This window comes from Triturus cristatus, chromosome 4_1 (assembly GCF_964204655.1).
Source record: "Triturus cristatus chromosome 4_1, aTriCri1.1, whole genome shotgun sequence".
NCBI classification, from domain to species: domain Eukaryota; kingdom Metazoa; phylum Chordata; class Amphibia; order Caudata; family Salamandridae; genus Triturus; species Triturus cristatus.
Genome location: NC_140585.1, coordinates 1,260,029,598 through 1,260,101,686, shown reverse-complemented (window position 1 = coordinate 1,260,101,686; position 72,089 = coordinate 1,260,029,598).

Genomic DNA, 72,089 nt, shown 5'->3' with positions numbered 1-72,089 from the left:
CGAGACTCGAACCGGGTTCCCCCAGTTCCAAAGTGGGCAGCTCTGGCCGTTAGGCCTGCTCGGTGACAGATTATCAGGGGGCGCACCACTGCCATGCCAGCCACACACTAGGGGACTATATGTATGTCCGGCACGGCAGCACTGTTCGACAAAGGGGCACACAGCTAGAAAATAAAAGGCTCCAAGAGAGAGACAATCTTGCGGTCATTTCAAACGTGCACAAACGGTCCATCCACCCAGAGACCGCTGAAGCTTGATTAACCAGCATACACATGACTGTCAAGTAGGTTGTGAGTGGCAAATTCAGTCTGCCTTTTTAGTCAACCGTGGTTTGCGTTCGGGGACTTGTAATTGTACTTTTGTCCACCACAAGAATGAGCTAAAAATCCCACAAATTTTAGCACTATTTGGCGGAAAACCATGACTTTCATTCAATCAACTAACTGCACTTTTATAGCTGCAACCTGTGGTTCTACTGTAAAACTCTACAGTAATTGGTACGCAGTACACTCCTCAGGGCCCGGTGTCACTGCACCTGCTGCTACACCCTAACTTGACTGTATGGCATGAGAAATGAGCGGTGCTTTTTGGTATGTTCTCCATGATGAGGGCTAATCCCGAATCAAAGCCATTAAAAACATATACAACTTTGGGTAATTTACATAAATTCAGTTTCTTTGTTTATGGTGCATTGGCTGGTTAGTCAAACGAGTCCCTTGTTTGAAGAAGCAAACGGTAGCCGTTAGGAGCGGGGCAAGGGGGTCGGACACAGAAGATTTGAATCCGGTTCACCTCAGATTTTCCACATTGACATCTCCGTAGTCCAAACCTTTGACTTTTGTTTTGCCACTTCGATACCTTCCATTGATCCACGAGTACGCGTTGCATTATTTAGTGACGCGCACGTGCCAACCAACATTTTAAAAGGGGAAAGAGGGAGATTTTGAAAAAAATAAATCAACATAAATCGTAAATGACCGTAAATAAATAAATAAACCTGCCAAATCAAAGGGGTGGATTTCCCCCATTGACTTAAATGAAAGTAGACCGCCAGAATAAAGCCATTTTGACTTTAAAAATAGGGATTGATTGCATGTATGTTGTGAAGGTACTTATACAGCTTTTCTGTGTGCTCTGCCATGCCTAAAGCGCTTCTGACTGCACCTTTTATATCGCTTTAAACCTCTCTCTCGAGATGGAGTAACTTCCAATTTGAATCGGGGTCATAGCGCCATTCACAGTGCTTGGTTGAAAGAGTGCTTGTTATTCCAATTTGGTCTATAAGAGACATGTTGGAGGTGCTGTTTAAATATTTGTCGCTGTGCATACGCATTAACTGTTACGTGCTGGGGATTGTGGGTCCTGTGATGTTGAAATGCTGACCTAATATATCTTTTCAATAAAAATACCCCGTGGTCGGTGAATAGTTTTGATTGGGGTAGCTGTCAGCGTACCTAATTTTGTCCAAAATTGGCTGTATGTACAACGAGGGTCAGATCACCTGAACGTGGGTCATTGCAGTAGTTCCTTTCACCAAAAATATTATTGTGGCATACATTTTGCCCTCGCACTAAGTGACATCACATTAAGTGATATCTCAGTCTTTGTCCCCAAAAAATGGGCATTGAGTAATTTTAGGTCTGGTGTTGGCCAAAACTTTTTATTTTATTAAAATCATGAATATATGCAGGGATATGGGCACCCGCGATCACCGGTTTGCTCTGCGAATTTTAAAATCTGATCCCAGTGTTCTGTTTCCATGTGTAGTGGCCAAGTTTTTAGGCCAAGCTTGGTTAATTAGAATCAGAGCCATACGAGGTGCGACTCCAATGTAGATATTTATGTCTCTTTATCTGTGATTAGACCATATATTATATCGGCCTGTTCTATAACCTCTGAACACTGCTTATGATAGAGATAGCACTAGCACTTTATACATTGATTACCGTGATGGATTATGCCCCTTTATGTATATAGTGTCCTAGACTTAAGTCTTTTATGAAACTTGTTTTATGCTTTTTATTCAAACATGCTGCTACTAATTTTATGTCAAGATACTTTTAAACGACTTTCTGTATTGTAAAATCTTTTTATCACTGAACAGATACTGTTTTATTGTATAGATGTCAAATGATGCTTTTATGATAAATGTTGTCGAACAAAGCTATTTGAACTGAACTGAATAGATTATATTTATTTTTAGGGAATTTCGGTCCCTTGGTCTGTTGTGTTGTTCACATTTTTCTTTCTTCCACTAAAGTGTACAGCAAGGGTTCATGGGTCTTGCCATTTTAGTCATTTCCTCACTGTGAGTGGTGCCATTTTTACCCTATCACAAGAAACATTTCCGCACGCAAAGTTGTTCCTTTCATTGCCAGGGGCTACTGTGGCAATGCTTTTTAAGACTAAAAAAATAATAATTTCTCAGTTTCTCAAGCTCTGGCCACTCTCACAACAATACTTTATAAAAGTCATGGCAAAAACAAAAAAGTATTGCAAACCCTGAAAGCAGATGCCTGAGCAATTGACTTTGCCAATACTTTTTTAACAGATTAATTTTTAACTTGTATTTAACCCATCAGTAGTCTGTTTCGAATGCCCATTTGCTTTCTTGTACAAATTCAAAAAAATAAAACTCAAAATGAGGATCCACCTTCCCAAAAGCCTCTCTTGTCTTTACAGAAGAGCCGCCATCTCTTTCAATGGTTCCCTTTTGCTGTCCTTTAATACCAGAAACCGGCTATATCGCTTTCAGTTGTTAAGTCGAGTCAACCATATAGCCCAGTTGTTAAGATTGCAAAAGACGGGGGGGAGGAGCCTAGCGCGCGACCAAGATGGCCGCGTAGGTGCGAGGCTCCCGGGGACCTCCGCAACCTCCTACGACTATCCTGAATTAATCCTGTCTCGGATGAGGGGAATGTGTTGGTGAGCCTGAGCTGAGGTGGCCCCCGCTTCCCGTTGTCAAATCGGACCTCGGACACCGGAGTAAGCACCGTTTGAAGTCTGCGGCCTTCTCCTCGCCAGACCCCGGATTTGCGCTGAGGGGTTATCCAGTGACAAAGTGATCAACAGCGGCGGGCCGGGCCTGGCGGGTCGCGTACCCCGCACTTTCGCTTTCGCACCCCCTTGCCGTCTCTGCAGGGTTGGGTCGCGGGGCTCTTTGTGCTGGCGTGGTCTCGCTGGGAGACTCGGCCTGCCTGCTGGCTGTGACCCATCCCGCCGATCTGGGGTGCCCCCCCGGAGCTTGTGGCCCTGATTGCTTGCCCTTCACGACGTGGCTGGTGCGACCGGGGGACTGGTGGCCATGGCCACGAAACAAGATGGAGATCGGGCAAAGACCAAATCGACCCGGCGTGGCACCACCCCTCAGGCCAATAGTATGGACCGCTACACCCTCCAGAAGGGATCTCCCGGCGGATCGCACAAATTCCCTGAGGGCCCTCCTGATGCCCCGGACCTCCCCACGGATCTGACTCTGCGGGATGTCATGGGCGCCATCGCCGAGATGAAGGCCTCGGTGGGCCAGCGATTCGACACACTGGCACAGAAGATCGACTCGGTCCTCGTGGATGTTGGCCTGGTGAGGGCCGATCTTTCCAAGACCAATGACCGAGTTGATTCTTTGGCCCACACCGCATCGGGCCTTACCACTGAGGTGGCGGTACTACAGGCAGAGGTGCGCCGGCTTGGTCAGGCGACCGCGCTTATGGATCGGCGCCTGGAGGACTCCGAGAGTCGGGCCCGGAGGAACAACATCCGCATCATTGGGGTGCTTGAGGGACGGGAGGAAGCGGCGGCGGACCTGTTTGTGGAGGACCTGATCGCTACCCATCTCCAGCCACGGGGGCTGAGTAAATTCTTCGCTGTGGAGCGGGCCCACAGGGTTCCCGGGGGACGGCCGAAGGTCGGAGCCCCTCCGCGGCCTCTCATTGCCCGGATCTTCAACTTTCGGGACAGAGACGCTATCCTGCAAGCATCCAGACTGCATGGGCCGGTTAAGCTTGACAATATGGAGGTGAATTTTTACCCCGATTTCACCCCAGCGGTCCAGAAGCAGAGACTGAGCTTCCAAGGCGTCAAGCGCCGTCTTCGGGACCTGAACCTTAAATACGCTATGCTCTTCCCGGCCAAGCTGCGAGTGGAGGCAGAGGGTCGCACGCACTTTTTTGACCGTCCCGAAGCGGCCGGAGACTGACTGGACACTCTGTCTGGAGATCGTGATCCGGGGGGTGGGGGGGGGGTGGCGGGGGGAAACGGCACTCTGGATCGGGTTTGAGGGGGTAATATTGGACTTCGCTCTGGACAAAACTGATGCCACTCTCGATTAAGCGTCTGTTTGTATAATTTCCCCTCCTATGGAGGTTGGGTGGGGTCTACTGGGGGTTCTCCTTCCTCCTCTAAGGGGTTTAGCTAGTCTTTACTATATATATGGGGCGACAGGCACACTGCACGTTGGGGGGGCTGTTCGGGCTCATGCAGGGGTGCAGGGAGGGGGGAGTTTTGTTGGGATGGGTGGGCAGGGATGGGGGGGTGTTGTTCGTTTTTACCACAAGGCAAGATTATCATTGTACTCGCTCAATAGTGCTCTCGGGGGGACAAATGGTGGCTTCTGTTTATGATGGGGGGTAGGGAATTAACTCTGTTGTCCTGGAACGTGAACGGACTGGGGGACAGGATAAAACGAGGGGTAGTCCTGCAGTTCTTGAAGCGACTTTCGCCCGATGTAGTTTTCCTGCAGGAGACACACCTCATTGGCAATTCATTCTGCGCCATGAATCGGCGTGGCTATCGCCTGGTAGCCCATTCGGGCTTCACGTCTGGCTCAAGGGGTGTGGGCATCATGGTTAAGAACTCGCTCCCCTTGGAGATTGATGAGGTGCTCCATGACGACAGGGGGCGTTACGCGGTCTTGGTGGGAAGGATGGAGGGCAAAGTGGTTGTATTTGTGTCAGTGTATGTCCCGCCGGGGCTGCAGTCGACTACCTTTGCGGACCTGGGGCGCCTCCTCCTTGGCCTTCCGGGGGGGATTCTGGTGGTGGGGGGGGATTTTAATGCAGTGGTTTCCGGGACTGTGGATCGTCACCCCCCTAGGGACCTCCCCCGGGCCCAAGCGTGGCTTTCTGGTCTATTGGACACTTTGGGGTTGGTGGACTGCTGGCGTTTAAAACATCCCACGCAACTACAGTATACCTTCCATTCGGGGGCCCATGGTAGTCTCTCACGACTAGATTATGTCCTGGTCCCGGCGGCCTATGTTGGAAGGGTGGGAGAGGTGCGCCATTTGGCACGGGGTATCTCGGACCATTCCCCGCTCTTGTTACACCTGGATCTTTTTCCGAGGGGTGAGGGTAGGGTGGTCCCGATCAATCCCTGGTACCTGCGTGACCCCACCATTCGCGCTGAATTGATTAAATCCCTCCAGCGCTATTTTGACGAGAATGTGGGGTCCGTGCCCTCGGCTGTCTCACTGTGGGAGGCATTCAAGACAGTACTACGAGGAGAGGCCCTGTCCCTTATTTCCCACACCCGGGGGCGCGAGCGGGAGGAGGTGACCCGGGTGGAAGCTGAGATAGCAGAGTTGGAGAGTAATCTAGAATGTGGGGTGACGGATGCCGTATTACATGTTCTCCAACTCAAGCAAGCGGCCTATAGGGCCCTCGTCACGGAGGCAGCCAGGGGCCTCAGTAGAGAGCAACAGGGGAGATTGTATGATGTGGGTGATAAGGCTGGTAAATTGATTGCGTGGCTGGACAAAAAGGAGAGAGCGAGTCGTGTAGTCCCGCTGATTGAGACGACGGACGGTGTGTGTGTGACTGAGCCGGAAGAAATTGTCTCCTGCTTCGCGGATTATTTCCGTGGGGTCTATTCCCCGGTGTCTTCCCGCTCTGAAGAGGACTCCCGTGCCCTGCTCAGGGATATCGCGCTGCCTTCCCTTTCGGAGGAGGACAGAGTGTCGTTGGACGCCCCTCCAACCACCGACGAAATCGCCCTCGCCATACGTTCGGTCGCTTCCGGCAAGGCCATGGGTCCTAATGGTCTCCCCATCGAGTTGTACAAGTTGCGACCGGATACGCTGGCACCACATCTCCGATCGATGTTCCTGGAAGCTCACTCGGTGGGCTCCCTCCCGCTGGACCAGCGTCTGGCTACAATCGTGGTGATCCACAAGGAGGGGAGACCTCGGGACCGGGTTACATCCTATCGGCCCATTTCGCTACTGAACGCGGAGCCCAAAATTCTCGCCAAGGTCCTGGCCAATCGGCTGGTCGGCGTGGTGGGCGAACTGGTTCACCAGGATCAGTCCGGCTTTATTCCCCAGCGTAACACGGCCCTTAACTTGCGGTGTTTGCATGGGGTACTCGCACGTGTTCAGCACATACGTGAGCCGGCCATTTTGGCGTCCTTGGACGCCACTATGGCGTTTGACACGCTTGAGTGGCCATACATCTGGGCGATGCTTGCGAAGTTTGGCTTTGGCGCAGGGTTCATCAGTTGGGTCAAATTGCTGTATTCGGGCCCATTGGCGCAGGTGGTGGTGAACGGTAGAGTATCGGCTCCGTTTGAGTTGGGCCGGGGCACGCGACAGGGCTGCCCCTTATCGCCGCTCCTTTTTGCGCTTGCCTTGGAGCCCCTGGCGGAGTGGCTGCGGTGGGAGCCTTCCATCCGTGGTCTCCGTTGGACCCCCGAGTATGAGGACCGCGTATCTCTATACGCTGATGACATCCTTCTGTACCTAGCTTCCCCACGTAAATCACTGATAGTACTGGTTGATGTTTTACATTCATTTGGTCGTAACTCCGGTCTTGTCATCAACTGGGCTAAATCGTGCGTGTATGTTCTCTCTGGGGAGGCTCCTATTCTCCCGCGGGGCTGTCCGATCCAGATCGCCCCGCAGGGATTTCGGTACCTGGGTGTCTTCATTACTCTGGACCCGGAGGCCCGGTATGAACGGAACTTGCTTCCCCCCCTCCAGCGCCTGAAGGTAGACGTCGCACGCTGGCGGCGCCTGCCGCTTTCGCCGCTCGGCCGGGCGGCATTGTTCAAGATGATGTCTCTGCCGCGTTTCTTGTACGCTTTGCAGAACACCATGGACCTCGTCCCAGCGTGCTACTTCCGTGAGGTGGAGAGTTTGCAGCGCCGCCTGTTTTGGGACGGGAGGCCGCGTATCGCCCTGGCGAAGCTGACGCTCTCATGGTATGACGGAGGGATCGCCCTCCCGGATATCAAACGGTACTATTGGGCCTCCCAGCTGGCTGCGATTAATCACGGCCTGTACGGGCCCGCCTTAAACCCGGCATATGAAATGGATAAGATGCTACTCCCGGGTGGGGACTATAATCGAGCGCTCTACTCCGGCGCGCCCGACGCTCGGCTGACCGGCCCCACGCGTGTCATGGTGCGTGTGTGGCACGCGGCCAATGCGGCGATGGGGTGGAAGGACCGTCTGACCCGGGCAACACCACTATACGCGTCCGAGCGGTTGGGCTCCCTGTGGACCTCGAAGGGCTTCGAGAAGTGGGACATGATAGGCATCAGTAAAGTGGGGGATCTCTGGACGAGGGGAGGATTCAAAACGTTCGAGACGCTGCAGACGGAATTCCAGTTGCATGATAGGGAGTACTTTCGGTATTTGCAGATCCGTCATGCACTGGGCTCCGTCTTCCCGGACGTTGCATCCATCCCGGAGTATTCCCCCCTGGAGGATAGAGTGCTGGATGGACATGTTCCGGACAGCACGATCTCACTGATCTACAAAAAACTGATCAATGACCGCTCAGGATTGCTGACTGCCCTTCGCGAGGCTTGGGTTGCCGATGGACTGGAGCTGGACGACGAGGACTGGACCTCTGCGGTGGCCTCCCCGAAAGAGGTGGCCATACCGGCCCGCCTTCGCTTCGTCCAGCTCAAGATACTCCACAGAGTCTACATGACGGGGCCAAGGCTCCTGCGTATGGGCTATGCTGTGGACGGGTTGTGTAAGCGTGGGTGTGGTGCTTTGGGGACCTTTCTGCATATACTGTGGGAATGCCCGGAGGTGGAGCGATTCTGGCGTGGTGTGCATGAGGTCCTGCGTGTGGTTACGCATGTGGTGCTGCTACCCGAAGCGAGGAGATGCCTGTTGAATGTGTGGGAACCTGCTGACTACTCGGCGCCACAGACGTGGTGGGTGACTCTGGGATATATGGTGGCCAAGCGTGATATTGCTCAACTGTGGGGATCCCAGAGGTCCCCGACTGTCTCGGCCTGGAAGGAACATATGGACTGGTGCATGTTTCGGGAAAAGGTGGTGTATGTGGCGAGAGGTAAGCCTGGGACATGGGTGAAAGTATGGGGCCCCTGGAACGCCTACCGCGGGGGGATTTGTGCTCCGCCGTTATTGCCCGATCTGTCGCCGGCCCCATCCCCCTAGCCGATCCCTCTTCCGTCGCTCCGGGCATTGAGTTTACCCAGCCCTAGTCCTGATTTCTTCCCCTTATTGATACTCCCATGGACTGGTAGGGTCCCCCTTCTAGGGGAGCACATGCTGCTATTTCTGACTGTGGATTGCCTTGTGGGTTTGTTCTTTTGGTTGTTCTTTCAGTTTAAAATGAAACCGTATAGTGTGGTCCGGATGGTGTTGCTATCAACGCTGTTAACTCCTGTGCTTCTTCCTCAGCCGCAATGCACGCTCTACAATGTGTATCATATGCTCCTTTTGTTTACTAGCGGCCGGCCGGAAGGTTGTAGGCCCATCTTTGTATATTTTTATGTGTTTTGTAATAAACGGTTTAAAAAAAAAAAAAAAAAGATTGCAAAAGACTTTGTGGGTTTACCAAGAATGTACAGGGCTTACAGCCCGCCCATAGCTTATCATTGGTTGGCTTTATTGTCACTCTTAATTGTTTGCTTCTTATACAATGGCTTTCATCGCCCAGCTTGAGGGTCGTGTCCATTCCCTGGAGCATATCCTTTTTACTATATATCTAATTTGCTGGCTTCTATCATTCCACTGATCACTTTTAGAGAACTAAGCTTAAGCACTCCAAGAAAGTGCATGTGTTTTCCAGCTACCTCCCTCTTGTGGTTCTCCCACTGACAAACACCTGCCCCTGCACTCTGTGCTGCTATTTCCCTTGAGTTGCAAGCTCTCTTGTGTGCTTCTACCATGCCAAATGTACTCCCTCACTGGTACTCCATGTTGCTTTTTTGCCAGTTTGCTGTTCCCCTGGCTGCTTTCTTGCTGGCTCTTATGTTCTGCTTTTCCTCTACCCCTACCTACTTCCTATTGTTTCCGAACGTACTCCTATGTTGCCCCTGACACCCACTATCTTACAAAAAAAAGATTAAATGTATATATTTATTTGTGGAGGATCAGGCAGCCCATTGCTGCTGGCATCTCTATCTTAAACAAGCATTGGCATAGCCAATCGGTCTCGCCTTTGGGACCTTATAAGTGTTTAGCCATGCAACAGTTAATGTTGTTGCACCAAGGATATTGTGCTGCATAACTAAATACTTATAAGGTCCCAAAGGCGAGACCTATTGGCTATGCCAATGCTTGTTTTGGTAGGCGGGGGGAGATTAATTGATTTGCCCAGAATCACAGGATGCTGATCCCCCGCTGAGGCTCAAACCCGGTTCCCCAGCTCCAAAGACGGCAGCTCTAGAGCATAAGGCTACATCCCCAAATTTGGTGCTTTATGGTGCTAATTTTACTCACTGTGGAAGGATGACCGTATTTACCAGGATTTGAGCATGAGACCTTCAGATCATGGTATAGTTCAATAAGCTCACTGAGCCAGCCTCCTGAGTGACAAATAGACTTGATTTTTAGGTCATTTTAGGAAAGCACCTCACATGAAAAGAGCAAGCAACAAATTATGTGTGATGATCTTGGCTACTGCAGGGACGGCATGGTGATAACTACCTAACTACCTAGCTTGCAAGACACGGGAACGCAAAGATGATGATCAGAAAAGTAATGTTTGGGCTACCCTGTAAAACATCTCATTCTTTTATGCCTGTAATGTCTCTCATTTTGTTTCCATCAGAGTTGGATATTTCTGTTAAGCGCAATGATGGGGCTTGTAAAATGTGGTCTATATCAGACAAATAAAACACGCCAGTTCAGCTTCAGTATTGCGTTTCCAGTTTGCCAATTTCTTTTGGTGTAGAGTTTATAATAATAATGCATATGTATATGCAGACGTTAGAAATAAGGCTGGTCGTTATTAAATTCAGACCATCTGACTCTACTCTGCCGTACTCTGCCCCATTGCTACCCTGTTACCAGGGCACAAGTCCTAAAAAAAGAAGTTGGGGGACTAACCTAGTTAGGCAGTATGCAAGTGACATCACGGCGCGTGACATCATGACGTGTGACATCACGGCACATGACATCACGGCGCATGACATTACATGTGGCATCACAGGAATTGACATCATAGGAAGTGGCATCACAAGCCACGACTTTAATATGTACGTGTGATGTAAAGTGCTCCTACACTCTGCTTTGGGATGAGTAGCGATATGCAAGAAAAAATAGTGGTACTTAAATTATTTCAATGCCTTCTCATGGGTACTAAATGCTATATAAATTACATGTATTTTGTGTAAATACTGGGAGAGACCAACACATCTGACATTCTTACAGTGCATGCATATCTAGTAAATAAAAGCTTGAATAAAGTGAAAAGCTTCCTCTCTTAAGTATGTGTGAAGTGCTAACCTTTGTTTCCCCTCTGCTGAATTTGCTTCTATGTGTGAGGCTCCTGACTGCTCCCAGCCAGGAGACTCCAACAAAAGGAGGCCTGATGACCCCTCAAATCTGCCCTTTGTTATGGGCTCAGCAGGCGTCTTAAATAAGAAAGCCCCTTCCCCATGTTATTGCTTGTTGCAGATGGAAAGGAGACAACGTGCAGGCGCTGCTGAAAGTGTGGTGTTTGGAAATTACACAGGGACGAGTTCAGCACATTATTTAGCAGGGTGGACGGCGTCCACTCTGTGAAAATAGTGGGTGGACACCGTCCACCCGTGTGTACCCCCCGACTCGTGCCCTGCCTGTGACCTGAAACATCCCCTTTTGCCTCACCTCACAGTCGCCCTACTTTAGGGTTCCCAGAGTAATTGTTTTCCAATTCCATTACTACCAGCGACTGACAATTCAGCAACTGTAAATGTAGAAGGAAGAGTGACACTCAAAGCTGCAATGTCAGCGCAGTAACTTTGCAGATGCCTTGATTTTCTTTTCAGGTTTCGCCTGCACAGCGTTTGCGAAATCTCTTGTATAAAAAAAAAATCTTAAAAGGGGCTTACACCCCCCAATACTTGCCTGAACTTACCATTCGTTGATTCAGTTGCTGTAATTTATGTGCTTCTGATCTGCCAGCACGTCGTCTGCATGTTGTCTGCTTTTACTTCCTGCTCTGCTTTGTTGTCCAAGCCGTGGGGTGGAGCTTGGACCAAGTGCAGCTTCCGGTCACTGGCCAGTGTACTTCCACTGAAAACTCACTTTGAAGGTACTTTTATTTAATTTCCGAACGAGCACTTTTGTTCCCTTCCATCCTATATCACAAAATTTACCTCTTCCCCACTAATCAGCCCGAACTCTTCCTCTCCCCCTCTTCCAAAAATGAACTGAACCGCGTGTTTCTGTCAATGTATAACAAGCATTGGCATAGCCAAAAGGTCTCGCTTTTGGGACCTTATAAGTGTTTAGCCATGCAACAGTTGATGTTGTTGCACCAAGGATATTGTGCTGGATAACTAAACACTTATAAGGTCCCAAAGGCGAGACCTATTGGCTATGCCAATGCTTGTTTTTTTCTTTCATTCAGCTGCATTACACTGTAGATGGATAGCTCAAGTTTGAAGCATTTGAAGCTGAACTTGTGGAGTCTGATCTGTTTAACGAACGGGTTTTTACCATTAGTACAACACAGCAAGATTTGTATATGGGGTGTTCCCAGAAGACTGGCTGTGCAATAGATATTCAATTTGTAATGTGCCAGGACTTCTGAAGACCTTACAAGATGCTTGCACTGGTCCTGTGGAGATGTGCTACATATGATTAGTCAAAAATCAAATCCACATAATTATAGTGAATGGGGTTTTCAAAATCATATTTTCAACTTTGCCTATATTAAACAAGCACGAGTTGTGCTGGATATGGTGCGGGCGGGGGGAGGGGGCAGCGTTCCCACTGCAGCCTGCTTCTCCCTGCGGCGCTCGTTCGTTAATCGCCCAGCCTTTTGCAAGGAGGATGCAGGCTATGGAACCAGGAGTACCGGGGAGGTGTAGCAAACGAAAGTGCGGGATTGATGTTTGTCAGCACAGAGAGGGAACACCCACAGTAAAAACGCAATTCCCTTCCCATCTAGGAGGCAACGAGCAGGGTGGGCAGCAGCATGGTGACGCCCCTAACATGCAGCCTATTAGAACACTCCAGGTGCGTAAGACCTGGCAAAGTGGAGTATCTGTTTTTTTTTTTGGGGAGGGGGCACGTTTTCTGAACCTGTCCAGATGATGCTGTAATTGCGCCTGATAAACACCAGGGTGACAAGCTTTGAGTGAACGCAAACTCTCCTCTCTGGTAAAAGAACACATCGCGGGGCTGAGGGAGGAGTGGGCATACACTGCTGTGCGATAAACCTCCCCGTAATATCAGAACGTGCAAAGAGTGACATCTGGATTCAAGAAGGTTTTGAGCTCGCCACTGAAAAGCGCTGAGCTGAATGTGTTACCAGCAAACATTCGACCAAACTACCCATCTCCACAGCACCGTTTGCAGGCCATCTTCCCCCACTCTCTTTACCAACACACAGCGCTTTCGATATGCATGAAATAATGATCACAACAAATAGAATCCTTTCAATCTGTATTAACCAAGGCAAACATGACAAACAAGGATTAAAATTACTCACTTAAACGAGTCTTGGAAAAGTGTGTGCACTCGCAAACTGCCTGTAGTTTTTGCACAATCATTTTTTTAAGACAGAGGCGCCTCAAGGCAGCGCTTAAACCCCCACTTGATTCCCCATTCCCGCGTCATTACGCTCGGCTTTCATTAATTTCCACTGGATGATTGCAGCCCGGACTGCTGTTTAGATGGCTCCTTGCCATACTGAGGGGCATATTCTCAAGAACGTGTGATAAACATCGCAAAATTAGCGTAACGCAACTTTGCACATCGCAGTCTATCGCGGGAAAACAATGCCGTGTCAACGTAGTATTCTCAACACGGCGGCACCATACGATAGTCTCTAGATATCCCGTCAAATGACCGAGTTAAAATCAACACAACGCCTCAAAAATGCGGAACGCGAAAAAAGTTGCGATGACGCCAACCGCGATACAAAAATCAGCTAAACCCAGCCACAGGCCTGCAATTCCCACATGTCAAGCGTGAAAATGCACTAATAAAGTAGAAAAAAAACATACAAACAAAAGCCAAAAAACAGCGAAGAACAATGAAGGGAGCCGGAGCAAGTACAGAAGACAACCAGAACCCCACAAGCTCCCCCAGAGGACCAGCCTGGGACCTCGGGTCAGGGAAGGGCAAGGACAAGAAGAGTAGGAAGAAACGGTTCTGTCCGCAGGAAAACAGGATCCTGATAATGGAGGTGATAGAACACCATCAACTACTGTTCGTCACTTCCACTGTGTCACTGACAACTAAAAATTGAATATGGCAGACCATCGTGGACAAGGTGAATGCAGTCGGAATGCTGAAGAGGACAATGGAAGAGGTCAAGAGGTGCTGGAATGATGTGAAGCGCAAAACCAAGCAGAAACTCGCAAACAACCGGAAGGCAGCAATGCAGACTGGAGGTGGGAGCTCAGCGCCACAGGAGGAGCTGGACGAGATGGAGGAAATGGTGTCCACAGTCATCAGTGGGGAGACGGTGGCAGGAGTTGGGGGCCCGGACACTTCTCAACATGACCGGACACAACAGCAACAGGGTGAGTAACGACCAGGGACTGGGGGGAGGGGGAGATGGGCACAATGGCACACATGCACAATTAAGCATAGCACATCTGCGGACAAACCATGCCCCAGACCCCCAACACCCACCAAGAAACCAATGCACCCAAGTATGCAACATCTCAGCACTGTATAAGCACAGAAGTCAGAGGCACACCGCATGTAAGGGATAAGGGGCAGCCAAATCAGAGCTGCAGGGGCGACTCCCCTAAAATGCGGCACACACACATTACATGCAGAGCACATCAACATTGACAACAATGTGGTACAAACCGCAACACGTCCACAACAGAACAGAGGACACAACTGGTGCCGCTTGTGTGTAGAAACTGGCCAATCACATTTGGCATTGCAGGGAAATGTGAGTTGACAATGTACAAGTACAAACACACATCCGTGATGTTGTCGGAATGTCCCCTGTCCCCCATCAAATAGGCAGCTCTCCCCAAATAGTCACAGTGTACACTGTCATGCAGTCTGAATGTAAACATGTACAATGCGTCAACATACATGTGAACACAATGTTAAACTGCATCTCCCCTTCACATTACAGGGGGAAATCCAACACCTCCTGCAGAGCCGGCCGAACCTTTCTTCTCTGATGACGAAAACGACCACCACACCTTCGACTCCGACACCCTCCAACAGCTCGTGGAGAGCCTCAGCAGCCCACTTCCAAGAGCAGGGCAGCCCAGCTGCTATGAGAAGAACCCACCCCCTACACAGGACATACAGCAGGCAGCACCCACCACCACGGCTGCCTCCCAGGATCCCCACGACTAACACATGTCCTTCCAACGCCGTGTGTTGGGGTGCTAGGGGAAGCTGGCTAAACAGGTGCAGGTGGGGGTTCGACCACATGGCAGCAAAACTAGACGCCATACGTGGGTGTCTAAGTCCCATCAGGGACCACTCACAGTCCCTAATGGACACCCACAGTCCGCTCCATGCTCTCCAATGAACCATGGCTGACATCGCTAGAGTCCTGACTTTGCGACAAGAACAACTGTCTAGTCAGAGTGCCTCCAGCGATCTCGCCCGGGAGTTGGGACACATGCGGAGGATCATGGAGAACATGGAGCAGACGCAGGCGGAAAGAGCGGCTGCCATGGCTGCACATCAGCGAAAGGTAGCTGGGTCCCTCAATGCCCTAAAAACCCTCTTCATGGCATTGCTGCCACAAGCCCTAGCGCTGATGCATGCTGCTGCTACCACTTCATCCACATCTCCGGCCCCTGATGTGTCAGTGTCACACAGTGCGCCAGACATTCCACCTCCGGACCCTGAGGTGTCACTGCCACACAGTACTGGAGACAAAATGCCACCAGCCACATGTGAGGCACATGCAACAGCAGAGGACAAAGATGCGGATGAATCTGCCTCCGTGGTCAGAAGGGCGCAGTAGCATTCGTCTCCACCATATGGCCTGTTTCTGCTTGGTTCTGCCCCTGCATCATCACCTTCCACTGTCCCCTGAAGCACTCTGCGACACTCACCTTGGACCTCGACATGGGCTGCCATATACTGTTTGGTCACCAATGACACAGCTATCAGACTGCGGACTGAACTCCTCCTCATCTGATGTACTTGTCATTCCCTGAAGGTCTCTGGCTGGCCCTCCACGGGCCAACAATGTAAAGTGGCGTGTGCATGGACCTGTACTGCTCCAGCTACAACACTCCACTGAATGTGCATTAAACATTCATATTCACACAGATGTGTCATGTCTATGATTTTTCAAGTGTGGCAGTATGGATGAATGTAGGGTCAGTGAGTCCCCCTTACGTCCATGTTGCTCATGTTGTGGGACTTGGGTCACAGGATGACACATTGCCGATTGCGGTCCGGGAGGTGCCGACACTACAACGGAGACACACAAATTAGTTACTTCCTTGTCCAGCCCAGGACGGAACCACGCCCAGAGCCCCGGGGTCATTTTTCACACCCATATGCTGGTCTGGCATACGCCAGGCCAGCCCACTCCGCTTACGCTCACAGGGGGGGGGGCGATAATGCTACATGTCTCATGTATTCCCTGTAGGGATCTGCTGCTCACAGGTCTAGTTGTCAGCATGCCACAGCCTCTCCCTCATGGCTGGTTTACACCCACACCACACCCATCCAGGACAGCCGTCACAGGACATGTGACCCTGCCAATGAAAAGGGCCTGGCGCACGTGTTGGTCACCATTTCCACTCTGCAACTGGGTGTCTCCGTGTGGTTATCATTTATGCATTAGGGCCTAGGGCCCTGCCACCTCACATTGTCCAGTGCTGGGGGTGACATGATGGCGTCCGAACCACGAGACTCAGTTATAAAGGGTCCATGGCTTGTGGTGCAGAGACTTGGTGGCACCGAATACACTGCGGCAGACACACCGCCACGAAACGGTGTCTTTCGGTGCACTGAGGTAGGGGCACCTAATGTGCTGAGTGGGTGTGCAGCCTACGATGATGCACCGTCCTGGCGGTCCGGACTGGTAAGAGTAGTGTGAGCCCTGCTGGACTGCAGTGTAGGCCTGAACCAGCAGGCAGTGCTGGCCTACCACCACGTGGCATCGCCTCGCAGTTCACAGAGTTAGTGGCACTTCAAGAGCTGAGCGGGTGTGCAGCCTGCGATGATGTTGTGTGCACTAATATGGTCTCTGCCATAGCGAAATCAAGACCCAGAATCAAGTATGTGACCTGGTGGCCCGCGGTGTGGGTCTGCATGATGTGGAGAGTGCCAGGGTCGCAGGGCCCGGGCTTGGAGCTCCCACAGGCACGTGGTGGGCCCTATCGGAGACACGTCGGTGGCGGAAGGTGAGCAGTGAGGCCTGGTTGCGCAGGGGTGGGCAATCACTGCTGGGCGGCGGGAGGGGCTGGGGTGCAGCAGCTTGTCTGCGCAGGGGTGGCCAAGCGATGATGGCGTGTGCAACTGTATGGCCTCTGCCATTCATGTCTCCGGAAACTGTTTCAGATAAGGGACCTGGGGGACTGCAGTGTAAACCGGCACGTGGTTGGAGACACACCGGTGGCAGCAGGTGAGCAGTGAGGCCTGGGTCCGCAGTGTCGGCACTCTCACTCCCTCTCTATCCCACTCCCTCTCTTCCTCTCCCTCTCTCCCTCTCTCTCTCTCCCTCTCCATCTCTCTTTCCCTCTCCCTCTCACCCTCTCACTCTCCCTCTCTTCCTCCCTCTCTCCCTCTCTCTCTCTTGCCCTCTCCCTCACTCCCTCTCTCTCTATCTCCCTCTCTCTCTCTCTCTCTCTCTCTCTCTCTCTATCTCTCCCTCTCTTTATCTCTTTCTCTTTATCTCTATCTCTCTTTCGCTCTCTCTCTCTGTACTTTGATGAGCGCAAGACACACCTTCTTATCTAGGTTTTTGTCTTGCAGGCTGTGACTTACAGAATGTCCTGAGAAGACCCGCCATGACTCTTCAGAATTGTTGTTTCGGGTTTATTCTGTAATAAACGTATTATTTGGATATTCTGAGATGCATGTATGATTCTCATTTTTCTGACCTCACATGTATGTTAGGTGTTGTGATTGTGCGACTTCAGGCGAATTGTTTGGTTCATGATTTCGTAGGGTTGATGTGCAATATCTTTGTCTAAAGGGGGGGGGCCCGGGGGGGGGTGGAATCCTGGGGGTGGTGGCGGTGGGTGTTGTGGCCCTGTTGGGGCTCCAAGCTGCATGACCAGTGGCTCCATGGCATCTGTTGGTCTTCAGGTGTGGCTGTGGGCTTGGCTCCCTTTTCTAGTGCCGGTTGTCGTCTGACTTTGCACCAGGTCAGAGCATGTGTTAATTTCCTACTGCTGACATGCCTTATCGCATGTTTTGTGTTCTTATCGCCGATCTGGTTGGTCGTTGAGAATGTTGAGGTGTGGTGTGGTCGCGGCTTTTTGCTCGGGAACGCCTACTCTGCATCTCATTAGCGATAGTTGCCGTGGTCATCTGTGGCGATGTTTTTTGCGGATGCTATCGCAGGTAAACTGGTGATATGGGCTGTTAGCTATTTAGAAAGAAGGGGACCCCTACAAACCTAATAGACTTGCTATATGTAAGGAAATTAATTATTTATGTAAAAAGTGCTATAGCAAGTGAATAAATTTATCAAAAACCAGCATCTAGGTGTGAACCATACAATCAACTATTCATGACAAATCAAGTGAAAAATATATAGACCATACACAGTTATTAGTTAGAAAAATATAAATATGATGTTTATTTATTCATTTTCTGTATATATATCATTCATTTAGTATTTTATTTTTGTTGATTTATTCCTTTATATACAAGTTCATATATCATCACTAGATAAGCAAACAGACAATATATACAAATACAATTGATACAAGCAATGCGGCAGATGTAGAACTACGCGCGTTTCGGCAGTGAAGCCTTCGTCAGGAGACCGTCTATTGCTTTAAAACTGGATAAAATATATAAAAACATACAATATAATGGTTACAATTTTCACCTAGACTGGAACATTTAGTTTTTTTGTGTTGTTTATTTATACGTTTTTAGATACATATTTACATATATACATTAATGCAATCCTTACAGCTAGATCTACAGAATGAATAATGACAATGAATAACGACAATAGACTTACTACTGTGACATACACAACATATTCAGTTGAACCTCATTATACACATAATATACAAACATTATATACAGCCCCTATGAAGTCTGGTTATATACAGTATTGAGAAAAGGGAAAGATGAAAAAGGGAAAACAAATAAAATAAAAATAATAATAACAATTAAAAAAGACTAATTATTGAATAAGTGGTGAAACGGGGCAGAAGAGTAATAGAAAAGTCTAGAGTAGATAGTAGGGCAGACGATCTATGAAAAAGAATAATGAAGTGAAAATTGTATAGTATCTCATGCCTGGATTCCAGAATTCAGTATATACACAACACTATATTACTTACTTACTCTATATGATAGCAAAAAATCCTCGATGTAAAAGCTTGGGATAAGTATGAGGATATCGATACTTCAAACGTGATGGAGCAACACAACACCACAAAAACGTGTCTGCCTAACAGAAAACAAGATGAAAAAAGAAGATAAAGAAAGAGAAAACCAATGATAAGAAGTTTGAAACATGTATTGAATTATACGCGAACATGAAAGGAGAACTCTAAACACTCACTGCATGTCGGTACAAATGTCCTTAATTTGAAATGGAACAGAGCGCCAACGATTCTCCGATATATCGGGACAGATAAATATGATCGAGACTTGCTGAACAGCAAATGACAAAAATGCAGATGAAGGCAGGAATAGAAAAAGGATGAAATGATTATAAACACAGGATGCAAAAATAATAATAAACCTACAACAATAGTCAAAAGGGCGACCCAGAATGCTATACGTACTGAGTTATAGTTATGATGTATCAAAAAACACCGATAAACCAGATGGCCGCCGTGTTGAAATGTAGATGATAATGGCACCTATACAAGAGACTGTTCCAATAGGCAGCTATATAGATGATGGAAACAAAGGATATCGCTGCGGAGATATGGACGCAAAATTGGTATGGTAAATATATAGTAAGAAAATGATGTATGACAAAATACCGGGGGCCATCTAGTTACCACATTACCAACTTACATAAAAATAGACGTTCGTAGAGTCTCCGTATAGATAGAGGGGCATGAACGATGCAGAGCAGGTTGTTGATACCTCCCAAAACAGTCCTTACGAGCCTAAAATAGGGCAAAGAGTATAAATATGTATACTCAAGTTATAATTCTCCAGATAGAATATAAGGCTTAAATTTTACAATGAGATTAGTGTCCCAATGATACAGATAAGGGCATACCTGATTCTATATTTAAACGTCCGTTCCGGCGGTTTCTCAGGATGTAGACAGGATAATTCGCTGTGAAATGGCGCCTTAGAAGCATCCTATATATATCTTGAATGCTTCGCGCGCAAAAACTAACAAGCAACAGCTGATACTGGGAAGTTCCTGGTTTGAGGATAAAGGTAGTAAGAGGACTACACAAGCAACCACTATGTACATGCGTGCATTGCCCGAAGTTGAACAGTCGCTAAGGGAATTCCCATGGAAACGACTGAAGCTAAATGATACCGATGTAGAAACAAATGACGGACAATGTAAACTAACTCTACATGAAGAGAGAGACGACAGATGTAGTCTCATAGCCAATAAGACGATAACTAATATAAATGAAGCAGAACAGGGACTGCTAAATGCAATGGAAAATAACAATAGATGCAAATACAAATAAATTAGAATAGAAATGATAATAATATTAATAAAACTGACAATGAAAAAAAGGAGAAAATAAAAAAATGAAAAATGCTAACTACACATAAGATAAAAAAATAATAATAAATAAATGTAAAAATATAAACAAAGATAGATATAGAGATAAAAATAATAATACATATAACATCTATAACCTACTGATTACGGATAGCCCGAAAAAAACCGATGGAATATAACAGGAAACCACCAGATGCCAAATATATATATAAAGGTCCGATAAACGTAAAGGACTAATTATAGATATAATAACTGAATTTAGATAATGGCCTGTTCCCAAGGTATCTCCAGGTTCAGACCTTTGTTGACTGTGTCAAGATAGAACATCCAGAATACTTCACGTTTTTTTCTGATTTTATCAGGGCAGAGACCTTCCTTGTTAATGATTTTCTCTAAAATATACCAACGTATATTATCTGCAGTATGATTGTTTTCAACAAAGTGTACCACCATGGGGTAAGCCAGTTTTTTGGTCCTAATGGCAGACCTATGCTCAGAAAGTCTGGTGTTGAGAGATCTCGACGTTTCACCCACATAGCCTTTATGACAAGGACATATTAATAGGTAAACAATGTTTTTAGTTTTACAATTAGTTATACCCTTCGGTACAATGGTGTGTTTGTTGAAGAGAAGCTCTTTAGATTCAATTGCTAGAGGGCAAACTATACAAGTGCCACATTTATGGTTGCCCTGAATAGGTCGCATGTCCTCAATACTTCTCTGTACTGCCTCTTTGTTTACGGGCATGCGTGATCTAACAATAAGATCTTTAAGATTTCTATTTTTCCGATAGGCAAAAAGAGGTCTTTCAACAAAATCAGACTTAGTTCTGTTGACATTAAGTAAGTGCCAGTTAGAGCATATAATCTGGCGGACTCTTTCATTCAAAAGTGAATGACGTGTTACAAAAACCAAGTTGTTTTCTTGTTTCCGATTACTACCTTGTAATAGGTGCTGGCGATCATAAAATCTGGCACGTTTATATGACTCACGTATGAGTCTATGAGGGTAGCCACTATCAAGAAACTTCTTTTTCATGTCGATGGACTTGAGGTCAAAGTCCTCCAATTTTGTACAATTCCGTCTAAGGCGCAGAAACTGGCCAAAGGGGATGCTGCTTTTTTGTTTAGTTGGGTGGAAGCTTTGGTAATGCAGCAACGTGTTGCGAGCAGTGGGTTTTACAAAAAGGTCCACAAATAGTTGGCCATGTTCATGCTTAATCAAAATATCCAAGAACTCGATTTGGGTATTGCTAATATGGGATGTGAATTTTAAATTCGGATCACAGAGATTGAGCCAGGTAATGAAGTCAGCTAAACTGTCTTCATTATCATCCCATATGAAAACAATATCGTCTATATAACGAGACCAGTGTAATATAGACTCAAAAAATGGGGCTACTTCGTTAAAAATAAATTGTTTTTCAAAATTAGCCATATAGATGTTCGCTATTGTAGTAGCGCAAGAAGCGCCCATACTAACGCCTTTTGTCTGTTTATATAGTTCGCCTCGAAATTCGAATATATTTTCATCAAGGATGATTTTGAGACAATTGATAATGAATTCCATATTACATTCAATATCATAAAGATCAATGGACAATTTCACAGCTAGTATAGCTCCATCACACGGTATGTTGGAATAGAGGCTTTCCACATCCAATGTGACCAGCCATTGTCTCTTAGCATTAAACGGGGTGCCTTCCATTAGATTGATTATCTGACGAGTATCTTGGATATAGCCAGGAATTTGATGTATAGATGGTCGTAACATAAGATCTAAATATTTAGAGATAGGCTCGGTAATGGATCCAATAGTGGTGACAATCGGTCGATAAGGAGGATTGATTTCATCCTTGTGGACTTTAGGGGTACCATATAGACTCGTCAATCTAGGATTGTCTATATTCATGTAATCAAACTCCTTCTCACAGATATATCCATTTTGTAAAGCTTTAGCAGTTAGCCTATAGATTTTATTTTTGATCATTTGAGTGGGATTTTTTGTTATTTTCATGTAGAACCTACTGTCTTGAAGCATATCTTCAATTTTATTGATGTACTTAGCTGTATCCAGTATAGCTATCCCTCCTCCTTTATCGCAACTTTTTATCGTGATTTCAGGAGAGTTTTTCAGGTTTTTAAGCGCTTCATGTTCTTCTACTGTGATATTATAAGGAGTCTTCGGGATATATTTCGTAGCAGTAGTAAGTTTGTTAAAAACTACTTGTTCGAAAATACGTACCTCTGGAGGGATTTGATCTAAGGTTGGGGTAAACACGGATTTAGGTGCTAAACCAGAGTGATTTATGTCATGAACCGTGTTTACTGTGTTAGAAAAGAACCATTTAAGGCGGATTTTGCGAAAGAAAGACATCACGTCATTGAATAGTTCAAATTTATTTAAACCCGAATGTGGCACAAAAGATAATCCCTTTGAGAGGAGAGAATATGATGCCTGACTAAGACTGCAAGTGCTTAAATTGAAAATTGGTATCTCCTTCATTGTCTCCAGTAGCGGCCGTTCCTGGTTTCTAAGTATTGGTTCTGATTTACTTGTTGATGGCCACGGAATGGTGTCTGATATTGTGTGCGAGATTGGTACTGTTGTTGTGGTTGATACTGTTGTTGAGGATAATGCTGTTGATATTGCGGCTGGTATTGGGGGCGCCAGTTCCCTCTGCTCTGATTGCGTCTCCCTAAAAAAGGACGATATCCTTGATTGAATCGTGGGGTGTATCTATTACCTCTATTTTCTGACGTTGGTGACTTTCCTTCACTATCAGAGTCTGATGTTTCATCAAAGGTGATTACTTTTTTGTTAAATGATCTATATGATTGTTGATAGGAGTTGAAATCTGATCCCGTAAGATCAGTTTGAGAATAATAGCCATCTGCTAGATAGGGGTAGATGTATTCCTTATTAAAGTATCTGATATCCTTTTTCAGTTTGTCTGTTTTGCGTTTCATAAGGTAATCATTATAGGAATTAAGTTCATTATCTAATTCCTCAAGTTTCTTTTTAGCATCATCAATTGCCGAAGATGACTTTATTTTGTTCTCTAATTCGGATATTTCATTAAGTAACTGTGAGAACATTTCATTAGCGGTCTCTACTATTAGCATCATTAGATCCCTTGAGCACCGATTGGCGATAAGGGACCATTTTTCCAAAAACTCCTTAATTTGGACAAACAGACCAGGAATATTTTTGATCTGTAGTCCTGTGGGAATAATTCCAGCCCATAAATATTCCAACATAAATTGACCGTGTAACTCTATCCTTTTGGTTTTCTTTTTGAGAGCTAACAGTTTTTGAAATTCTTCATTATGGTCAGTATTCGACGTAGTTCTATTGTCGAAACTAAGGGCAGCTCCCACCATGGATACAAAGTCATCGTCAGAAAACCCGAAGGTTTTCAGATTGGACATGGCGATGTGAATGTGACAAAAATATAGCTGCTTAACAAAGCGTATAGATAAAGTCAGGTGGAGAAACTGGAGCCAGAAAGAAAGAGGATAGGAAAAAACTGACAGGGATTAGTGTGAAAAACCACATGAAGTGTATAACCGTAAAATATATATCAAAAGTCAAACATAAATGCTAGCCGTAAACGGATTGAAATAGTACAACAAAGATAAACTAATTAAATACAAAGAATTCCCCTCATAGACAGGCTATGAGAATTACTATTTAAAAAGAAGGGGACCCCTACAAACCTAATAGACTTGCTATATGTATGGAAATTAATTATTTATGTAAAAAATGCTATAGCAAGTGAATAAATCTATCAAAAACCAGCATCTAGGTGTGAACCATACAATCAACTATTCATGACAAATCAAGAGAAAAATATATAGACCATACACAGTTATTAGTTAGAAAAATATATAAATATGATGTTTATTTATTCATTTTCTATATATATATCATTCATTTAGTATTTTATTTTTGTTGATTTATTCCTTTATATACAAGTTCATATATCATCACTAGATAAGCAAACAGACAATATATACAAATACAATTGATACAAGCAATGCGGCAGATGTAGAACTACGCGCGTTTCGGCAGTGAAGCCTTCGTCAGGAGACCGTCTATTACTTTAAAACTGTATAAAATATATAAAAACATACAATATAATGGTTACAATTTTCACCTAGACTGGAACATTTAGTTTTTTTGTGTCGTTTATTTATACGTTTTTAGATACATATTTACATATATACATTAATGCAATCCTTACAGCTAGATCTACAGAATGAATAATGACAATGAATAACAACAATAGACTTACTACTGTGACATACACAACATATTCAGTTGAACCTCATTATACACATAATATACAAACATTATATACAGCCCCTATGAAGTCTGGTTATATACAGTATTGAGAAAAGGGAAAGATGAAAAAGGGAAAACAAATAAAATAAAAATAATAATAATAATAAAAAAGACTAATTATTGAATAAGTGGTGAAACAGGGCAGAAGAGTAATAGAAAAGTCTAGAGTAGATAGTAGGGCAGACGATCTATGAAAAAGAATAATGAAGTGAAAATTGTATAGTATCTCATGCCTGGATTCCAAAATTCAGTATATACACAACACTATATTACTTACTTACTCTATATGACAGCAAAAAATCCTCGATGTAAAAGCTTGGGATAAGTATGAGGATATCGATACTTCAAACGTGATGGAGCAACACAACACCACAAAAACGTGTCTGCCTAACAGAAAACAAGATGAAAAAAAAAGATAAAGAAAGAGAAAACCAATGATAAGAAGTTTGAAACATGTATTGAATTATACGCGAACATGAAAGGAGAACTCTAAACACTCACTGCATGTCGGTACAAATGTCCTTAATTTGAAATGGAACAGAGCGCCAACGATTCTCCGATATATCGGGACAGATAAATATGATCGAGACTTGCTGAACAGCAAATGACAAAAATGCAGATGAAGGCAGGAATAGAAAAAGGATGAAATGATTATAAACACAGGATGCAAAAATAATAATAAACCTACAACAATAGTCAAAAGGACGACCCTGAATGCTATACGTACTGAGTTATAGTTATGACGTATCAAAAAACACCGATAAACCAGATGGCCGCCGTGTTGAAATGTAGATGATAATGGCACCTATACAAGAGACTGTTCCAATAGGCAGCTATATAGATGATGGAAACAAAGGATATCGCTGCGGAGATATGGACGCAAAATTGGTATGGTAAATATATAGTAAGAAAATGATGTATGACAAAATACCGGGGGCCATCTAGTTACCACATTACCAACTTACATAAAAATAGACGTTCGTAGAGTCTCCGTATAGATAGAGGGGCATGAACGATGCAGAGCAGGTTGTTGATACCTCCCAAAACAGTCCTTACGAGCCTAAAATAGGGCAAAGAGTAGAAATATGTATACTCAAGTTATAATTCTCCAGATAGAATATAAGGCTTAAATTTTACAATGAGATTAGTGTCCCAATGATACAGATAAGGGCATACCTGATTCTATATTTAAACGTCCGTTCCGGCGGTTTCTCAGGATGTAGACAGGATAATTCGCTGTGAAATGGCGCCTTAGAAGCATCCTATATATATCTTGAATGCTTTGCGCGCAAAAACTAACAAGCAACAGCTGATACTGGGAAGTTCCTGGTTTGAGGATAAAGGTAGAAAGAGGACAACACAAGCAACGTGCGTGCATTGCCCGAAGTTGAACAGTCGCTAAGGGAATTCCCATGGAAACGACTGATGCTAAATGATACCGATGTAGAAACAAATGACGGACAATGTAAACTAACTCTACATGAAGAGAGAGACGGCAGATGTAGTCTCATAGCCAATAAGACGATAACTAATATAAATGAAGCAGAACAGGGACTGCTAAATGCAATGGAAAATAACAATAGATGCAAATACAAATAAATTAGAATAGAAATGATAATAATATTAATAAAACTGACAATGAAAAAAAGGAGAAAATAAAAAAATGAAAAATGCTAACTACACATAAGATAAAAAAATAATAATAAATAAATGTAAAAATATAAACAAAGATAGATATAGAGATAAAAATAATAATACATATAACATCTATAACCTACTAATTACGGATAGCCCGAAAAAAACCGATGGAATATAACAGGAAACCACCAGATGCCAAATATATATATAAAGGTCCGATAAACGTAAAGGACTAATTATAAATATAATAACTGAATTTAGATAATGGCCTGTTCCCAAGGTATCTCCAGGTTCAGACCTGTGTTGACTGTGTCAAGATAGAACATCCAGAATACTTCACGTTTTTTTCTGATTTTATCAGGGCAGAGACCTTCCTTGTTAATGATTTTCTCTAAAATATACCAACGTATAATATCTGCAGTATGATTGTTTTCAACAAAGTGTACCACCATGGGGGAAGCCAGTTTTTTGGTCCTAATGGCAGACCTATGCTCAGAAAGTCTGGTGTTGAGAGATCTCGACGTTTCACCCACATAGCCTTTATGACAAGGACATATTAATAGGTAAACAATGTTTTTAGTTTTACAATTAGTTATACCCTTCGGTACAATGGTGTGCTTGTTGAAGAGAAGCTCTTTAGATTCAATTGCTAGAGGGCAAACTATACAAGTGCCACATTTATAGTTGCCCTGAATAGGTCGCATGTCCTCAATACTTCTCTGTACTGCCTCTTTGTTTACGGGCATGCGTGATCTAACAATAAGATCTTTAAGATTTCTATTTTTCCGATAGGCAAAAAGAGGTCTTTCAACAAAATCAGACTTAGTTCTGTTGACATTAAGTGCCAGTTAGAGCATATAATCTGGCGGACTCTTTCATTCAAAAGTGAATGACGTGTTACAAAAACCAAGTTGTTTTCTTGTTTCCGATTACTACCTTGTAATAGGTGCTGGCGATCATAAAATCTGGCACGTTTATATGACTCACGTATGAGTCTATGAGGGTAGCCTCTATCAAGAAACTTCTTTTTCATGTCTATGGACTTGAGGTCAAAGTCCTCCAATTTTGTACAATTCCGTCTAAGGCGCAGAAACTGGCCAAAGGGGATGCTGCTTTTTTGTTTAGTTGGGTGGAAGCTTTGGTAATGCAGCAACGTGTTGCGAGCAGTGGGTTTTACAAAAAGGTCCACAAATAGTTGGCATGTTCATGCTTAATCAAAATATCCTAGAACTCGATTTGGGTATTGCTAATATGGGATGTGAATTTTAAATTCGGATCACAGAGATTGAGCCAGGTAATGAAGTCAGCTAAACTGTCTTCATTATCATCCCATATGAAAACAATATCGTCTATATAACGAGACCAGTGTAATATAGACTCAAAAAATGGGGCTACTTCGTTAAAAATAAATTGTTTTTCAAAATTAGCCATATAGATGTTCGCTATTGTAGGGGCGCAAGAAGCGCCCATACTAACGCCTTTTGTCTGTTTATATAGTTCGCCTCGAAATTCGAATATATTTTCATCAAGGATGATTTTGAGACAATTGATAATGAATTCCATATTACATTCAATATCATAAAGATCAATGAACAATTTCACAGCTAGTATAGCTCCATCACACGGTATGTTGGAATAGAGGCTTTCCACATCCAATGTGACAAGCCATTGTCTCTTAGCATTAAACGGGGTGCCTTCCATTAGATTGATTATCTGACGAGTATCTTGGATATAGCCAGGAATTTGATGTATAGATGGTCGTAACATAAGATCTAAATATTTAGAGATAGGCTCGGTAATGGATCCAATAGTGGTGACAATCGGTCGATATGGAGGATTCATTTCATCCTTGTGGACTTTAGGGGTACCATATAGACTCGCCAATCTAGGATTGTCTATATTCATGTAATCAAACTCCTTCTCACAGATATATCCATTTTGTAAAGCTTTAGCAGTTAGCCTATAGATTTTATTTTTGATCATTTGAGTGGGATTTTTTGTTATTTTCATGTAGAACCTACTGTCTTGAAGCATATATTCAATTTTATGGATGTACTTAGCTGTATCCAGTATAGCTATCACTCCTCCTTTATCGCAACTTTTTATCGTGATTTCAGGAGAGTTTTTCAGGTTTTTAAGCGCTTCATGTTCTTCTACTGTGATATTATAAGGAGTCTTCGGGATATATTTCGTAGCAGTAGTAAGTTTGTTAAAAACGACTTGTTCGAAAATACGTACCTCTGGAGGGATTTGATCGTGAAGTATTCTGGATGTTCTATCTTGACACAGTCAACAAAGGTCTGAACCTGGGGATACCTTGGGAACAGGCCATTATCTAAATTCAGTTATTATATCTATAATTAGTCCTTTACGTTTATCGGACCTTTATATATATATTTGGCATCTGGTGGTTTCCTGTTATATTCCATCGGTTTTTTTCGGGCTATCCGTAATCAGTAGGTTATAGATGTTATATGTATTATTATTTTTATCTCTATATCTATCTTTGTTTATATTTTAACATTTATTTATTATTATTTTTTTATCTTATGTGTAGTTAGCATTTTTCATTTTTTTATTTTCTCCTTTTTTTCATTGTCAGTTTTATTAATATTATTATCATTTCTATTCTAATTTATTTGTATTTGCATCTATTGTTATTTTCCATTGCATTTAGCAGTCCCTGTTCTGCTTCATTTATATTAGTTATCGTCTTATTGGCTATGAGACTACATCTGTCGTCTCTCTCTTCATGTAGAGTTAGTTTACATTGTCCGTCATTTGTTTCTACATCGGTATCATTTAGCTTCAGTCGTTTCCATGGGAATTCCCTTAGCGACTGTTCAGCTTCGGGCAATGCACGCATGTACGTAGTGGTTGCTTGTGTTGTCCTCTTTCTACCTTTATCCTCAAACCAGGAACTTCCCAGTCTCAGCTGTTGCTTGTTACTTTTTGCGCGCGAAGCATTCAAGATATATATAGGATGCTTCTAAGGCGCCATTTCTCAGCAAATTATCCTGTCTACATCCTGAGAAACCGCCGGAACGGACGTTTAAATATAGAATCAGCTATGCCCTTATCCGTATCATTGAGACACTAATCCCATTGTAAAATTTAAGCCTTATATTCTATCTGGAGAATTATAACTTGAGTATACATATTTATACTCTTTGCCCTATTTTAGGCCCGTAAGGACTGTTTTGGGAGGTATCAACAACCTGCTCTGCATCGTTCATGCCCCTCTATCTATACGGAGACTCTACGAACGTCTATTTTTATGTAAATTGGTAATGTGGTAACTAGATGGCCCACGGTATTTTGTCATACATCATTTTCTTACTATATATTTACCATACCAATTTTGCGTCCATATCTCCGCAGTGATATCCTTTGTTTCCATCATCTACATAGCTGCCTATTGGAACAGTCTCTTGTATAGGTGCCATTATCATCTACATTTCAACACGGCGGCCATCTGGTTTATCGGTGTTTTTTGATACGTCATAACTATAACTCAGTACGTATAGCATTCAGGGTCGCCCTTTTGACTATTGTTGTAGGTTTATTATTATTTTTGCATCCTGTGTTTATAATCATTTCATCCTTTTTCTATTCCTGCCTTCATCTGCATTTTTGTCATTTGCTGTTCAGCAAGTCTCGATCATATTTATCTGTCCCGATATATCGGAGAATCGTTGGCGCTCTGTTCCATTTCAAATTAAGGACATTTGTACCGACATGCAGTGAGTGTTTAGAGTTCTCCTTTCATGTTCGCGTATAATTCAATACATGTTTCAAACTTCTTATCATTGGTTTTCTCTTTCTTTATCTTCTTTTTTCATCTTGTTTTCTGTTAGGCAGACACGTTTTTGTGGTGTTGTGTTGCTCCATCACGTTTGAAGTATCGATATCCTCATACTTATCCCAAGCTTTTACATCGAGGATTTTTTGCTATCATATAGAGTAAGTAAGTAATATAGTGTTGTGTATATACTGAATTCTGGAATCCAGGCATGAGATACTATACAATTTTCACTTCATTATTCTTTTTCATAGATCGTCTGCCCTACTATCTACTCTAGACTTTTCTATTACTCTTCTGCCCTGTTTCACCACTTATTCAATAATTAGTCTTTTTTATTATTATTATTATTATTATTTTTATTTTATTTGTTTTCCCTTTTTCATCTTTCCCTTTTCTCAATACTGTATATAACCAGACTTTATAGGGGCTGTATATAATGTTTGTATATTATGTGTATAATGAGGTTCAACTGAATATGTTGTGTATGTCACAGTAGTAAGTCTATTGTCGTTATTCATTGTCATTATTCATTCTGTAGATCTAGCTGTAAGGATTGCATTAATGTATATATGTAAATATGTATCTAAAAACGTATAAATAAACGACACAAAAAAACTAAATGTTCCAGTCTAGGTGAAAATTGTAACCATTATATTGTATGTTTTTATATATTTTATACAGTTGTAAAGCAATAGACGGTCTCCTGACGAAGGCTTCACTGCCGAAACGCGCGTAGTTCTACATCTGCCGCATTGCTTGTATCAATTGTATTTGTATATATTGTCTGTTTGCTTATCTAGTGATGATATATGAACTTGTATATAAAGGAATAAATCAACAAAAATAAAATACTAAATGAATGGTATATATACAGAAAATGAATAAATAAACATCATATTTATATTTTTCTAACTAATAACTGTGTATGGTCTATACATTTTTCACTTGATTTGTCATGAATAGTTGATTGTATGCTTCACACCTAGATGCTGGTTTTTGATAGATTTATTCACTTGCTATAGCACTTTTTACATAGATATGGGCTGTTAGCACCAGCTTGAGAATTGGGCAATAAATGTATCGTGACTTTGGCTGCAATAAAGTGCCGATAACTCGGCGATAAGTCCTTGAGAATATGCCCCTGAGTGTGTTAGAATGTTCGCGTTGAATAATGGCTCCTTTATTAGCGTATTTATTTTTTTAAAGAAAGACCATTGGACTTTAAACTCACTATTATTGATATGGGTGGGGAGGGGCTATTTCCGACTTTAATGGGTTTTATGTTGTGATTTACATCTATGTTTTATGTGGTTCAATTTATACCAATTTATGGTGTACTGCGTTGTTCGGGATGGTTATTTTGGTAAACTTAAGTTTAATTTGCCTTTCAGTACGATAGAGGGTTGGCGTTTACCCCATTCGTCCATGAAGTTTCTTTGTGCTTCGTTTGCGTTCAGACACAGTGCAGGTGTTACTGAAACATTCTGACAGAGACTGACTTTTTCATGTTCTCTTATGAAAGAGCACTTAAAGGACTATCCCTTTAGGGGGTGGGGAAGAGTAAATCTCAGTCAGATATTTTTTGGGTAGTTGTAACTGTAACTCTTAATGTAAAAACCATTTTGCTATGGAATACATGTAGCAGTAATTACTTGGTATCTAGCCCCACAGCTACCATTTGTTTGCAGGTTGCTTCACTCTTAAACAAGCATTGGCAAAGCTAATAGGTTTCACATCTGTACAATCTATTGGTTTTGACAATTTTTTTTAGACATGTTACACAGCAGCACATGTCTTAAAGTAAAAAAAAAGCGCTATGACGCTATCAACGCTGGGCCCATCACAGCGCTTTAAAAAAAAATATTTAGACATGCTGCTGTTCAACATGCCTAAAGAAACACTGACAAAACCAATAGATTTTGCAGAGGCGAAACATACTGGCTTTACCAATGTTTCTTTCAATAGACAGACAGAGATGACCATGAGAAAGCAATACAGCTAAGCCTACTGGTTCACTGCTCTAACTAGAAAGTCTGCTCCTGCTGTGTGGTGTTCGTGCTGTGGATAGAGAAGAGAGACTAAACACTTAACGCAGGGGCGGCTCCTCCGTTAATGAAGAGGACTGTTGCCCCACTAACCAAATTGTCCTCAGATATGGAAAAATAAAGCAGTGTGAGGATGGGGGCGGACTTTTCTGGTTTCTGCTGCCAGTCAGGCAGCAGCAGAAAGCTGTGATAGACAGGGCACTCTGGTTTAAACTGCACATGTCTTTTCAGCTGACCATCTTGTGATGGCCAGCCAGACATGCGCAGTTTAAACCTCACTGACCCAGCTTTCTTAAGACAGCTGAGTTAGAGACCGCAGAGGGCTCCAGTGCCCTTGGGCATGATGAGAAAGGCCGCGCGCTCCAATCCTGGTGCTGCTTTCATGCTGCATGAAAGCATTGCCATTATTGGGTACTGCAGCTTCCTGGTTCCGCCCCATTGGAGCCTGCTTGCCAGCCTAGACCCGAGCAAGAAGGACGTCGCGCCAGGATCGAATATAAGTGCATTTTTTTATTTTCATTTGTTATTAACTTATTACTCCCCGCCCCACTACCCTCCTTACATGCCAGCCGCCACTGAATTAACGGGCGTGTAGTGTCCTGCTGGACACGTTCTAGTATCTCAGCAGACACTGAGTTGGTTAGCCATTCCCTTGGGGAGTGAACAAACATGCACCCCACACCCATCCACCACAGGCGTCACGAGTGACGTGAGCCTGTTAATAAAAGGGCCCGGGTGCACGTGCTCGCGGCCAGTTACTGCTCTACCTTCACCTGGTGTCCGTGTCCATTTCTTCTGCAATGCGGGCCTGAGGCCCAACATTACACTGGCGACGAGCAGGTCTGTCCCCGCGTGTACACCGGTTGGCTCTCCGTTGTGCCCCGAGGAGAAATGTAGCCTGGGGCACCCTGCACCGACATGCCTGTAAGGCTTGCCACTACTGCCGCCGATCTGCACACGCCTGGCCTGGGAGACACGCAGAGGGATCGTGGAGTGACTCCCCCACATCCACTGCTTACACATCCATACGCCACGGAAGCACCGATGCTGGGCGCAATCAAAGAAGGCAGAAGTGGACGAGGCATGCACGACGAGCCCGACCTACAACTACAGTCACAGTAAGCACCAGTTTGGTCCCTGCTGATGTGCCTGGAGCCTGTTTCGCCCGCCGCCAGCGGCCCCAGTACGGAGGTGCCGTAGCCCGGCTCCAGCAGTGATCACCTAGCCTGGAAGTCGGCAAAAGTTCTACCGGCCAGCGGGAGACGCCCCAGTGAGTGCTCCCGATTCCTGTACCCAGATGCGGCCCGTCAGCGAAGAGGCCCGTCTCACCCCGATGACACACCCACCATCGGAAGGAAGACTGATGCGGCCGGAGCGAAGTGCACAGTGCCACCTAGCGGTCGCCTGAGAGCACCGCATTGTCCTCCGGCATCACACGGTCATGGCATGATAAAACAAAAATAAATTATGAACATGAGGAACTACCTCACCGTACCGGCGCAGCCTGTCTCTCCTGCATCCTCGGCCCAAACACATTCACGCATACTGCCCACCTGAGTTGCCCCAACCCTGGGTGTGTGTGCTGAATATAATGATGACCTCTGCGCCACAGTCGCAGCGCACTCGGCGTGCTGCAGGCCAGATGTTTTGCTGAGAGGCCAAGTAACAAATGACTTTGAGAGCCACCTAGTGGACATTTTGGCCTACCACACATGCAGAAAACCCATGGACATTGCTGGCAGCACTAGGGTAGCTGCTGCAAATCACAGTGACTGTGAAGGGAGAGACAGCTTCATGTCTGTCCATGCACAACACCCCAAGTGCACTGCAAAGCCCGGAGGACTATCAAGGGGGGAAATAGAAACCGGAATTGGTTCCACACCAGCCAGCAGGCAGACACATTGCAGTGATGACGATAGTGCTGTCCCAACACAGAGAGCCTGTAACCCATCAGAGAGCACTAACGTAGCCCGAAGCTGACCCAGTCACGTCTCAAAGCATGATACAGCTACAGAGAGTCCAGCATAGAGGACTCATTGCAGTCCCCAAGAGACACAAGCAGAACGTGTGTGACACCCCCCCCCAGTGGCTATTCAATGCCACCGTCAGCAAGGAAACGCGCCACACGCCCCTGGCGGTGAACATCCACCACAGCAAGGGAGAAGAGCAGGCACGCCCGGTGCCCGAAGAGGGTGCCCCGACAAAGAAGATGCATAATCAGCTCGAGGTACGTGCCACATGCACCCAGAAGCACATCAACACGGGCAAATGCCCAGGAGGAAAAGAGACCTCTCTGAAGCAAAGAAGCACTGCTGGAATCAGCAGGGAGATCCCATACATCTTCACAGCAGTACCAGCGAGGAAGCCCAGAAGGGGCCAAACGCAACAGAGTGTCCTCCCTCGCACTGCCTCGAGACGGGGTCCGCAGTGACCAAAAACAGGCAAGAGGAGAGTCGCACACTACGAGTGGCCAGCCACCACCACAGCTCACCACTGCCCTCGGAAGCCATTCCCAGGAGAGAGAACACCTGGAGTAGGAGCTTCAAGATGCTGCCTGAAGAAGGAACGCAGCAAAGAAGAGAGACAGAAGTCTCGCCCGCATGGCCCAGAGACCATTGAAGTTGACAGGCCCTGTTGGCCTTTTGGAACACGGTGCATGACATTGCACCCGGAGAAGAAGGAAAAGAGGAGTAGCGATCCCGTCACCTGGCAGAGCCGGGCAGACACAGGGGCGTTAGAGAGAACAAGAGGAGAAGCTCGAGGACTCGTAGCATCCCAAGCCAAGAGCACCCCAGAGACACATGACAGCCACCAAGGCGGACCGATGGCCCTGGAGACAGCACCAAGGGAGAACCAAGAGTAAGCCGCAGCAAGCGCGAACCGCGTTGATCCCATCGCTTCACAGTGCGACCGTCGACCTGGAGACAGCAACAAGGGAGAACCAAGAGTAAGGCGCAGCAAGTGCAAACCACGTTGATCCCATCGCTTCACAGTGCGACCGTCGACCTGGAGACAGCAACAAGGGAGAACCAAGAGTAAGCCGCAGCAAGCGCGAACCATGTTGCTCCCATCGCTTCACAGTACGACCGTCCAGCCCAGAGTGTCGGCAGTCGTAGTCGAACGGCATCCCTGCTCCTGACCGCAAATGCCAGAGGGGAAAGAACAGATTCAGAAGAGGCAAAGTCATGTAGCCTACGACGTCCCTCCAGAAACTGCCGCTCCTAGCTGATCATCGCCACCTGTTGTCCTGGCCCAATGGCAGTTATATCATCAGGGCTATGTGCCTGACACCGCACTCAGCAAGAGACGTGGAAGTATGACTAGGGGGTCCACACCAAGAATTGGACAAACGGCCAAGTTCAGAAGGAGTCGTCGTGAGTGGCCAGGCCAGATGGTGAAGAGAACCCGAGCTGCAAAAGGAGTGAGTCCTGACATAGCGACAGCAAGGGAAGAGAATGATAACCTGAGAAGGAACTGGCAACCGCACAGCGGGAGTCCGAGTGTAAGCCGCACAGCCTGCGCGAACCGAGTCTCATGCCTCACGCTTCTGAGCACGTCTATCACTCCTCTGTCACCAATGGCCCAACAGCCCAAGAAGTCCAAGTACACGGATGCAAGTACCTTCCCAAGGGAGATGGAGGTACCTGGCCACTCCCTGCCTCAGGTGATCGACTCAAGATTGAAAGCCTGCAATCATCAAGGCAAGTCGTCACCAGCCATCGTCCAGATTCACCACACAACTGGCTATACCATAACAGCAGTCCTCGTCAAATGCGTCACACGAAACCAGTCCCAGAGCACTGATGTACTGGGGTCCTACACCGTTGCCACAACAGCCGACAAAAGAGACCAGAGACATTTGATCAGGCAACAATCCCGTGAACTCTCATCTGGGACCCCATCCATATTCATGACGCAACCCACTATAAGGAACTGTTAGAACTCACCACAGACCATCACTGACGTCAGCAAAGTGGAAGCCATGCAAGACCGCAAGGCGTCTCATCATCAGTGAACTGACGGTATGCAGCGGACATCTCCAAGCCGGCGGTTGTGTCCTGAACCCCTCAGGTTAAACTATGGGTGCCTGCCGAGATAGTCCTGCTACAAGCAAAGTCACCAGCTCATGTCTGACGTCTTCCTGCCACCTGACTCAGAAGACTGATGGATCCTGTGGTATTTAGTTAACTGTTTAATTCTCTCCACAGGTTGAACTAATCGTTGTTGTTCTTCATTAAAGTTGGGAAGGAATGTAGTGTCCTGCTGGACACGTTCTAGTGTCTCAGCAGACACTGAGTTGGTTAGCCACTCCCTTGGGGAGTGGACACACATGCACCCCACACCCATCCATCACAGGCGTCACGAGTGACGTGAGCCTCTTAATTAAAGGGCCCGGGTGCACGTGCTCGCTGCCAGTTACTGCTCTACCTTCACTTGGTGTCTGTGTCCATTCCTTCTGCAATGTGGGCCTGAGGTCCAACATTACAGGGCGTTCGCTGTAATTGAGCTTTCAACCAAAGCCAGCACACATGGCAGAAAGGCTTTAAACTGACCAAAAGAACAACACATAAGGACTGTGACATGCATTTTACTCCTTGGTTGTGGCTACTGGGCCTCCGTCCAGCCTACAAAGAGACAGAGGTGTAATTGACAAGGCTCATATCAAAGAAAGCAGCAGAAGCTGTACGTTCATGAGGACCGCGATCATGCACGCAAAGTGCGCTGCCCATTGTCCAACCGTGTAGCTGGCCATCAGGTGGGCCTGAGCTATGAGTGTCCTGTTTCTTGTACCTAGAACCCCATTTACTCTTGCACAGTTAAGTTGCTATGCTGTAAGGCAAACCAAGGTGAGCATCCATTGTCAGAGTTAGGGGGCATTTTATCCAGCTTCTGACCGTGATGCTTAACGTCCTCTGATGCTTCAACCCGACAGTGGTTTTGTGCCTTGTTCCAAGCATGAGTGGGGGTAAGTGGGTTGAACAATGCCTCAACCATATTCTTCTCTGGGCTTCCCTTGTGTGGTAAGCCCCCAGTCCCTTTAAATAACACACTGCCACGGTGCTATTGCCCCATTTGGATCTGCCACACATGCAATTAGTTAGCATCTCTTGTGCATTTTTAGGTTGCAGCCTACCAGGCAGCGCAACTGTCTGTTATGCGAGAAACATCTTGTGGAGTTTCAGAAAGTTGACCTGGGAATGCATTCTGCCCATCGCTTGCCATAGGCTTTGTGGTTTGTAACTCACAATTTCTGGCTTACTATTTGCCAGGTTTATTTGCTTTAGGCTGTCCAGCTTGAGTTCTTACCTCCGCATGTCAAAGCTGTGTTTACAGTATTCTTCCACAAACTCGTTTTCTGTAATAAACAGGCCTGTATACCTTGTTTTGATCTCGTCACATTTGCTGGGCATTCAAAAACCGAGGTCTAAAGCAGGGGCTATCTTCGAGTGCACTAGTTAACTTTTATTTCTCTGGCTCAAAGTGAGAGGCACACAGTGTGATGCACGAAACAAACATAAGTGGATACCAATGCCACAACGTATAACATGCAGGTCACATATTTCAACTTCATTGAGCCAGCCAGCTCAGAGGGTTACTGCTTTTCCTGAAGATATTTTTCAATTATCTGCAGGTCACAAGTTATAATAATCACTGTAATACAGTTCAGTGAGTACTGAAATTGCATCCATGAGCTACATACAAACTGAAATGCATGCTTGTAGAATGTTACAGTGTTTTTTGCTCAGTCTTTCATTATGCTAACGACAATATGCAGGCAGCAAGGCTGCCGAAGCAAACCTATCTTGTTAATGGCAGTGAATCCTCACTTGCAAACAAGTCCCCGCTCTTGTATAGACCCTTTTAATCAAGCACAAGTAAGTGAGCTATCAGTTCGGGTGTGGTGCAGGCTTTTTCATAAAGGTAATGTTTAAAAACAATGCACACAGAAGTCTGTTTATTAGGCCAACATTTTTTCCCCATAGTTTTATATAGCGCGAACTTGACCTGAAGGTATTAGAACGCTTTACACGAGCACCAGTTGCGTTACAGACCGACACATTAATTTTTGTGGGGCATGGGGAGATTAAGTGATTTGTTCAGAATCACAGGATGTTGAGCGTCCCTGCCGAGACTCGTACCCGGTTCACCAGCTCCGAGGTCGACCGCATCCGAAACATAGAAGCTTTCACACTATTGATGGAGAAGGAATGAATATGGTCACCCTTTTCACCTCAAATGGTAGCCGCCGAAGTCGGATGTTAAGGAGGCAGCTAGAAAGTAATCAATCCAGGGGAGATGACTAGTATCCATGGCAACCAATCACATCTCCCGGACCCTCAGCCTTGCTCACACTGTGAAGATACGGTTCCAAACAAATGTAGGCAATTGTAAATAAAGTCTCAAGAATGATAATCCTTGCTTTAAATAGATTTATTCTTCTGGTAGAGAAAGGAAGTCACTGGAGCACGTCTGTTGCGGAAGAAGTCCAACTGCTGACAACCCATTCTTCAGTTCGGAATTCTAACCGCAACAGGGGCAAGACGCGAGCACTCCTTGAAGGTAAACACACCTTCAAGAAGCGCACGCCACAGAATACAGAATGCACAATAAACATATGACATCAAAGAGGGCCAATATATAAATACATATTTACGTATTCTACATCATCTCCCTTTTTTTTATAAAGGAAAAACAGACAGTTAGAATAAGAAAAATTAAAACAAATAAAAATCCTTACATTTTGCAGGGAATGGACAGTTCCTTGTAGGTCTGATTGATACAGATGTTGTGGGTGTGGGAGAGGCATAATTGATCTGTGAATTTGAGTCTTGAGAAGTGCATTGAGAAGGGCTGTAAGGAGCAGTTTGAAAGGATTGTGTGTGAGAATTGTCAGAAGGTGAGCCAATGGGGAAATGAGAACAAGAAGATATGTCAAAAGGGTGTTTAGTCATCCGAATTCTATTGGCTTGTTCAGGGTAAAGTTTAACTATAGCTCTTTTATTCCACCACCCCTTTTTATCCAAAAAAACTGACCCCTTTGCAACTTTTATAATTTGTGTGGGTAGAGAAAATTTCGAAACACCTTTAGTGACTCTACATGGATTTTTGATCATGACCCAATCACCAACTTGGAATGTATGTACAACAGGTTTAACAACAGAATCAACGCTTCTCCTTTGTACTCCCTGTTGCGCCAAGACATTTCTTTTAAGAATATGCTTATCATTACAAGCTAAGCAATTATTATCTTTACTTGAAAGACCTTTTATCCAAGATGGGCAAATGTTCCCATTTGGATTTCTTTTTTTGAGTAATCTAAAGGGAGATGTGCCAGTAGTGGAATGAGGAGTAACAATGTATGACCAAATCTTCTTTCTTAGAAAGTCTTCAACGTCAACATTAGTGGAAATTGCAGACTGAATGCCCTCCTTGATGAATCTATTCATTCTTTCAATGAGACCGTTCGAGGAAGGAGAGTACAATGCAACCCTTAGATGTTTAATGTCATGTGTGTTAAAATACTCCTGTATTAAGGAAGAACAGAAATGTGACCCATTATCCGTAACAATTTCTCTTGGTGAACCCTCAGCTAGAAAAACTCTGTTAAGAAATTTGATGACAGCATGAGAATTTGGGGTTTCACAAAAATCAAAATCAACCCATTTTGAATGATAATCAATAAGTGTAATAATATACTGTCTATGCTGAGGTAAAACAACAAAAGGACCAGCAAAATCAATTGCAATTTTGGACCAAGGCTCCTCAGGCAAAGGAACACAGTGTAAAGGAAGATGAGATGTCTTCCAATGTTTATCTGAAACCAGGCATGTATTACAATTGTTAATCCAATTAGTTATATCTCCATCTAGACCTGGCCACCAGAAGTGTTCTTTAAGTTTTCTTGAGGTGGCACCTATCCCTAAATGTCCTTCATGAGCTGCATGAAAAAGTTTGTTTCTAAAAATGGATGGAGGGACACATTGATCTCCATGAAAAATCACATCATTGACAATGGATAAATCATTTGATACTTGAGCAAATGATTTTAAGGGGGCAGGAAGGGAACGTTCTTTGGGCCAACCTGATATAATCATGTTCTTAACAGCAGAAAGTGTGGAATCATCGCAATAAGCTTTGACCTAATCCGATCGTGAAATACTGAAAGGAGAAAGAACTAAGTCCTCAATTGAAGCAACAACACATTCTACATCATCAAAACTTGAATCAGATGAGTTTTCTTTTAAAGATAGTCTAGAAAGACAATCTGCTCTCAAATTATGTCCTCCAGAAATGTGTTGTATGGTGAAATTGTATTCATGTAATCTTGACAAAATTCTGACTAACCTGGCTGAGGCTTTACCAGTGCCATTGCCATTGAGGAGGTGCAACAAGGGTTTATGATCACTAAGAAGAATGAAGTGTGAACCCCAAATATACGTTTTAAATTTTTCAACTGCCCATGAGCAGGCTAAAGCTTCTCTCTCAATAGTGCTATAATTTCTTTCAGCACTACTCAGAGATCTGGAAGCAAACCCGATGGTATGCTCTTTTGAACCTATCCATTGACAAAGAACTGCACCCAATCCATGTTGACTGGCGTCAACAGAGATTGTACATTTTAATCCTGGAGTAAATTATGACAAGGCAGGAGCCTCAATTATGATTTTTTTATCTAGGTTAAACGCATATTCAACCTCACTTGACCAATTAAATTTCTCATTTTTCTTGAGAAGTGAAGGCAAAGGCTGAACAATCTGGGAGTAACCTTGGATAAACCTTGAATAATACTCTGTCAACCCTAAAAAAGATTTCAACGAATCTTTATCAGAGGGAATTGGTACATTTGATATTGCCTGAGTAAGTGAAAATGTTGGTTTTATTCCATTTTCTGAAACTGAGTGTCCCAAATAATTACTTCCTTTGCAAAAAATCTACATTTGTCCTTTCCTAAAGTTACACCAACGTCCTTAAAATGGGACAAAACTGCCTTCAAAGTGTGAATATGATCAATCTTGTTTTTTGAAAAAATAAGAACGTCATCTTGGTACGCTTGTACAGATGGAATATCTCTAAGTAGGTCATCCATACATTTCTGAAAAACGCTGGCTGCAGAAGCCAAGCCAAAAGGGAGTCTTAAATATTTATATGCTCCGAAAGGAATGATAAATGTTGTAAGCTCAGATGATGATGATGACAAAGAAATTTGGTGATATGCACTCCGTAAATCAAGCAAAGTGAAACATTTTGAACCAGAGATACCAGTGAGTAAATCTTGAATTTTTGGAAGAGGATGACAGTCAATGATTATATTTTGATTTAATGAGCGAAGGTCAGCACACAGACGAATGCTAGAATCCTTCTTTTTAACGATGACTATTGGACTGACCCATTGTGAGGAATTGGTTGTTTCAATTATGCCTTCAGACACCATTTTATCTTACAATTTTTTAAGATCATCTTTAACATTTAAGGGTATTGTTCTTAATTTGTGCATAACAGGGATTGCACCTAGTTTAAGCTTGATTAAATGCTCGTAGTTCTTGATTTCGCCAACTGATTCTCTGAAAACTTCTGGAAACTCTGAAATAATACCACTAACTAGATCATTTAAGTTTTCTGAAATTAATGAAATGGACACATCATTAACTTGCACTGGAGAATCAGAACCTGGAACTAGCTTAAGGCCCATTTTTGCAAGATCTTGCCAACCTACATCTTCCTTCGATTGCAACATAGATTTTTGTACAAATGCACCTTCCCAAACATGTCACATCACCCATAAAATAACCCAACATGTCGATGTCTTTGCCACCATAACCCTTTGGAACAATATCTAAAGGATGTAATTTCATGGAATGAGATGGCCAATGAAAATTAAATAAAACATCAGAAATGATGGTTACAGGTGCACAAGAGTCGGCCATCATGCTGAAAGAAATGTTATTAATCATAACTTCACACGTAGGTTCTTTTGCACGACTATTCATCGATGACTCTCCATCAGTATCAATTGAAAGTATTATCTTTTTCTTTAAAGACTGCGACGAAACATCAACAGTATTAATATCCAAGTTTTGCAGAGACGAATCAACAGAAGCAATATTTATGTCTGGGTATTCTATTGAAGAGACAGTACTGACTTGAACAAATCTCTTGCTCCTACAAACTGTTTAAAAATGTCCAATCTTTTGGACAATTTGAACATTTCTTTCCAAGAGCCTGGCAAATAGGACTGTTCCCAAGATGTGTTCTTGAACCACATCTATAGCATGAAGAAGTTATTCTCCTTTGAAAAGGTTTTATAAAAGGTTTAACAAATTTGTTTTTTGCAGTAATAGCATTGACTTGTGATTCGTTCTGTGAATTTGGTGAGAAAGCTGTTTCTTGTGAAATGCATTGTGATGAAATGATAGATCGCTCAATGCTTTTAGCCATATCTATTACTTCTGATAATGTTGGATCACGGCAGCTTAAGATTCTTTCTTGTATTTCTTTATGAAAACACTTGTATACGAATTGATCCCTGATGACTATGTCAAGATAAGCACCAAAATTGCATTCCACCGCTAAATTTCTGAGAGCCGAAATAAACTCTTTCACTGTTTCATTTGGCTCTTGTTTTCTTTTCATGAAATTATATCGTTCAAGCATAACATTTGGTTGTTTTAGAAATTTTTTATTCTGTCTTTGAACTGCATCAGTGAAAACATTCCATCCATCTCCATTTCCAGGCGGGGGAATACCGGGAGGAAGATTATCAAATATTTCCCGTCCCGCTTTTCCCAAGTGACTATACAAGATTGCCAACTTTCTTTTTGCAGAATAATCATAAGCATCAATTGTAACCAAATAACTCTCAAAACTACGAAACCAGGTTTTCCATATTTCTTTGGGTTTGCCAGAGACAGAAAGAAATTGTTCAAGAAGCACAATTTGTTGATTTGCTGCCATTATATTGTATTGTATTAATCTAAAGGTATATTTTGAATGCTTTCAATAAAGTTACTGTTTAAACAAGTATTATTGTCAAAATGTAAATTATGTAAAAATAAATATATATTTTCTCCATAAAAATTATTATTTTCTTCTCTCTCCTGTATTGTATAAATAAAATTAAAAATACCTTTTATATTTTTCTGCAAAATTTCTTTCCTTTCTGTGTTTTAAAAGACTTTTCTTTCATAGACTCCAAGTGCAGGCTTTAAATCTCAAATTTGCATATTTAGTGTGTATATCGCTGAAGAATATACACTATGCGCAAGCCCGTGTGCAATAATCTCTTTTCCGATCGTAATTCATCCGATCGGAGACTCCGTAGCTATGAAAACAAGCTTGTTTATTCCTCACGATGGCCGCCGGTCCGTGCGCGATGATGTGCAACGTTGTTTTTTGTTGTGCGCATTGCTAGGATACCACGTTAGGAGCGTGAGGCGTCAGATGAGAGTGTGAGCCAGGAAAAGGCAAAACACTCAAAACTCCGCCATTGGCTCCTCACAGATGGTAACAGATCGCGGGAAAGCTCACCAATTATCTCGAAAGGCTGCCGGCAACAATCCACGCTTTGTTTGTAGAGGTAGGGCGTGCAAATCTTGTGAAAACTTCCTTTTTACAAAATCGTCGCCAAAATGTGAGATACGGTTCCAAACAAATGTAGGCAATTGTAAATAAAGTCTCAAGAATGATAATCCTTGCTTTAAGTAGATTTATTCTTCTGGTAGAGAAAGGAAGTCACTGGAGCACGTCTGTTGCAGAAGAAGTCCAACTGCTGACAACCCATTCTTCAGTTCGGAATTCTAACCGCAACAGAGGCAAGACGCGAGCACTCCTTGAAGGTAAACACACCTTCAAGAAGCGCACGCCACAGAATACAAAATGCAAAATAAACATATGACATCAAAGAGGGCCAATATATAAATACTTATTTACGTACTCTACAACGACTGAACGCAAATTAAAGCGCCTCGAGCAATTCGCTCAGAGAGGAGCTTTATAATCCGTGACCATATAGTTTAGTGCGGTAATGCAACCAACACTAAAATATGTTATTCCAACCCCGTGCTTCGTGGCTCTTGGCTTGGCTGCCGCACTGTGGCACTATGACCAGTTAAACAGGCGTTTGGTAATGCTGCCGTTATAAAAATCAATTATATTAAAGTATATTAGCAGACAAACATGAATGTTGAGTGCTGCCTCCCCACCCCCCATGCTGTTTAGTGCACGTCCCTCCCTGCCCTCCCCGCCCCTTCGTGCTGTTTCGTGCATCATCTGTCTGTGCTGCTGCATACCCCCTCCCACCCTCCCTGTCTCTTCATGCTACTGCAGGTATTGACATTATTAAGCACTCCTTGAGCTCTCTTATGTGCTGCCACCACCCTTTCCCCAAACGTTCCCCCATCGCTTCCCCTTCGTCTGCTCCTCCGTTGCTCCAGTACATTTCCCGGCCCCGGGCCCCTAAAGAAAATGCGTTCAATGCACATTAGACTCGCCGTGGCGCCCGCGCGTTTATTTGTTTTCTGCAGTCTCTGATTTACTTTCATAGAAGGAAGCTCACCCACAAACTTCACTTGCCATAAAACACATGTGCATTCATGTGTCTGCGGTTGCTTTTTTTGTGTTGCAGTTTTTATATAGCGCGAACCTGACCCGAAGGTCCGAGGGTGTTGGAGCGCTTTACCATGAGCACCAGGCACACTACACAATGAGGTTGGTAGGAGCTTCAGTATGTATACACGCGCATGCACTCTGCGAGAATAATATGAGCAGCTTGTTTGAGTTGGTGCTACCTCGCTGGTGAACCAGAGGCGTAGCTAGAGCTTCTGGCGCCGGAGGCTATCCCTCAGATTGCTGCCCATGGCTGGTAGCGGGGGGGAGGTGCTGGGGAAAAAGGACAGCGAGCAGAGGTCCGAGAGACACGTAGTATCGCCGCTAATAGTTACAGCGATCATGCAAGTTACATGCACATACAGGACACGGTCCAAGACTACACAGTAGGTAGGAAGGCACATCTTTTATACCTTTCACTAGCTCCCTCTGTGTTTTTCACTTTTCAAAGAAAGCAGGGGATGTAGTTGGCACTCGGAGCCACGTTATGCCCAGGCCACTCACTCGTATCTCTTCCTTTCAAGCAGCCTCAAGCTCTCTTCCTCTTTTCTATCCAGGTGCCTCTTGTTGCATGGACTTAACTTTTTTAAGACACCAAGATAATATTTGTAGAGTGTGGACTTGGCACAAGGGTCTGCACATATCACCGTCAATGTAATACGTCATGAGAGAGGATATACAGAGAACACAGACACTTGCCTGAGGTAGCTAACCAATTGCATTTACTGTTGCATTGTACCAGAGATGATATTGACCAATGAAGGCACCCAAGGTATTCCTGTTGGTCAGGTATGGTCAGTTCATACGAGTAAACACTGGCTCTGCGGATGCCTGGGATTTCGGTGAGTTCGGCGGATCGGAGGTTTCTCTTGGGTACGTGGAAGGAGATTCTCTTGTTGACGTACTGGGGTTCAGTGTTATGGAGGCAATTGTAGGCGTGGGTGAGTGTTTTGAAGGTTACTCTCTTCTCGACGGGGAGCCAGTGGAGGTCTCGCAGGTGTTGGGTGATGTGTTGCTGTCGAGGGATGCCGAGGACGAGTCTACCTGCAGTGTTCTGTATGGTCTGGAGTTTGCGGAGCAGAGACTTGTTGATTCCGTCGTAGAGGGCACTTTCGTAGTCCAGTCTGCTGGTTATGAGTGTGTGGGTGACGGTCTTTCTTGATTCAGGGAGGATTCATTTGAAGGACTTGCGAAGGATGCGGAAGGTGTTGCAGCAGGTGGAGGCGACGGCGTTGACCTGTCGGGTCATGGAGAGGGAGGAGTCAAGTTCGATGCAGAGGTTCCTGTGTGTGGTCCGTGGGGGTGGGTGGGCTCCTGAGGGCGGTTGGCCACCAGGTGTTGTCCCATGCGGTGTGGGGGTCCGAGGATCTCTGTCTTTGTCTTCTATCACACACTGTTTCAGTTACAGACTCCCCCACGTCACATTGCTTACACTGTAATGGCATCAGGGTTGGACTCGGACAGACAACTAGGCACCAAAGTAAAAGTGACCCCCATTAATGAATTATATTTCTAAAAAGTGGCCTATATCTGCCACCTGGGGCAGTTTTTAACTTGTAAAGACACGCTATATAAGTGTTTTGCAAGGCACAGAAGACTATGGATTTGAGCTTGCTGCAGGCAATGTTTGTTTTAATATCCGGGAAATCAACAATAAAAACCCGGCCCATCAGACCATAAAACAGGTGCACAAACAGCCAGAAAACCGGCTCACACACTGACCACCCCGTCGGGCACTGCCTGATTGCCCAAGAGGCTAGACCAACCCTGAATGGCATCTATCCATTTATCCTTGAAACGGGTTTGGATAACGAATCCACATCAACCTACAAAGAAGGGTTTAGTATTGCATAAGGTGCATTTGTAAAGTGCTGCGTGGGTTCACCCCTGTCGTATCGTTGCACGTTTATAAATACCCAAATCAGTGGTACGCGTTTTCTCAACACTGGAAGGGTGAAAGTCTAAGTGGAGCAACCAGGAGTTGAACCTGTGGCACTCAGATGAAACACAGACCCTAAAGTGGATGAAATAGTTCACCAAGTCATCAGACCCGGATTATAAAGAGATGGGTCAATATTAAAAGGGATGTTTCTTTTATTCGCTAAAATATCAATATTTAGCAACTGAATAAGAGTATTGAAATAATGGAACATGGGTCCTGATCTAGGTCAAAACGATTAAAGACTTTAGACAAGAGTTAAAGAAACACAAAACCATACAGGGAGACACGTGTCAGTCTGTAATTTCCCTTCCAGAAACTGATCAACGAACATGTCAAATGACAACAAGGTATATGGTTTTTTCCTCATGTAAAAATGCTTACTGCACGCCACAAATTAAATGCGTTGGACTGCTCCTCAAAATCCATGCCATGTAATTCCAGGTCAGTAGGCTCTTGAAAAACAGAAGACTCTCATGAAAGGGTTAACCCACTATCGTACGCTGGACAATGACCAAGGAAATGGGAAGTCCAGCTCGCTAACTCTGACATCAGAATCTACAAATGCAAAAAGAATATTAATGGGAGTAAAGAATGTGTTCAAATATTTAAATTGGGTGGGCGGGAGGGGACGGGTGTCCAACATATGCCCAGGAAGGCCGGATTCATGCCACATTTTCAGAAGTTCCACACAAACTACAACTGCACACAGTGAACCCCAATGGAACTCATTTATATAAGAACTGATTTGATGGTGCAGAAAATTTCGAATGGCTCAGGTATTCCTGGACCTGCGCTGGTCACCCGGTACAAATTATCATTGTAAACTTGCTATTAAGCAATTTATTGCAATACAACTTATCTAAACAATCACTCAAATAGAATGACGCCCAACCTCTGAAGGAAAGGAACCAATTTATTTCAACTTTTGAAGGGCTGACAAAATACCATCCGATGCTTGGCACCTCTGCTGGGGGTTTACACTATGAGGGTGTACAACTGCAGTTTTTACACATTCTTGTACACAACCCATTCAAGGACACTTGCAACAAGCGTCGAACTACAGTACAATGATGCAGTTGCAACGCATTAGCGGAACATTTGAAATATTTGCTGTCAGACATTATGGGTGGTTCTGCAGCCACGAAGAGGGCCACTGGGGAAGCAAAACGTTAACATAACCGGAAAATCAGTACAACATGTATCTAATCATGGGCTGCAGCCTGCTTCGAATGGTTGGTTTGCAGTCTGCATACTTCAGCCTATAAAAGTTGCAATGATGTGCCTTCAATTTTGAAAAGGTGGATAAAAGTTTTGGAGCGTTGTAGAGCAGATTAGTTTTTTAGTTTTAATAACTAAATATGAGATTTGGCCGACCAATTGCGATCTGCGACTTTGCCATGCTATAAATACATCATACTAATGTGGATGGATGTTATGCTTACATGAACATTTTCCAGCCAATCACAGACTGAGAACTCCACATTCATGTTTTGTTTACGGACCACTGTCCCACTGCACCTACTGGCTTAGAATCCCACCAATCGCACACCTTATTTAGGGCAGTGGAATCAGGTGCCCTGTCAACTGTTTAATGAAAATTCAAGCAATATTGTACAATTATTCTCATTTTGCAAGGCAAAAAAAGCTACATGATTTTTAACTTGTACAGATGACCAGAAAGCCAGTTAGCACCTGGTTACTGTTCAATATCTCACTAAAGTAGGGGACCAAAGGCCCGAGTGCCAGCATGAAGAACGTATACACTCCCTAGTTGGGTAGTAAAAAGCAGTCAAAATTGTGGCGCATGTGCCCCTCAAATTCCTGGGTCCCGACCGGTGCCACTACACTGGCACCACGCCCCTAAATGTGTGTGTGGGTTTTAGGAGCAACATATCACACAGCGTTAAGTAAACTCGGCGTCACAGATGTAACATTTTGCTGTGCTTGCATTTTAAAATGAAATTCCTTTTCAATCTAGATAGTTTTAGTGTGAGTGGTGCGAGGAGAATCTGCATAGTAAACCTGTCCGCTCCACCTTCTAAAAAAAGCCTGCAGCCAACACACTCTTATGACGAGTCAATGACGCACACACAGCTCCTCGAGCTGTCCTTCCGAAGGGCAGTGCTACTCACAGACAGAAGCTTTGAAGCTTCGAGTTTACAGTAGTGTAAGCGCGAGTGTACCCAAATAAATTATAAAGGCTGCCGCCACGGGCCACCGGTACCGCGCGGACGCCGCCCCAAAACTAGTGCCACCTGGGGCAGACCGTCCCCACCGCCCCCCCTAGCTACGCCACTGGGAGTATTTTTTTCAAGCTGGGCTGTTTTCTAAAGCCCTATCCAAGCAGGGCTGGTTGGCAGCAACGGCAGCGATGCAGTGCGCGCAACAACATTTTTTTCTTTATTTTTTTCGTAACTTACCTGCAATCGGCCGTATGCCGTATTTTGCAACCCCCCACCCTGCCCCTCCTCTGCCCCACGTCACCGCCCCGGTAACACGCCCTATACGGGCCGTCGCTGCTGGTTGGAATACCATAATTGTAGCAAATCTCTCGTGCTACTGCAATTCTGCATGCACTGGCCGCATACAGAGGACCCTGCCTCACTGTTGGTCCCACAAGTCTTTGTTTTATTGTATGTCGTCCATGCTTTATATGGATTTGTCTTTGATCTGTTTATGATTGTCCATGGTTCATATGCGCCTATCCATGATTTGAACATAGTTGTTGATGGTTCCTTGAGGGCTGTCCTAGATTTCTTCATGGCTGTCTGTGGTTTATACATATTGATGCATGGCTTATACATGGTTGTACATGGTTTATACATTGACGACCATGGTTTAAGCTTCTTGGCTATTAGTTTGTAATGTTATCCTTCATTTGTTCGGGGTTGTCTGCAATTCCTTTATACTTGTTCATGATTTATTCATGGACATTCATATTTCATACATAATTACATGTTTGCCTCTAGCTGTCCTTGATTTGTTTATGCTATTCCCTGACACATGGCTAAGCACACTTTATACATGGTTGCTCTGGTTTAGACATGTATGTTTTGGACAACACATTTTAGCCTGGATCTTGGGCCCCTCTGAGAGGGTCCTTCATACTCTAAATTACACAGATGAAGAGCCCTTGCTTGCATACTAGGTTATTTGCCTTGTACACATAAAAAACATTGTGACCTGTCAGCTGCTGTGGGACTTCCCTGGGCAACATGGCCACAAAGCTTCTATTGACCGCTCGATTATCTCTGTCTTATGACAGTCAAGGCCAGAGTGGTGCTGAGTCATCCAAAATATGCAGTTAATCTGTCAAGAGATGAAGTACATGACAGAACACACATTACTGCTTAAGTGCCTCTAAAATTCTGATTACTTCATTAAAAATTGTCTTAATTAAGCTTGAGGCGCTTAATTGTTTTGTGACCAACTCTTCATGAAGGCAAAAAAAGGAAAGCTATAAAACATCGAGGTGAATGGAAGGCCAGATGCCGAAGCTGCTCACAAGGTCACACTGAGCTAGAAGGAAATAGGGAAAGTTTGCTACTTTTCACCTGTTGCACATTCTTGACACCTTGTTTTGGTTCAATAAGAAAACCGTTAGCAGCCACCCACTGAATCCACCTTAGGTGTGTTTCTCGCATCTGTCAGGCAGATTGTAGAATTCTTCAGCCAACATCACAAGCTTCAAACATTGCACCATCATAAAGAACAGCTGATCCCTAACACCAGCTCTTTGCTGAGGACAACACTCCAGTTGCACAAATATATCATTTCATAGTTTTTTTTTAATGATGTTTATTGATTTTCATATTTAACATACCTGATCGACAAAGCAATTGAGGATATACAAACATTTAGGTGTACCAATCAGTACAGGGTTGCAAAGTATCATTATCTTTTTTTTTTAAATAAATTTTTTTATTATTTGCCATTTCCATCTCAACATCTTCTTCCTCACATTTGTTGCATTCAATACACAGATATAATTTGCCCTCCCCTTCACCCGTACATAGTTGTCATATTGTGCAACCACAAGAGTTTACATTATTACCCATACTCTCGTTACCTACCCTCCGCAAACTCTTATCCTTCAGCACCCCCTAATACCTACTTCCCCTAGCTTTCCCCAACACCAAAACTACTATCCCTTCCCCCCATCCCCCCCTCCCCACCAGTGAGCTCCCCCAGCAGTTGTTAATCTCAATGTGTCTTGACCTATAGGTATATGCCCAATATGCGCCTTTGCTGTTGCTCGGCCTCTCCCCCCTTGCTACCCCGTGCTCTCTCCTTTGACTGTGTTTGCAGTCCCTGCGTTTTCTCCTGCGCCTTCTACTACCCGTGATCTAGTGGTGGGACGGCTCATCTTCTTGGTCTCCGCCAGACCCGCGCATTGCTTCAACTAGCGCCTCCCAGGCTCGCGCCACTTCCAACATCGTCTCTTTCTGGTACCTATGCGCCAGTCGTAGCTTAATCACACTTTCACTCGCCGCCCACTTAAGGAATTCGTGAAGGGTTGCAAAGTATCATTTCATAGTTATGTACATTTCAGTCAGACTCGTTGAACGAAAAGGCTCCGCCAATGCAGAAAGGACACAGCTTAGTAGCTTGCAAATAGGATATTATCAAGAGTACAATGCAAAAGAAACTCAAGGAGGGTGAAACCTATGCACAATAGCAGTCAAATCAATCTCAGTTTCTGAAAGATGCTGAACACAGTTCAGTTTCAAAGGAGTTACACAGAAACTACTAGTGGATTTGTGTACAAGACGTGTAATGGTTCTAAATGTGGGACACACAGGGCTTACAGGATGAAATGACCCCATTGTGCTAGTTTTAGAGTTACAAAAGTATTTTTAACATGTGTGGAGCCTCGTTATGAATGCCCTAGTAATCCTCCTGGTCATTATGGACACTGTCTCCAGTTCTGAACCTGTTCACCTACAAATCGTTGGTTCTAGGTGTGTTAGTCTAATTCTTTCAATAAAAGAGAACAAGACTACACCACCCAGAATGCATTAGGCTACCACAAAAAAGGTCAAGGACTTGAAACAGTGTCTGTAATGACCTGGAGATAGGTGGTCAACCTACCTTTTGGTAACTCTGTCCCTGCAGATTTGCAAATATATAGGGCACCGATAACCTGGGAGACGGAGGAGGGAGGAGAAGGAGCGAGTTACTGAAAGATTAAAAGTGTGACCTTGAAAGCACCTTAAAAATAGAGAATTACCAGGAGAATTGTTAGTCCTGGGTCTGATACCCCAGTAATTTCTCATTTCCCCACAGAGTTGCAAACTGAAGTTGATAGATCTGCAGGGTTCCTGTGGGATTCTAAAGGGACTGGTGACTACCATACCTGGCACTATCGGAATTAAAAAGGTAAACTGCTTCCACATGGCTTTACAAGGATGTTAATACCTCCAAGGCTGGTGTGTCTTTGTATACACACAATGAATGAAATTAACTTTCTTCCCCCTGAGTCAGGTTAGGCAAAAAAATGATTTCCAATGTAAATAGGAAAACATCAGTTCCTTTACAATTTGTGTATCTAGTGTTACATGTGGGCCGTGTTGCTTTTGCGACTTTGGACATTTTTCTTTGGCTGATATTACTGTATTATGTTCTGATGTTACACTATATGCTATAGTACATGGAGCACCTTGGGCCTCCACTCATCGGTAACAGCATCAAATTTCACTAATATGTTGATGATATACAAATACTTGAAAGTGTCAGCACCAGACATACAATGCCTCAAACACTAGCTGCACATCACCTGACCTGAATGTCCAGCACCTACCTGGGGCCATATTACATAAGTGCCCGAGGGCGCAACGGGCGTTTTTGCCTGCTTTGCATGCCCTCGGGGCACGTTGGAATTACAGAATCGGCGCAGATGCTTGTGCAGCCCCTTCTGTAATACCAGCAGTGCTGGCGCACATTAAGCACCAGCGCTATCTTCAAGGGGCCTTCCCTCAATTGGAGGGAGGCGCGCCTCATACAAAGGAGGGAATCCCTTTGCCTCTGGGCCCGCGCCATATTACAGACGAGGGTGCAGAGGCAAATAATTGTCAGTGCGCACCTTGAGAGCAACCCTCTGGAGGGGGGAAAGGGGATCCCATGGACCCCTCAGACAGTTACTGCACCCGCCTGCAAGGGGACCTTTAAGCCCCTTTAAAAGTGCAGGCGGGTTGCCGCCTGCACTGTGGAAACAAAGAACGGCTTCAAAGCAGTCGCTCTATTTTTCAATTGAATGAGCTGCCCCCAGGGCAGCGCGACTTTGCTGCTGCTCTGGGGCCAACACATTTAACATATTGGAGAGTATTTTCCAGGATTGCGCCCCATGTATATTATGGCCCCAGATGTTCAGCCCCATCAAGACAGAAGTTCTCTCTTATTTGCAAGAACAGCAAACAAAAACTAGTCCAAACCTACCTCCATGATAGGAATCTTGACAGCTTTGAACCCTAATTTTCAGCCAATGCAAAGTCACTTGCATTTACCCTGGACACCAACATCAACACTCAAGAAGCACGTTGCCAACAAAATAAAGACTGCCTGGTAAGAACTGTCTTTACTAAATAATGGGAAACTATTTCTCTTATGAAGTGACATCAGAGCTGCTGTTCAAGCACTCATGCTCTCATATCTGAGTGGGGTCAATGCACTGCGCCATGGCTTCCCCACTACCCACCACTTAATAGCATCCTGCGTCCCTCAGCACATCTTGTCCAGGGCCCAGGGAGCTCCGACCTCAACACCTCTATTCCAACGAAACTCCACTGCCTATCCTTAGCGGTCTGCACATTTTTAGATTCCAACTGCATCATTGAGAAAGCATAGCAACCCCCATCTATCTGGTTGATGTTGGGGGTTAAGCGGGCAAAACTAAAGAATCACTTTTGTCAGAAAGTCAGAATTTCCCAGGTGGGATCTTTTAATTATCTGGGTGTTTTATTTGACAATAAAATCTCCTGGGCTCTTTCCCTCTATTAAAAAAAGTCAGCACTGGCTAGGCTGTTTGGAGAATTGATGGATTTTACCTTTCGGGTTGGAAGGAAACCTGTGAAAGCCTTGATAAAGGTGTATGAGGCCAAGTGTGTCTCAGCAGTTAGTTATGGTAGTGACCCCTTGCTGTGTAGTTCCTACAAATCTATATAGGATCTGCGTATTTAGACAACATAAACTAAGGGATTGGTGTTAAGACTGATTCCAGACACCCCAAAGGATATGTCAGTCTGTAGACCAGCTAGCTCACAGTGCCACTATAAGTCCCCCAAATTTACCAAGGAGTGAATCGTTTCTGGCAACTTTTGCACATGAGAACCCTGACCCCTCGAGGACTGTGGAAACAGTACAGTACTTTTCACTCAGTCACTCATGCTCACTTCGTCTCAGAGAGATAAACAGAATAAACTGTGGGGACGTTTTCAATAAGTATTTATTGAACCAGCACCATTCTAGTATAAAATACGTGTACTGCCGCAACCATTAGACAGAAACAGAAATATACGATTACAAGCACCAACAGAGTAAATAAAAGGTAGAATTCTACCATGGTGCTAAAACAGTGAATATATGCAGGCATATGGATACATGGCAGTAATCATGAGTATTCCTAGAATGCTAACCCTAACTAGATGTATCTAATTGTACCTAGCATGTTGTAAGTGTATAGCCAAGAATCCCCCTAGGAAGGAGCCAACCCCAATACCTGATGTGAGAAAACAAAGGACCCCATCTTGGTCTCGAGATGGACACCCCATGAGGGATGTCAGACCACTGCGTGCTGGAGGGTCTGCGTGCAGGGACTTCAGCATCTCGTGTCAGCATGTCAGCATGAAGTCTTTCTCCTCTAGTTTGCCCAGCGAAGATGTGGTGCTTATATACCCGAAAGGTACCCTCAGGGGTTCTCCCTAGATGTGTCATGGTACTTTGGGACTGTCGTCCAAGGATGACGATGGTAGTGACTTTTGTACAGAGTTATTATGCAAAATATGATAAGTCTGTTGTGATACTAAGAATACATGCATAATAAATGAGGCTAGTTTTCGAAGAGAACCACACACCGTTTATTCTGCTCCTAACAGCAGAATAAATGCTCCTAACACTCTGGGTGTTCTGGGACTGTGACCTGATCCAGCGGGAAGAGAACAATTTAATCAGGAGACTCTTGGAGGTTGCAGCAGGTACATCCACATTTGCGGTACATGAGGAAATTTGTGTCTGTTACATCTCAGACCTGCTCCAACTTAGGCCTTTATTAAGCTGGATTTTCATATGGCTTAAGAAGGAGCCTATCCTAAACAGGTTGATTATTCAGCACTGTCTTTCACTCGATAACCACAAGGTCATCCCATGGCTGAATTATATAAAGTCTGCATATTTAACCCTAGGTCGTCCTAGTCTATTTACACACCCAGAAGGAATCACTAAAAATGCCTATCAATGGGTTAAACAAAATTTCTTAATGCAGCTATTGGTTAATTACGAGGAAATCAAATCTCACAAACTATCAGTGCAGGCTTATTTCTTGACACAGACAGCTCCTTGGAACCATATGTAACCTGGGTAAATAACATGTATCATCAACATATTTTATCTAGATTGAGGGTGAATATGTTTCTTTCAATGGTTAGTTTTCCCAAAGGATGACTGGCAGGTGGTCATTCAGGCCCCTGTGGGTGTGATGGTTCCTCAGAGCAGACTCTGTTGCATGCTGTTATGTTTTGTAATCACTGCTTTCTACCAAGGAAAATGTATCGGATCCTGAAGGAGGCCAAATTTAGCCAAGTGAGGCCGGGCATGGGATATATACATACATGTGTATGCATGGGGCACTTTTTAGGCTGTATGGTAAAGATACAAGATGCTTGGCCATGATGTATTTTACAGATATATTCCAAATTAACTGCCATCTGCGGATAGTTGGTGAAGTTTCTATTTATTATGTATTGTAAAATTGTATGAGAGGGTGGTCCAATTAGTTTTTGTGTATTTTGTATAATGAGTCCTGTTTTTGTGCATTTCGTTTTATTGCATGACTATCATGTTTCATATATTTTACGGTTAATTATTTAACCAAATAAAGAAATGTATGCATCTATCTGTCTAACAAGCTAACCATTTCTGGTGGCTCTCTGCACAACCACAGCCAGGACACCATCATACTGGAGATTTTTTTTTAAAGTGCAAAACAAGGCAACGGGCTATCTCCATATAAGCACCAAGGATCTGGAACAACATCCCTGTATCTATCAGGTCTACCCCCAGCCCTGCTGCAATTAATTTGTATACCTCAGTATGATGCTAAGTGTGACAGGAATGCCCAGAAATGGGCCCTGTGCCCACTGTGCCACTGGAACTAAGTTATACCCGATTGAAGAGCCCTAATCAGGGTGAAAATGGTCTTCGATTGCTTGTCTTCCGTTCAGGCAGGACCTGGCCTGATGATTTGGGCTGAACTGTTCCTAGCGGCACAGGCTCAAGACTGATTTGCATATGGCTGGATCCAAACTGAGGTGGCATGGTGGACAGCATAATAATGGCCTGGGATGAAACCCAGAGTAATTACAAGCGGCTGAGATTAATTCAAGTATTTCACCCATCCATTTTTGGTATACACCAATCAAAGAAGGAGCTGAAGATGCACCTCTTTAATGTAGAATACATCACAATGTGGTAGCTGTGCACTTCAGTTCCCAGAATTGAGCTACCTCTCAAATCACTAGTTGATTGCATCTTTGCCTTTGATCGTGTTCAGAGCTCTACCATATTTTGGCTAGGTTCGCACTATATAGATACCACATGCATACATGTCATGTTATTTTATCAACATTTGCACATCACCCTTCTACCATTTCTATGTCCCCGTCGTACTTTCTGCGACCTATGCAATCTTCTGCCCATAAGGGTTGCATTTGGTTGGAGTATTTTTGGTCATAGAATTGTGAAAATATGCTTTATTTCATGTGCTACAGCATGTTTTGTATTTATTTGTATTTGTTCTATTTGTAAATCACAAGAAATGTCTCAACAAACTATCTCAGGGTGCTTACTCATTGACACCAAAAGTGAAAAAAACTAAAACAGCAAAATATAATACAATAAAATAAAACTATAAAAACTGTACATACATCAACATACAGTAGCACGCGAAACTTAAAAAACAGGAAAAGACCTCACGCGAAACTTAAAAAACAGGAAAAGACCTGCTTAAATTTTTGCATATACCCATTATGAAGGTAAAAGAAATCTGATCTATTTATATTTAAACCAGTTGAATAGAGTTAATGAAAGAATGTGCCATGGGAATTGATTCCTGCAGTGAAGTGCCAGCTATGCTGAGAAGCTTTAGATGGACTTCTCGTTGTAAGGGTATTGTGGAGCAAGAATCCACTTTGGTTGTTATAACTGAAAATGCTTCACAAAATAGCCTGAGAAATGCTCCATGTCCGAGTGTTCCTTCAAATATTAAACAAAGCGGGTGAGAGACCAAAGCCTTAGGGACACTGCAGGCTAAATGATGCACAGAGGACGTAAACTGTCCCAAAGGTTTGGCTGAACTTTGTTCATTAAAATGGGAATATTCAGTCTGGGGCTCATCTCTACCTCCACAATTCCTGATCAAATCAATCAGAAAGCAACCCTTGGTCGACTGTATCAAATATTACTGATACTAAATATTGCTGATATTTTCGAGAGAAAGCCACACACTGACTGTCACTGCGCAGATATAGAAGCTGCTCACTTATCTCAAGCACTACACTGATACTCATAAAACCGCACCGTATCCTCCAAATGCACCAGTACCCTGTGCTAGAACATCTGACTGTTATCTTTGCTAAAAAAAGCCAGTATGGAGATCAGTTTGTAGTTCTTCTGTAATTTAAGACAAGAGTATCCTTTTTTTCGGTTTCGCCTGCAAGGCACTTGCACTGTGCTTGTGAAATCGCTTGTATTTAATATATCTTAAAAGGTGGCTCTTGTCAGTTCCCTTCATCAAATTACTATGTTAATTCGCTTTTGTTTGGAACTTATTTTGTTAACTTCCCCTGGCAGTAAGCATTTATGATACTTCTGCTAAAGCTGTTCATACTGTTTAAGCCCCATTCAATGTCAAGATAAGATCTCTTCTCACGGAAAAGGCAGACAGCTTCTAACAGTATGCTGGAATGCTTGCTTTTTATTACTTAGTTGTGTAAAGCAGATGCTTTAGCCTTAAAACCTTTGTGGCATTTCCTGTTCATTCCTCAGTACCTTTCTTTGCACTTTTTAGGCATTATCGGATTGAGTTTTTCAACTTAATCGATTTGGTCATTATGATCAAATTCTAACCATTGTAATAAACATTGCATGTTAAAAATAAAGTTAATATACAAGAGCTATGCTATATTTTACTACTAAATAGGCAGCCACAAGTACAGTTTCCTTGCAGACAACAGGGTCATGATTTGAATGGTGCAGCAGGTGCAGTAGCACTGAGCACAAAAGTTGTCAGAACTCCTCAAAGCACATAATATTGCTATGTTTGACTACTGAATAGGCAGTCACTATTGCAGTTAACTTGCAGTTAAAAGAGACTTTATTTCAATGGTGCAGCAGATGCAGTGGTATCGGGGCCAAAAGTTGTCATAACTCCACTAAACAAAAAATATTGCTATATTTTACTACTAAACAGGCAGTCCAAAGTGCAGTTATCTTGCAGTTAAAAGGGACTTGAATTGAAAGGGGCAGCAGGTGCAGTGGCACTGGGGCCAAACACTCTAGGGACCGCACTAAACCCAGATTATTGCCAAATGTTACTACTAAACTGGACAGTCACAAGTGCAGTTATCTTGCTTGCACTAGTGGCATGATTTGAATAATACAGTAGGTGCAGTGGCACCCGGGAAAAAAGTTGTCATAACGCCTCTAAACACCAACTATTGCTATATTTTACTAATAAACAGGCAGTCCCAAATGCAGCTATCTTGCAGGCACTAGGGCCATGATTAGAATGGTGCAGCAGGTGCAGTGGCACCGGGCCCAAAAATTGTCAGAACTCCTCTAAAAAGATAATATTGCTATTACATCAATCAATTCAATGATTTCCCTCTTTCATTTTTTAAGCTTTTGCTGTCACTTATCCGCACTATACCACTAGTAACAGCACAATATATTGCCTTTTTGTACATAAACAAGTCTTAACACTTTAACAGACTTTCTGTGACTTATATTGTACAACTAATCAGCAAGCAACAACTTACAACAAAAAAATGCGTATTATACACCACATAGGCGAAACCTAATCCATATACCAATGTTTTTTGATAATGGAATTATCAGGGCATTCATTAACGCCTTTGGATAGACACAACACGGTAAAAACGAATTAATAGAACAAGAAAAGTCCTCGTCTAGAGATGCAGTGTTACTTTTCACCTGGAGTTCAGGGAAAACCATAATCCTTTAAACCTGAATGAGTCAGTTTGATAACTATGGGGCCACCTCGCAGAGGTATTCTGGAGTATCTAAACTGGTACTCCTGTAGTCCTCGTTTAGATACTCCTGTATGACTTTCTGAATTGGCCCCACGATATCTACAATGGGATTAAATTGGAATATTGAGTGAATATTATTATACAATTAGTGCAAATAGAAAGGACTGTGCCCTCTTTGCACTGTTGCTAATAGTGAGTTGGACATTTTGGAGCTGATTTACAAAGGCATGTAAAAGATTACTCCTGCTGTAATACTTCCCATACTCAGAAATACTTTTGTGAATTAGTGTAGAACACCTTGAGAGACATTAGCTCAAGCTTAGAAAATCTTGAAATGGACAATATAAGAGGAGTCTTTGGATGCAAATCCACAATATTCAAAATTGGAAAATATTTGGTCTTTATTTATTTTTTTTACAGCAAATTTTATTAGCATTGGTAATTTACAGACCCAGAGGATCCGGGCTGTATGAGACATAAATTTCAAATTTAGGATATTACAATGATACCACTTGTCCCATCTGCTGTACAGGCAATATGTAAATAAAAATACAGTAACAAAGATAACAAAACTATACAAAACATTGCGCAATTCAACATTACGTTTTGTGTCGTGGTCTCTTGCGTCCCCAACATTATTTTCGGGTCTTGGCTGATTTGCAATCATGCTAGTCATGCCCATATGCCACTGTTTCTTCGTCTAATCGACGATCTACTGTGGTGTGTGACTCCAGTGGTAAATCTATGGAGTTAGCCCATCTTTGCCATATTTTGGTGATTCTGTGGGTTTTCCAGATTTGCTATGCTTCATGTAATAACATCACTATATTCCGGGACTTGGTGTAAAGTCCAAATGGGGAGGGAGAAGGGTCTTACAAGCCCAATACTTACTCCAAACGGCCTCAGACAAGGATACCTTCTTGCTTCCTTATTGTTTTCCCTATATCTTAGTGTTCTGCCCGAAAGTTTCAAACAGGTCTGCAACTTTCTACCTAAAATTGCATATCATAAAATCCACACCTTGCTGTATGCAGACAATGTACTCATCCTAGATCTAACACCATTCGGCCTGCAAAGGAACTTGCAACCACTCTACAAATACACGGAAGAAAATTATTTAATACTGAACATAACAAAAACAAAAATAGTTAAATTTTCAGGAAGGAAACGGTGTGTTAACTATAATTGGACTCTAGAGGGAAAACTGCTGGAAGTGGTAAACGCATATACCTACTTAGGGAGAATTTTCTCTAAATCCCTTCAAAACTTCCTTCATATACAGAACCTGAACCGAAAAGTTGGAATCCATGTGGGGGCACTTTTACAATTATACGCCTCGACCTGTCAAAGGCATGTTTACTCTCTTCTTCAAGTATATAGTGCTAAGATCCCGCCAGTACTATCCTATGCTCTTAAATACATCCCATCAAGCCAATGGAAACATCTGGATCTAAAAGAAGGGAAAGTCCTCCGGAAACTCACTAAGATGTCACAAGCTGTACCGGTACAAGTTCTTCGCCTTGAACTTTCACTAGTTAGCTCTGATGCCAGAGCAATACGTAATATTATAAGATGGGCATATAACCTCATCCATGCGGAACAAGGAACGCTACGATCCTTATTAAAAATAGAGGCAGTTGAAGAAGGTTCGCCAAAATATGTATTCTGTAGGAATGTCACTATTGCTTTTAAAATATCAAATGTTAATACTAATTTGCTGCAATCTTGGACTCCCGCCCAGTTGAAGCTCTTTTTAAAACATCTAACACCAAGCTTAAGCTTTGAACTTGACATCCAGCACTGTTCCAAATTGACACTGTATAAAAAATATGCCGAAACAACAGCTTACAAGAAAATACAGCAGTATATCTATTTTGACTTAAAGCACGGTGTCAGGCGATCGATTATATTACTCCGGCTCGGGATACTTCCTCTAAAATCTTTTACTTACAAGTGGCTCCCAAAAGATAAAACTAGCAGTTCCTGCAATTTATGTAACGGCAGGGAGCAAGATCTAGAACACGTTATTTGCTTGCCCAAATATGTTATTTGTAGAAGCAAGAAAAAGGTTTATACAACCAATTTGCACAAAATGTAAAATCATTTCGGTTCAGATCTTGATCTCGCTTTGTAAGGTACCGCCAAATGAATTTGTATGTTACAATATATATATGTACATTTTTTTAATCTTTTTTAACGTTGTATTAGAACGACAATTTTAATTTCTCATTGGCAAATTTTAAAGGAAAATGTTATGTATTAAATATTTGTTGTTCTCAGTTGAGAACTAAATCAAATAAAAATAAAACTGAAAATAAATGTGGAAACTGCTTTGGTCTTTTTTGAGGAGACAAATTAGGTCTTTATAAATACTAAACAAGTCATGAATGGAATTATGAGCGGAATCAGTGGGAATGTTATAGTATAGTTCCTTGAATGGAGAAAAGTCATCTTCTTGGCTTGAGAGTGGGCACCTCACAGAAGGGACGGCGGACACAGAAGGTAGAGTCCAGGGGCAACATGGACAACAGAAGAAGGGCGGCTGTGGGCCAACACAGACAGCAAAGGGAGGGACTGGGGTGGGGCCAACGCCGTCAATAGAGGGAGGGCAGGTGGGGGACAATGTGACAGCATAAGTGGGACAGGACGGGGTCCACACGGAACAGCAGAGGGATCGCGGGTGGAGGATGAATCTCTTCACCACTTACCAAAATAAATGAATTTGTAGGACTACAAAAACAAATCCATCATTTGCTTGTCTTGTATTTAAAAAAAAAAAAAAACATGTCTATCTTCAGGTCTGATCACACATCTAAACAAGGTGTTTTCCCAGGCTGGAAAGTAGAGACACAGCCTGGACTGCAGCAGTCTGTTTGTCCCACCTCTGAAGTGCACTTTCATCGTGATTTAATAATGTACCGTCAGACCTCGCCGAGGAGTGGCACGTGTGACGAGTTTTTCAGCAGCTGTGCACACAGAGCATTGTGCATCGGTGTTGTGCTCGAATTAAACCAGCGGCACGGTGACACGTGTGATATGATCAGCAATGAATCACACCAGGGATCCCAGATTATCATTTATAGTCAACGAATACACAGCACGCGCCACAGAGTGAATGGAAGCCGAGCATGTACATCTACCAGCTGAATTGAATTACACAATATGGAAATAGAAAACCCGGGAGCAGTCCCTGCTCTCCCACTTGACCAAATTGTGTGATCCTGGGCAATTGTTTTATTTTTTCCCCTCCCTTTCCTTCATTTTCACATACAAGAGGACCTCGAGATACATGACTTCAGAATGTGCGCTAAACCAAAACTTCTCTTATGTTTCATGTGATAAACTATAATGTTCATGTATGTTAACTACCCCAGCGACCCTAAGTCTGCACATATTAACTGACTTGCCTCTTAGTTCACAATTGACATTGTTGCCAGGATGGTGGGGTAGCGTGAATGTTTCTAAATTCATGTTTGAAAACTATCACCTTTTTAAAAAAAATACTTCATAATGGACTGATAGAATCTGCTTTACTCGGGTGAAAGGTTCTCTATGTTAATGAAATGCACTTTTTAAAATTTTAAGAGACTTTGTGGCATTTCCCCTGGAAGGGGCAGCCACTTGACCTTACCACCAAAATCCCTGATACCCCAGTTGCTTTCTATTGAACTAGTTGTAAAATTAGACCCAGGCAACATAGTTTTTTTTTTATCCCATCCTCCCATTTGGATGAATTCTGTGCTCGGGGGCATTCACTTTTTGAACTTTGCTCTCTTTTCAGCATGATTTTGAGTATTTAGAATCTGTGTAAAAACTACTACAATGTGAGGGTTTAAGCACATGAACTTGATGAAGGGTGAATTGCCCAGTCTCATGATATGCCCTTTGCAGCAAGTTGCAGTGTGCTGCACTCTCGGTCGGCTACTTACCTAACTGTATCACTGATCCTATTCAAGGAATACTCTCCTTTATCTCCGTCGACTGAACTTCGAATAGATCAGCCCCCTGAAACATGCTTAATGGAAGAAATATGCTGCAGCAACAAATGATGGAGGGATTGCTGAATAACTCAAACATTCGCCCCCAGTCTAGAGTTCTGGGTTAAATCCATTGTTCTTTTGCACACTAAGCCACCCAAGTTTAGACCCAGCCAAATACAAATCAGTCTTGACCCTGCTCCTCATGGGAACAGTCCAGCCCGAACGGCCAAGCTGGGTCCTCCCGGGATCAGAAACAAGCATCTTGGAACTGGTTTCGGGGTATCGCCTCTCATCAGCTAGGTTAGCTGATGGCACAGCGGGCAAGGTACCGTATGGGCATACCCATACCACTTAGGGCTAAAGATGCTGCAGCCACAAATGATGGACAGAAGGCTGAATAAATCAAACATTTACCTCCAGTCAAGAGATCTGGGTGAAAATGCATCATTGTTTTGCCCACTACACCACCCTAGTTTGGAAGAAATAAGCACCAATGACATACTGCAGGATAGCTCCTCAGCACTGCTTTCATTCACACCATGAGGGGTGTGTATCACTATGTAATGGGAGTTGCATCTCAACAGATTAATCATTATGCACCTGGTTCCCCAGTTACTAAATCGACAGCTTTGGCCGTAATGCCACATACTCTCCCCTGACTTCATGTTTGACTCTATTATTCCCAGGGCTTTAAGCAAGCCGGGTCTTACAGGTGCTGAGCACCGGCAGTTTTTTAAATGGGGCCTCGAAACGGGTCTCTATTGGGCTCTGTTTTGTGCCCCGGCACAGGCGCTCCGTTATTTTTCGGTCTGCAGTAACAGCAGCACATCGACGTGCGCTGCTCACGCTGCTCACTCACTAGTGGAGAAGTTACGGCATGACGTCATGCCAGGTGAGCGTTGGAGGGGAAGGGAAATTCTTTAAAGAGAGTCATTTTCTCTCTGGATTTCCCTTCTCTTTTTGAAACTCAGGAGCAGCAACATTGTCGTGGTGTCACCAGGGCTTTAAGGGGAAGCTTTTTCAATATTATATACAAGCCATAGTTGCTGCTTATTTATCTTATGCAACTAACAGCCACTGACAAAGCCAAAAGTCGTGACTTGTTGTAGGTATGATGTTACTTGTTGTATCACATATCTGGATACAGTGACAAACAGCAAAATACCAGTCGGGCGGCACACTATGCTTATTTAAGTTACGCCCTTGGTTACATTGCCCTCCCCCCCCCTCCCCCCCCCCCCTGTTTTTTTTTATCCCACTTAAAGCACTGATTATTCCTTTATTTGTACTCAGGTGTGAGTGTCCCGAGTTGCTTTTCAGTGCTCGTACCACAGTGCGGAGACCAGTCCCGACTGCATCTTCACCTCCCTCAGTCTGCTTTTTCTCTTGGTAACAGAAGAAGTCGTTGCTTACCACATCACGCGTTTTCCGTTGGAATCCCTCTCTCCTGTTGTGTTCTGCTGCCACCTGGTGGCGGAAAGAACCCGAGTACACAGTCGGCTAAAACCTCTCAGATCACGTCTGCAACAAGGGCATTTACCTATGTATCTCAATTAGGGAACATAGATGTAAACGGACTCTTTCGGTCATTATTTTTTTATTTTTTTATTTATGCTTTATTATATAGCGCGTACTTTACCCGAAGGTGTCCAAGACACAATGCAGCCTTTCCCTCACAGTGATTATGATACAACGTATTTGCCTTTGTGTACATTTGTTTTGCTACCATCCTCTCACGGCATTTCTTTTTCTAACCGTAACACGTGGTACAAATACCAAACTCCACTTCTCATTTTATTGTCCTCCAAGCAGTTAAGGGCTGCTTGTTTGGGCTTCAGGGCACATGCCTGAAACTGACTAGCCCTCCTTCCGGCTGTCTTATAGGCTCCTTAAGAACAATTCTACAGGCACGTGCTTTCTCTCAGAAGAATGCATCTACAAATGCGGCAAATTTCTGTTGTTGATTTGATTTATATTTATGTTTTTACCAAACAAGTGTGAGCACCCCCAAGTATTGAGGGGCAGATTTACAAGGAACTGCAGAATCTGCATAGATGCATCAGTTTCCTTGCGCCAGTGCCAAATGACCTGCGCCACCATGGATGCGCTGTATTTACAATACAGTGCTCCATGGCGCAAGGATTAATAGATGCGTCAGAAATAATGACGCATTTGTTGGCACAAAAGTGAAGCATTGCTGGTGTTGCTTATGAAAGTGACGCAAATCCAGCACTGCGCTGCAACAGATAGGTGAGTCTCATACAAAAAGCCCTGCGTCATTTTTTATGCCTGGTCTGAGCACGCTTAGGGATTTTGACCAGTGAAGGCGTAGAGTGACGCAGTGAAATGTAAATTTCACTGCTTCAGTTCTACATGGCTTTTTGCATGGGAACACCCACCCTGCATTTATTATACCTGGCGCAGGTATAATATGACGCAGAGCTTCACAACATGACGCATCTCCCTAGATGAGTCACGTTGTAAATTGGCCGCATTGTTTGTGCCGTCGTTGCGTCAAACAAAGTGACGCAATGGTGGCGTAAAGAGGCCCAAGGGGCTTGAAAATCTGCCCCAATATTTCTTGGCACAGCATATTCGCAATGGTGGCTTTGTGTGCATCATGCAACAGCCCCCTGTGAACTTGCTCGAGGATTCAGACTCAATTCACAAGCACAAATATTGAAATTTCGCCTTCACTATCATCCCTACATATTTCAACTTCTTGAACTCTTAGTTAGAATGGATTAAAGACAGAAAACCAGTGTGCAAAGCGTTGCATGCGTGCGGTGATTGAAGTTTTACTATCATGAAAACAATCTAAAATGCACACCCTCATCCTGCTTTTTACTGACATTTTGCTTCAATTTACCTGCAGGCCCATAACTGCAAAGGTCAAAAGTCCCAGACAGCAGAAAGAAGATGTCATTATTACACCTTTTATTGTCAGTCATGTAAAACATGCGCGAAAATGGAGCAGAGTCTGTGGACAGTTTTTGCTGTGTTTTTTTTCTCTCTTTTTAGACCTCTTTGCAACCTCTGTGATTTAAGATATCTCACTCCTCATTAAAAAAAAAAAAGTGAGCATGTGGCATTTGTTAATTTCAGTAGACTTTGTTGTGGTTGTTTGCAATCGCATTTTAACATGCTGCAGCCTCAAGTCATTGATAAAGGTTGTTAAAAGAGTGTTGGGCCTGTTGTTCTGTGATGCAATTTCTTGTGATGTCATTAGGGGTGAATGAAGCTTGATGCCATCAGCTTCACAGTCTGTGTACAATTTATTCCTCGTTTCTACTGATCGAATTCAGGGCCCAGGCACGCAACACCCATTGGACTCAAAGGGCTTCAGCCCCCCCCCCGTCGTGTGTGGCAGCCCGGGATGAGACAGCTTCCCGGGCACAGACACAGCCGCACCCGAGCACTTCACAGGTCTTTAAAAGACTATTTGCATTTAGAAGAGGCCTCGCTGTTGTTTCACCCCTTCTAAGAGCCCCTGCAGCTCCACGCTGCCTATTGCTTAAAGATTCAGCCCCCCCCGAATATTTTTTAGCCCCCCCCCCGAAATTTGGCTCTAGTTGCGCCTCTGTCAGGGCCTATACTGTCTTTTTGTTTCGTAGGCTAGCTAGCTGTGTCCATGTGTCGTACTGATTGTGAAGAGGGGGACATGTTATATCCTTTGTTGGTAACTTCCCCGGGTGCCTGTGAGTGTTGGCTGAAGTGTCCGGGTACATCTGTCCCATGGAGGTATATATGACGTCAGAGTGCACATGTCATGGTATTGTAGGAGTCTTACATGCAATTGTGACGTGAGAGCATACCATAATCATTTTTTGATCTAACACATTGTTTTATTAAGTGCTTCACATTGTTTTATTCAGTGCTTCTTCCGTTTCTAAGCACTGTAAATAGGTTGAAGGGTTGAGTTGGCCTTGTCAGGACTCAAACCAGTGACCTGCAGATCACAGCAAGTGTTAGAAGTGACTGCGCTATCTTGCCGTAATGTCTGGTGATGTCAGAGGGGTCAATGCCTTGGTAATTGTAGAGAAATGAATGCTTTGGTGATGTCAGCGTTCTATGTCATGGTGAAGTTAAAGTTGTTCATGCCAATGTGATGGACGAGAGAGATCCACGCCAGAGTGATGTCAGAGTGTTGTCTGGCACTTTGATGTCAGGAGTTTTGTGCCATGTCGATAGCACAGTGATCCATGCCACGTTTAAGCAGGCCTGCCAACTAAAATAAAAAGTTCACAGTGTGGAGGGGGCATGACCGAGGAGAGGGCAGGTCCTCACGCTGAAAAGTACCAAGGAGGCACTTTTGCCCCTCCCTACTCCCAAACCCCCCCCTTCACCAAAAAAACAGAAGCTTCATCAGGCTGGTGGCGATGTTCTGGGGTTCTCTTCACAGCCCTTTAAGGACGCCAGCAGTTTGAAGCCTCAAAAAACAAGCTGGAAAACCACTGTTTACATTGGTCTTCAGCTTGTTTGCCCTGCCACCGTGTGATATCGGCTCCTCACCGGGTGACCGTGTGAAGGCAGCTGATGTGTGGCATAAGGGGGCACCGTCTGAGTTGGCAGGTCTGCCATGGTGATGGCACAATGTTTGATGTCCCTCATAGCTTGGCTGACAGTTGGCGCTGCTGGCCTCTGTGCTGAGCGGAAGTAAAACCACTGCCCCTGTTTGGGGGGTGGCCTATATGCAAGGTGAAGTAGCCTGTAGTAAAGAAGGTCTGTGCCTGATATGGGTAGTCCCCTTTTCACCTATTCCCTCAGGGCCAAGTCAGGAAGCACAAGGCGTGGTCCAGGGCTGAGCTCCAGGGCAGCTCTGGCTGTCCCAGAGGAAGCAGCGCTATCCATGGGAGGAGGAATCCAGGCTGAGCAAGGAGGGGGGAAAGTAACAGCAGACCCCTGAGACTCCCTGGTCTGTGCATTCCTTCAGGTGCAGCAACTATAAAACGCGCCCCCCCCCAGGGCTGGACTGGGAGAGAAAATAGGCCCCGGCACCCAAATTAAAGCGCCGCCCATTAGTGAATCAGATGGCTAAAAAAGCGACCCATGTCTGAAAATTGGGGCAGTTTGAACTCGTAAAGACACACAGTGTGAGTGTTTTGCGAGGTATGGAACACTGCAAGGATTTAAGTTTTCTACAACCAATGTTTGTTTTAATATCAGGAAATTAATAATAAAAACCGTGTCAGTTACCATAAAACAGGCCCATATACAGCCAAAACAACAAGAAGTACCACACACTGACCTGTCAGACCAGCTTCTCTGGCACTCCCTGTATGCCATAGAGGCCCGTCTGAGCCTGCCCCCAATTTAAAGAAAAAGCTGAGAGGGAGAGCAGTGGAGAGGGAACTATGATCATTATATTTTATTGTAGCATTGGTAAAATGTGTCACTCCCCCGAGGAGGCCCAAAGTACTTCAGGTTATTATGTAAGAGGTAGGTGGTTGGGCTAAGGTTGGAGCACTGGCGTCCTCACATCCTGAGATTCTGGGCAAATCGAAGGGTGTGGGGTAACGGCCAGAGCTGCCGACTATGGAACGGGAGAACCATGTTCGAGTCTCGGCGTCGGTTCCACATCCTGTGATTCTGGGCAACTCACCAAATCTCCGCGTACTTTTAGAGAAAAAAAAGAATGCGACCTCGTGTGATGTAATCCTGGCGAAGGATGCCTGCCCTTAAGCATGTAACAAAACAACGAAATGCATGAGAATCCGAGCCCCTTTGCGAATATTTACTATTTTGAAGCGGTTCCTTGGCATTCTGTACCGAGCAGAATGCGCACAAAACAGATGTAGGCGGAATGTGAACAGGATCCATGACCCACAGGCAGCTTGTATAGGGTAGAAGTATAAAGGCAGGGCGCCGAGTGCAGCCTCAAGCTGTGACGCAGTCTCACATCCCAAGCCTCAGAGAAAAGGCAAATAAAAGTAAAGAACACGTCTAAAGGGCACCACCAGTTCACTACCATGTACATATCCATCCTCTGGTACGCAGCGCCTTGCTAACTCTTTTCTTCGACTTTGAGTGTATGTTGATAACACTATGTTTTACATGACGCATTGTGCCATGGTCTCCGTGCTGCCATATCTGTGCTATAATACAGAAATATACCCCCCAAAAAATGATTCTTTCTAGATATTATGTCCAAAGCAATTTTATCCAGTCTCTCTGCCAAGCGGCCACGAGATGGCGCTGTCCCATGACCGGGCGATGGCCTTTTGTTGTTTCCCCACAGACGGGACTCAGCTCGCGCGCCCGCCGCCTCGTGATTACTGCGTTATTAAGAGAACCGTGGAGGACGGGCGCGTAAAGCTTCAGTTTTATGGCAAATGCTGCTTAAAAGCAAACTATTGATAATTGCTGGCCCATCTCCTCTTTAGGATTATAACCTAGTTTACTTTGGTTGGTGTATTTGATTGCTACGTGTCTAAAATGCATTTATAAATGCGTGTGTTTTGCCTTTCCCAACCCGCTGTCTAATTCCTGGGTATTGAAAACATGTTATCTGTCCCAGATTTTTGGAGAGAGGTGGCTGCGCACGTGCATTAGCATGTACGTCACATACCTTCGATGCCAGCATACCACGCTGCCTACAATATGCCAGGATTTACCACCTTTATGCTACGGTGGGCACAAACACCGTAGGTGAGCATGTGGGAGCCAGGGATGTCTCTAATACGTCAAGAAGTAACGCAGTGGTGCAAAGGATTCCAACAAAACCTATGAATGGTCACATTTATGCCAGGGTGACATGCCACAGTTTGGCGCCATGGTGCATGGATGCCAACATTATGCCGGTAATTAGCTCCATACAGCCACAATTACCATTATGCCCTGGGTGGGCGCACGGGATGTACACCACACGTCACACATGATCACCATTCTGTAAGGGGCCAGTGTTAGTCAGAAATAGGAACTACCACCATTGCGTCAGACCAGAATGTTACCAGGGACGAGCAATGGGCGTCCTCCCAGGGAAGGCGTATGTTGGCGAGAATTACAACCCTTCTGCGAGGCCCAGTACTTGTTCCCAACCCTTGTGCCTGGGCCAGCCTTTCACTAAGACCGACAGTGGGCACAATATCGCCCGCTTCTCCTGCATGCACACACACTCAAAGCCACGCATTGTAAACACTGATACATGCGTGTATGAACACACACACACACAGACAGACGTGTGCGCACAAAAACACGCATCATCAACATTTTTTTAAATTTGTTTCCCCTCTGGCCAGTTTTGAATGTCCATTAAAATATTTGGGATTAGGACGGGGATGTTAATTTTGGGTCCGAGTCTCTGTGTATTTCATTATCTGCTACCTACAGCCGTGTTCTATCGACATGCGGTTGAAGCTCAAAGATAGTGACCAAAACAAGTATTTTGACAGATTTATTAAGGTGGGTCTTAAATAATTTACCTGTTATTGGTTGTGTTTCCAACTTGGGGAGTACATGGCGCTACATAAGTACTGTTATTAAATCTAATAGAGAACTGTATCGAAGGCTATGTGACACTGCACAACACCAGACACTCATTGATCTATGATACATATTTATAAAATGTAGACATTGAATTTTATAAGATGGCGAACCCTCCTGAGGTCTCTTTCTTCATCCCAGGTCTCCAGTAATTATTGATTTGTTATGCAAGTATTTTCAAACCGTCAGGCTGAATGAGTCTCTGGAAACGTCACTCTTTGTGTCACCAATAACATTCTGTGTGTCGTGCTTTTTGCCATCAGTGTGGGCTTGCAGCACTAACAGCGCGCGTGCTTTAAACTTTGTAAAAGCCACATTGATACCCATGAGCCTTTGCGGTGACTCGGTCGCGAGCCCAGTGAGGCTGGGAATAGGCCGCGTGGGTGAGATCTCGAGCTTGCTGTGGGCAGGGCAGGAGCCCAGTTAGTCTGTGTGTCTAGTTTGTAAAGGGAAGGCATGCACGTGCCATGCCTGTGAGGGGATACCCAGTCGGGTGCCCTACCCCGAGCTCTGCCTGTCCAGCCGAAGTCAATAGGAAACATGGAGTAGTCCAGAAGACAGTGGGTAGGCTGCACTTCCAAGGTAGGCCCTGTTATAAATGACACCTAATTCTGTAATTGAGTCAGGGTAGATCTTTTAAGATATGGCAATAAATCTGGTAAACTGTTTAAGGCGTTTTAACATTACATACAAAGAACGGGTGCTCGTTTTGGGCACCGCAGGCAAAGTCTAGAGACTGACACAGCCCAGGCAAGCCTGAACCGGCCACCCTTCTGGCGTTCGGTTTGCACCACAAACATCTTACCTGCTTAATACGCTCACACAGAAGAAATATATATTGTCAGAACTACGCATACCCCAGGCTACCGTAGGGTGATTGTGCGCTTTATACGTGACAATAACAATATCTCAAAGGGATAGGTATTCTATCTGTCCATTCTCATTTTTGTGTGCAGTTTTTACACTGCTAGCTTGGCCCTATGGCACCAGAGCACTTTACAAGAGAATTAAATGTTTACACATTTTTAGGCACAGGAGCTGAAGTGTTTTCCATTTCGCTCTTGTGCCAAATGTGGGATTCTGTTCGAGCCTGGGGTTCCCCAGTTCCAAAGGTACAGCTCTAGCCTTCGGCCACATCTCCCCCCCCCCCTCCCACCCCAGACAGTCCTTAGACAATAGACCAAAGCCTAGCGCAACTTTATCAGAAAAAAGGAAACCCTTTTCCAAAATAAATGCAAGACCATATAGGAGTGGATTAATTTAGCTCTTACACATCAGCAAGGCCTTAAACTGTCCAGTTTTAGGTCTCGCCTGACCCAGCGCATGCGCTGGTCTGGCGAGACTTATTGTGAGGGCTCAAAAAAGTGCTACCACTGTAGCAAAGAGCTACAGTGCATGTGCACGGCGCGCGTGCTTCACTTTCGCGGCCTCACGGCCGCTTTGATGTTCTCCGCGAGCCAGGTTTTTTTTCTCCTGTTTATTACTTCTATGTAGTAGTGGTGGCACC